Source organism: Anser anser, assembly GCF_964211835.1.
Source record: "Anser anser genome assembly, chromosome: 2".
Classification (NCBI taxonomy): Eukaryota; Metazoa; Chordata; class Aves; order Anseriformes; family Anatidae; genus Anser; species Anser anser.
In genome coordinates, this window is record NC_139721.1 from 3,908 (window position 1) to 75,996 (window position 72,089).

The window sequence follows — 72,089 nt, forward strand, 5'->3', positions numbered from 1 at the left end:
ATCCAAACCGCAAACTGCCCCTAACCCCAGGCAACCGACAAAGAAACTGACGCAAAGCTGAAAACTACAAAAAAGGCAAAACCCTGGATACAGACCCCAAATCACAAACACGCGACCAAAATGCTACAGAAAAGCCCCAGACGCAGGCCCCAAGCACTACAGCTAGGCCCCAGAAGCTCAAGACACATCCCAAAGCCAAAATGCAAGCCCCAAACGCTACAGAAAAGCCCCCAAACACCAGACGCAGGCTACAGAAGTCTACAAGCGGGCCAGAACCCACCCCCAGACACAGGCCCCAAGCCCCAGCCCCAGCCCCCACGCCCCAGACTCAGGCCCCAAAGGTGTACAACCAGCTCCCAACTGCCCCCCTCAAAGGGAGGCTCCAAAGCCCGCCAGAGGACCCTAGAGTGTACAAGCAGCTCCCAACCCCCCCGGCACAGGCCCCAACCCCCCCCAGACACAGGCCCCAAAGGTGTACAAGCATCTCCCCGCCCTCCCCAGAGGCACGCCCCAAAGGTGTACAAACAGCCCCACCCCCCAAGACCCAGACCCCTACAGCATAGAAGCAGCTCCCAACCCCATGCCCCCAAGGCACATGCCCCAACCCCCCCCCCCCAAGGCAGGCTCTAACAGTGTACAAGCAGCTCCCACCTCCCCCCCCAGACGCAGGCCCCAAAGGTGTACAAGCAGCTCACAACCACCACCCCCCAAAAGGCAGGCCCCAACCCCCTCCAAATGCAATCCCGAAAGGTGTACAACCAGCTCCAAACTCCCTCCCCCAGACGCAGGCCCCAAGCCCCCCCAGACACAGGCCCCAAAGGTGTACAAGCAACTCCCTCCACACCCTCCCTCCCCAGAGGCAGGCCCCAAAGGTGTACAACCAGCACCCAACCCCCCCCAGATGCAAGCCCCAAAGGTGCACAAGGCAGCTCCAAACCTCCCCCCCAACCCAGGCGTCCAGTGCACGAGCAGCTCCCAACCCCCCCCAACGCAGGTTCCTATACTGTACAACCAGCTCTGAACCCCCCCACTCCCCAGACGCAGGCACCAAGCCCCCGCAGAGGCAGGCCCCAAGGGTGTGCAAGCAGCTCACAACCCCCCCCCCCCGAGGCAAGCCCCAAAGCCCCATAGAGGGAAGCCCCTAGCGTGTACAAGCAACTCACAACCCCTCCCAGCTGCAGACCCCAAAGCTGTACAAGCAGCTACAAACCCTGCCCAAGGCAGGACCCTCCAGTGTACAAGCAGCTCCCAACCCCCCCAAGACGCAAGTCCCAAAGGTGTACAAGCAGCTCCCAACCCACTCCAGATGCAAGTCCCAAAGGTGTACAAGCAGCTCCCAACCCCCATAGATACAGATCCCTACATTGTAGGAGCAGCTTCCAACCCCCCCAGATGCAGGCCCTGACCCCCCCCCCAAAAACACAGTCCCCAGAGGTGTACAAGCAGCTCCACACACCCCCCAAGACACAGGCCCCAAAAGCCTTAAGATACGCCAAGAAACTACTAATGCAGGTGCCAAACGCTACAGACAGGCCCAAAAGCACAGGCACGAGCCCCAGATGCTCGAGGTCGAGACGTAACTTGGCTTTCTGAATTACTGGAAAGCGGCTTTCCTTCTCAGCGAGGTGTGCTCAGGCTAGACAGGATGGGGCTTCAGGCACCTCTTCACCTGTGGAAACACACTGCCATCAGGCACTGCCATGCCAGACAAGCTTTTTCTGTTAAAACACCCTTCTCAGATGCCCCGCGGCATTCAAGTGACCTGCTTTGCTCCGATTCTAAAGACTAGTGTCACAGCCCACCTTGCCTGTGGCACCTGACCAACAGAAGAGAAAGCAACCATACCGTTTGGAAACCGTCACTGCACGTGCCGCTCCTTGATGCTCTGTAACCTCTTCTCAAATCCTCAGCCACTTCTGTGTAGAGCCTGCCATGACACCTGCAAAGCAAGATGGATACCCTTCGCAGTCACCTTGCGCAACTTGGCCATTCTGCTCCAACCCCACTCACGACCAGCCTGCCCTTCTCGTGCTGCTCTTCAGAGTGCAGCTTGGCCCCTCTGAGTCTGTGCAAGGCACCTGCGAAAGAAAACAGAAAAGCATAGGCTGCGGCAGCATCCAAAGCCGCAGCACAGCTAGGACAGGTACTCTCACCTGCTCCCTTACTCTGCCCCCTCACCTGCCCTCGAGGCAGATGCTTCCATCTGCTCTCTTAAGCCAGCTACAACACCTCTGGAATATAAACAGGACTTTAACTGTATTTTGTGTAGTTAAGTAACTGCAGTGACAACCGCACCCCTAAAATAACTGCTGCATCTGTTCATCACTCACCTTGCCAAAACCAGCTCTGGTCGTGAAGTCCCAGGTTGTACGCTGTGTTTCAGCTTTAACAAATGAAAACAGTCAGAAGATAATCATTCAGCTGCCAGCATTAGCACCCATCCCTCAACAACACAAGGGACCCCATGGCTAATTTTATCATTTCAAAACAGCAGCCCCCTTGCCTCAGCACCTGGAAAGTAGATCAAGCCAGTCACCGGGTTGCCTACCGAGTCCTTGACAGTTCCAAAAGGAGCTCTTTCCTGTGACCAGTTCCTCCTAAGGTTTACCCCTCTACTGGGGAGGGGAAAGAAATACAAACAAAAAATCAAAACTCCATATCTGCGAGCTTTCAAGATTCAATGACAGACCTCTCCTCTAGCACTACTCAAGCACTATGCAAACAGCTGCTCGCAAGCAGCTCAAGTCTCCCCCTCCACATTTGCCAAACACCACGGAGATGACTCTGTGCCAGCTGCCCTTCAGTACGTGCCCAGAGGCAGACCAGATGTCTTTGCCAAAACAGTCCGGACAATGTATTAGTACACCGATGGACCGCCACGTTAGTTACCATCACTAACTGCCAGGCAGGACAGCTCCAGGCCAAACACACACACACAGGCACGCTACAAACATTACGAACAAAACACAGAACACAAGGCGCAAAAAAAGGACTCCCAGAGGGAAGCCCTACAGCTAGTCAGAAGAGGTGCCCTGCAGCAGACCCAAGGAGAGACTCAAATGTCACTACATGCGACTGGAAGCAACTGCCAGAACTGGGATGATGGAGGCATAAAAAGCCTGCCTTTAAGACAAGAGACCAGAAGGATGGGGAGTGCAAACCCCAGAAGAAATCTCTTAGGAAATGAATTCCCAAGACAGAGCTCCTGATGCGACCCAGATGACTTCTGCAAGAGTGAGGATGGAAACAGATGCCATCTGAAACCGAATATGATGCACAAGGCCTGAAACACATCTGCGCTTTAAGCTGCGACTGCAATACAAGAAGTGCTCGGATCAGACCCATGATGACAAAACAAGCATTTAGGACCTTTGGTACGGCTAACAAGTTGCCTTTCTAGTCTGTCCAGTGCAAAAAGCAATGAGGATATCAAGACCTGAGGAGCACGTAACATGATGATCGCATCAAGAAACATTTGATACAAAGACCCGAGGAGTGCATGACACAGAACACACACTGCAGAAGCAGCGCTACAAGACAAATAAACAGATGGGAACTGTCCTGCCTGGCACATACACTCACACTACAAAATACCCCCTGCTCCTTCTATTAGCCTGGTGACCCAGCCTCAAGCAGCCTGAAGGTGACACAGCCTCAACCACCCTCACAGTGCCACCAAGTATATTCAGCCGGCTGGCTCCATGCTGCTCCGGCTCCCAGCTCCCATCAGCCACACCACATATGCAAATACCAGGTGCCCCTCAACTTAGCTCTCAGATTGCTGGATGGTAAATTCCCTCCACCTCAAGAAATGCACAGACACTGAGAGACATCTTAGTCCATGGCCAGGCTCATCATCATCTGCAAAAACAGCGTACCAGCATTCACTAGCACACCGGCCCTGATGCCCACCTCCTCCGCAATACTGACTACCACTGAAGCAACATACGGTTGTGCTCACCCGTTCCTCTCTGAGTCCAAGCTCCAACAGTACAGCCAGTATCACCCACACCACCTGGGAAAACAAAGGGATAAAACGATCGTTGTGTTCTCAAGTAATCACCCACCACACTGCTCCTCTATCCCACCCAGCCTCACCTCAGACCCTCAGCAGATTCTGAGGAAGGCCTGCTGCAGCACCTGCTAAACCAGGGGAAACACTTCAAGGACTTGCCTTAGGGGGACCTTGCTTAGGGACACTGACTGGGCTGACGACCCTCTCGTCTTTCCTCAGCACTCCACAATGTGGGGATTCACCTCTCCAAGGCTGCAGGAAGCACCCACAAAAGAAAAAAAAGAAAAGGCAGATCCTCAGGCACCTCACAGGCACAGCCTACCTGCTGCAATACCTCTCTTTCACTAGCTCTTTTTCTTCAGCTGCTCACATGCTCCAACTCGGCCGGGCCGGCACCACAGACTGGTGGTGCTTTCCACACTGCTGGAAAGCAGGCTTTATCCTCAAGGCACGTGCAGGCTAGATGAGATGGGGCTCCAGGCACCTCTTCACCTGTGGAAACACACTGCCATCAGACACCACCATGCCAGACAAACTTTTCCTGTTAAAACACCCTTCTCAGATGCCCTGCGGCATTCCAGTGACCTGCTTTGCTCCGATTCTAAAGACTGATGTCACAGCCCACCTTGCCTGTGGCACCTGATCAACAGAAGAGAAAGCAACCGCAGCGCTTGGAAACCATCCCTGCACGTACTGCTCCTTGTCACTCTCCGGCCTCATCTCAAATCCTCAGCCACTTCTGTGGAGAGCCTGCCATGGCACCTGCAAAGCAAGACAGAGACTTTTCATAGTCACCTCGTGCTACTTGGCCATTCCGCTCCAACCCAGCTCATGACCAGCCCCCCTACTTAAGCAGCTCTTCAGAATACAGTTTGCTCCTTTGAGCCTGTGCGAGACACCTGTGAAAGAGGAAGAAAAGCATAGGCTAAGGCAGCATCCAAAGCCGCAGCACAGCTAGGACAGTTACTCTCATCTGCTGCCTTACCTCTACCCGCTTACCTACCCCGAGGCAGATGCTTCCATCTACCCTCTTAAGCCAGCTACAACACCTCTAAAACAGAAAAGAGGGGACACTTAGAGTGACAGTGACAACCGCAACCCAACTATAACTGCTCCGTTTGTTCATCGCTCACCTTGCCAGAGGCAGCTCTGGGTGTGACATCCCAGGTTGTACGCTGTGTTTCAGCTTTAACAAATGAAAACATAGAAGGTAATCATTCAGCTGCCAGCATTAGCACCCATCCCTCAACAACACAAGGGACCCCATGGCTAATTTTATCATTTCAAAACAGCAGCCCCCTTGCCTCAGCACCTGGAAAGTAGATCAAGCCAGTCACCGGGTTGCCTACCGAGTCCTTGACAGTTCCAAAAGGAGCTCTTTCCTGTGACCAGTTCCTCCTAAGGTTTATCTAGGACTGGAGAAAAATAAAAACACTCCACATCTGCGAGCTTTCAAGATTCAATGACAGACCTCTCCTCTAGCACTACTCAAGCACTATGCAAACAGCTGCTCGCAAGCAGCTCAAGTCTCCCCCTCCACATTTGCCAAACACCACGGAGATGACTCTGTGCCAGCTGCCCTTCAGTACGTGCCCAGAGGCAGACCAGATGTCTTTGCCAAAACAGTCCGGACAATGTATTAGTACACCGATGGACCGCCACGTTAGTTACCATCACTAACTGCCAGGCAGGACAGCTCCAGGCCAAACACACACACACAGGCACGCTACAAACGTTACGAACAAAACACAGAACACAAGGCGCAAAAAAAAAGAGGACTCCCAGAGGGAAGCCCTACAGCGACAGCTAGTCAGAACAGGTGCCCTGCAGCAGACCCAAGGAGAGACTCAAATGTCACTACATGCGACTGGAAGCAACCGCCAGAACTGGGATGATGGAGGCATAAAAAGCCTGCCTTCAAGGCAAGAGACCAGAAGGATGGGGAGTGCAAACCCCAGAAGAAAAACGCTTCGGAAATGAACTCCCAAGACAGAGCTCCTGATGAAGCCCACATGACTTCCGCAACAGCGAGGATGGAAACAGATGCCATCTGAAACCGAATATGATGCACAAGACCTGAAACATATCTGCGCTTTAAGCTGCGACTGCAAGACAAGACGTGCTCAGATCAGCCCTACGATGATGAAACAAGCATTTAGGACCTTTGGTGTGGCTAACAAGTTGCCCATCTAATCTGTCCAGTGGAAAAAGGCAATGAGGATATCAAGACCTGAGGAGCGCGTAACATATGATGATCACATCAAGAAACATTTGATACAAAAAAATTACACGCACAGAAGAAGTGATCTCTTTAGGCTCCCACTGCAAGACAAGAAATGCTCAGCTTCCGATTGAGCATCAGCATTATTCCAGTGAGGTCAAGTGTTCGACACCCTCAGGACGGCTTCCCCAGGGCCTGCCAAGCACCAGGAGCAACAGCACAGCACAGACAACACAGAACACAGACACCAAGCTGGAACTGCCCTGCCTGGGACGTGCTCAAGCCCTACCTGACAGAATCCCACGCCCCCACACTCTGTCTGACCGTGATCAATCCTAAAAGGCCCCATCCACAGCAATGACTTAAAAGCACAGACCCTCGCCCTATGTGTGCATTCAAAACCCGAAAGCAAACATAGCACTTGCACCCCAACTTAGCTTGGAATGACGGGAGGCAGGTTCCATCCTCATCAAGGAACACGAAGGCTAGCCAGGACATTGCTTCCGGCACGAGGCTCCTCTTCACCTGCAGAAATAAAGTGCCATCGGGCACTGGCACACCAGCCAAACTTCTTCCAGTGAAACACCCACCTCAAAAACAAAACAGTAGTCCACTGACCTGCTCTGCTACTGAAGTCAGATAGACCAACTCCAGACAACTGCCCACCTTCCCCTGCCAACCACCCCCAAACACACAGTATTTGCCCCTGGACTTAGTTCTCAGGGGTCACAATCCATCCTCAAGGTGGACCACAGAGGCCAGCTAGGATGTTCCCACTATCTTCTTCGTCCCCGGAAAAGAGGAGTCACCCAGAGGTGGGACCAATAGACTACCAGATCAAAAACAATGCCCTTTTTCCAACTGTATTCCACTCACCTTCCCGATCCAGGCTTAGCGCTTCCATTTACTGTACTGAGCCAAGGTCACATGGCTTAGACCAAGGAGAAAGAACAAACAAAAATGACAATCCACAAAACAGTCTATACCCACTCCTCTTCTTTCCTCCCCTACCCCAACAGCCAAGAAGCCCCAGACCCACGTTCCCCAACCCAGTACCACCGCTTCGCTCACCTAACATCCCAAGGAGATGCATCACGCTCCCAGCTCCTCTTGTGCTCCGAGCATCTCCAGCATTTCAGGAACTGGAACCGCTGACGCCTGGCGCGCCTCAGGAACGTGGCAGGAGATGTACTCTGCTGTCGCAAGGTGCTTCCAAAGCCTGCATAACAGGCAAAGCAGACCAACACAATCCACTGACCAACTCAGGGCCCACACTGCCGTCCACTCACCCTCGTGCCTCATTCAAGTGTCCGTGCCCATGCCCTGGGCTACAAGAAACAAAAAGAGGAGGTCATATCCGTAATGGACACACAAACAGTACAGCTCCTTGCAGAGGACTCAAACACAGAGACAAGAGCCAGAAAAAAAAAAACCACCCTCAGGTCCACAAATACCAAAAGGCCATGAATGCACAGCAGCCCCAACAGGGGTAATCACAGACTTACCCTTTACAGATGAGAACGGTGACCCTGCTCAGTCTCTCCGTAATACTGAACTTATGCGGTCAAGCCCCTTCGGATGCGTTCTGAGGCTCCTTGTGAAGCCTCTGGACAGTTATGCAAATGGCTTGATATACCTAGAGATTAAAAGATAACTCAAAAAAAAAGGAACCGTACCCCACCATTTCCCAAAAACAAGTTGGCCGGCAACACCTCCTAAGCACACCTCTATTACGTGAATTCCAAGCACTTAAAAATCTAGAAGGCTGCAACGTCTAAAGACTCTACAGCCACCCAAACCACAGGCAAAAGCTCCAAAACTATAACAAACTGTCCCTAACCCTGAAACAGACTACCCCTTACACGCCTACTGCTGCTCTTTTCAGATACATGCTTACACAGGGAGCTTCGATGATACTTATCTCCTAAACCCTGCTCCATCACTTTGCCACCAAGGTTATAACTTTCATAATATTTGCCTTAATTCTGCAGAAATCATAAGGGACCCAGAACCACATAGTAAACACACAAAGTAGCACTGCCATCCTATCCGTAAACATGCTATAACAATTACTCACCTGAAGAAGAGCTGCATGCAATACAGGCACCTATTACTAGATTGGTTTACTCTAACAGATCCTACTAGTTGTTACCTCACAAAGATGGGCGTACTGGTCTCTACTTGGAAATGCATCAGTCCATAGACCCTTAACCACCTAAAGAAACCTGCAACTCACTGAAGGAGAAACAAAGCACTTACCCCAAAGTGCATCCCAGGCAGAATGAGCTCTCTGAAGGGATGCCTGTGACTCAATGACCACTAGGCCCTGCCTGGAACCCAAAGCCAATCACCTGGGAAAGGGGAGGGGCAAAGCACAAGCAGAAAGAGGAGAAGCATCAGCTGTGGTTTATTTATTTTTGCTTCAGCTTTGAATATTCAAAGCTTTTCTCCTCTACAACTCCTGTCTCAGGAACCAAACAGCATTCTAATGACCTCCTTTGCTCCTATTCTAAAGACTATCACAGCCCACCTTGCCTGTGGCACCTGATAAACAGAAGAGAAGGCAACCACAGCAATAAAAGCCACTGCACCCTCAGGACAGTTACTCTCATCCCCTCCTTTCAATCAGCTGCTTACCTACCCCACATGGCAGATGCTTCCACCCGTTCTCTGAAGCCACCTAGAGCACCTCTAAAAGAGAAACTGGAATTTTACTCTATTTGATTAAAATACTCTATTTACTCTATTATTAAAAAAACTGCAGCGACAACCGCACCCCAAAAATAACACCTACCTCTGTTCGTCACTCACCAGAGTCACTCCAGAGGTAGCTCGGGTCGTGACGTCCTGTACTGCACACTGCATTTCAGCCTGAACAAAGGAAAACACAGTCAGACGATAAACATTCAGCTGACAGCATTAGCACCCATCCCTCAACAACAGAAGTCACCCCATATTTAGTGTTTTTGTTTCAAAACAGCAGTCCACTTGCCTCTGTACCTGCAAGTTAGATCCAAGCTTGAAAGGAACGGCCACCAACACCCATGCCACCTGGGAACACAGAAGGACAAAACGACCGCTGTGCTTGCAAGCCTCCACCTGCCACACTGCTCCTCTGTCCCAAACAGCCTCACCTCAGACCCTCAGAGGGAAACACCCAAACGTCTTCCCTTCGCTTCAGATAAGGGATCACCAGGCTGATAAAACTCTCACCTTCCCTCATTGTTCTGTGACACGGGCATTTCCCCGTCCAAGACTTCATGAAGCCCCTGCAGAGACAAGAGAAAAGCACACCCTGAGGCACCTCACAGCCACAGCGTACCTGCTGCAATACCTCTCTCTTCCCAGCTCCTTTACTTCAGCTGCTCACCAGCTCGAACTGAGATTCTTCGCTCACAGCGCCACGGCAAACTCTGCCCGGGCCACACAACACACACTGCACAAGCTACGTTGTTTAAGACACACGAGCTGGAACATTCCTGCCCAACAATCAGTGGCATCGCACAGGAAGGATGCCGCACGCTCCTAGAAACCAAACCTACCAGTCCTGAACAGCTCCCCTGCCAGACAATTCCCCACCTCCTCCTGCCAACCACACTCAGCACACACACTATTTGGCTCTCAAAAGAAAAAAAAAAGTAATAACATACACACACACAAAAAACAACTGAGCTCCACAAATGCCAAAAAGCCATGCACACACAGCAGCCCCAGCACGGGTATTCACAGACTTACCCTTTACAGATGAAAAAGGTAACTCTGATACAACCCTGCTCAGTCTCTTGGTAATACTGCGCCTACGTGGCCAAGCCTCTTGCACCGTGTAATCAAGCTCTTTTTAGTCCTCTGGAGAGTTACACAAGTGCCTTCATACGTCTAGAGATTCAAATATAACCCAAAAACACAAGTGGATCCCACCATCCCAAAAACAAGTGAGCCAGCAACCTCTGCTAAATATCCCTCTAGTAAGTGATTTCCAAGCACTTAAAATCTAGAAATCCATAGACTCCAACCTGCCCAAAGAACCCTGCAACTGACTGAAGGAAAAACAAAGCACTTACCCCAAAGAGCAGCCCAGGCACAATGAACTCTCTAATGGCATACCTGGGCCTCATATACCATTTGGCCCTGCCCAGCACCCAAACCCAATCACCTGGGAAAGGGGAGGGGCAAAGCACAAGAAAGTAAAAAGAGCACAAGCAGCACAGCAGCTGTGGGGTTTTTTTTTTTTTAAATCTGGTTTAGCTCAACAGCATGCAGACTGCAGACAAGAGAACTGGGGTGTTTCTAGAAGCAACAATACCCATGCTTTTGCTGCAGCTTTGAATATTGAAAGGACAATACGACCAAGCAACTGAAATTTTTTCAGCTAGACTTAGCTCAAACCTTTATTTACATAGAAAGAAAAATCTAGGAGCATAACAGATCACACGCCAAAACAAAAAAAAAATTCAATTCCATGTAATAACATCACTCGCAGGAAAAATCACATACTTGAGTAGGCTATCTGAAAACCAAAAGGCTATGCTGATGGGTCAAAGAGCCTGGCCCTCTGCTGCACCAGCTTAAAACTCATCCCTACACTCACCAAGGTGCAACCCCAGCCCAAACACAGACACACCATTTCAGCCTCAACACAGTTTTGGAAATTGCTGGAAAGCAGGCTTCAACCTCAGCGAGGCGTGCTCAGGCTACACGGGATGGGGCTTCAGGCACAGCTTCGCCTACTGAAGAAGACCACCATCAGGAGCTGCCACGCCAGACCACCTTTTTCCTCTGCAACACCTTTCTCAGGAACCAAACAGCATTCCAGTGACCTGCTTTGCTCCTATTCTAAAGACTATCACAGCCCACCTTGCCTCTGGCACCTGATAAACAGAAGAGAAAGCAACCACAGCAATAAAAGCCACTGCACCCTCAGGACAGTTACTCTCATCCCCTCCTTTACCTCAGCCGCTTACCTACCCCACATGGCAGATGCTTCCACCCGTTCTCTGAAGCCGCCTATAGCACCTCTAAAAGAGAAACTGGAATTTTACTCTATTTGATGTAGTTAAAAAAAAAACTGCAGCGACAACCACACCCCAAAAATAACACCTACCTCTGTTCATCACTCACTAGAGTCACTCCAGAGGTAGCTCGGGTCGTGACGTCCTGTACTGCACACTGCGTTTCAGCCTGAGCAAAGGAAAACACAGTCAGAAGACAAACATTCAGCTGACAGCATTAGCACCCATCCCTCAACAACAGAAGTCACCCCATATTTAATGTTTTCGTTTCAAAACAGCAGTCCACTTGCCTCTGTACCTGCAAGTTAGATCCAAGCTCGAAAGGAACGGCCACCATCACCCATGCCACCTGGGAACACAGAAGGACAAAACGACCGCTGTGCTTGCAAGCCTCCACCTGCCACACTGCTCCTCTGTCCCAAACAGCCTCACCTCAGACCCTCAGAGGGAAATACCTGAACATCTTCCCCTGTGGTGGTTTTACAGGGGTAGGCGACCGAGCTCCACCACAACCGCTCTCTCACTCTCCCTCCTCAAAGAAGTACAGGGAGAAAATACAAGGAAAAAGGGCTCAAGGGTTGAGATAAGGACGAGGAGATTACACAGTAAATATCATGATAGGCAAAACACACTCAGCATAGAAAGATAGAAAGATATATTGCTTATTACTACACAATGTAGAGAAGCGAGAAACAAACGAAAGCAACCAAAAGCACCTTCCCCCCCAACCACCCTCTTCCACCTTCTCCCCCCCAGCGGTGCAGGTGATCAGTGTTTATGGTCAGTCTATAGCGCTTCTTTGCCGCCACTCCTTCTCGGACGCCCTCATCCCCTGTGCTGTGGGGTTCCTCCCACAGGATGCAGTCCTTCGTCAACTGATCTGGCATGGCCTTCCCACAGGCAGCAGCTCTTCCAGAACTGTTCCAGATGTAGGTCCATACCATGGGGTCCATCCCTCAGGAGCAAACTGCTCCAACCTGGGTCCCCCACGGGCAGCAGCTCCTGCCAGCTCACCTGCTCCTGCGTGGTCTCCTCTCCACGGTCTACAGGTCCGGCCCGGAATCTGCTCCGGCAAGGGTCTTCCACAGGCCGCAGCCTGCATCAGTGCAGGTCCACCTGCTCCACCATGGTCTCCTCCATCAGCTGCAGCATGGAACCCTGCTCCACCGTGGTACTCCGTGGGCTGCAGGGGGACAGCCTGCTTCACCATGGTCCTCGCCACAGGCCACAGGGGACTTCTGCTCCGGCACCTGGAGTACCTCTCCCCCTCCTTCTTCACTGACCTTGGCGCCTGCAAGGCTGTTCCTCACTCCTCTTGCTCTCCCAGCTGCTGCATGGACCACCGTGTTTGTTTTTTTTTCCTGTCTTAAATATGCTCTCATAGACACGCAAACAACATCACTTATTGGCTCCGCTCAGCAGCAGGGCCCTTACCTAACATGGGGCAGCTTCTAGATTCTTCGCACAGAAGCCACCCCTAGAGCCCCCTGCTACAAAAACCTTGCCACATAAACCCACTATGTCCCTTCACTTCGGTTAAGGGACGACCAGGCTGACAACACGCTCACCTTCCCTCACTGCTCCGTGACACGGGCGTTTCCCTGTCCAAGACTGCACCAAGCCCCTGCAGAGACGAGAGAAAAGCACACCCTGAGGCACCTCACAGCCACAGCGTACCTGCTGCAATACCTCTCTCTTCCCAGTTGCTTTACTTCAGCTGCTCGTTAGCTCGATCTAAGATAGATGTGCCCGGGCAGCGCCGCGCGAAAACGGGCCCGGGCGGCGCCGATCACAGACCTACCCTTTACAGATGAAAAAGGTAACTCTGATACGACCCTGCTCAGTCTCTTGGTAATACTGCGCCTACGTGGTCAAGCCTCTTGCAGTGTGTAATCAAGCTCTTTTTAGTCCTCTGGAGAGTTACACAAGTGCCTTCATACGTCTAGAGATTCAAATATAACCCAAAAACACAAGTGGATCCCACCATCCCAAAAACAAGTGAGCCAGCAACCTCTGCTAAATATCCCTCTAGTAAGTGATTTCCAAGCACTTAAAATCTAGAAATCGATAGACTCCAACCTGCCCAAAGAACCCTGCAACTGACTGAAGGAAAAACAAAGCACTTACCCCAAAGAGCAGCCCAGGCACAATGAACTCTCTAATGGCATACCTGGGGCTCATATACCATTTGGCCCTGCCCAGCACCCAAACCCAATCACCTGGGAAAGGGGAGGTGGCAAAGCACAAGAAAGTAGAAAGAGCACAAGCAGCACAGCAGCTATGGGGTTTTTTTGGTGTTTTTTTTTTGGTTTTGTGTTTTGATTGTTTTTTTTTTTGTTGTTTTTCTTTTGTTTTTTCTTTAATCTGGTTTAGCTCAATAGCATGCAGACTGCAGACAAGAGAACTGGGTTGTTTCTAGAAGCAACAATACCCATGCTTTTGCTGCAGCTTTGAATATTGAAAGGACAATGACCAAGCAAGTAACTGAAATTTTTTCAGCTAGAACTGGCTCAAACCTTTATTTATATAGAAAGAAAAATATGGGAGCATAACAGATTACATGCCAAAAAAAAAAATCAATTCCATGTAATAACATCACTCGCAGGAAAAATCACATACTTGAGTAGGCTATCTGAAAACCAAAAGGTTATGCTGATGGGTCAAAACACACTACTGGACAATGGAGCCTGGCCCTCTGCTGCACCAGCTTAAAACTCATCCCTACACTCACCAAGGTGCAACCCCAGCCCAAACACAGACACACCATTTCAGCCTCAACACAGTTTTGGAAATTGCTGGAAAGCAGGCTTCAACCTCAGCGAGGCGTGCTCAGGCTACACGGGATGGGGCTTCAGGCACCGCTTCGCCTACTGAAGAAGACCACCATCAGGAGCTGCCACGCCAGACCACCTTTTTCCTCTGCAACACCTTTCTCAGGAACCAAACAGCATTCCAGTGACCTGCTTTGCTCCTATTCTAAAGACTATCACAGCCCACCTTGCCTCTGGCACCTGATAAGCAGAAGAGAAAGCAACCACAGCAATAAAAGCCACTGCACCCTCAGGACAGTTACTCTCATCCCCTCCTTTACCTCAGCCGCTTACCTACCCCACATGGCAGATGCTTCCACCCATTCTCTGAAGCTGCCTAGAGCACCTCTAAAAGAGAAACTGGAATTTTACTCTATTTGATGTAGTAAAATAAGTGCAGCGACAACCGCACCCGAAAAATAACACCTACCTCTGTTCGTCACTCACCAGAGTCACTCCAGAGGTAGCTCGGGTCGTGACGTCCTGTACTGCACACTGCGTTTCAGCCTGAGCAAAGGAAAACACAGTCAGAAGACAAACATTCAGCTAACAGCATTAGCACCCATCCCTCAACAACAGAAGTCACCCCATATTTAATGTTTTCGTTTCAAAACAGCAGTCCACTTGCCTCTGTACCTGCAAGTTAGATCCAAGCTCGAAAGGAACGGCCACCATCACCCATGCCACCTGGGAACACAGAAGGACAAGATGACCGCTGTGCTTGCAAGCCTCCACCTGCCACACTGCTCCTCTGTCCCAAACAGCCTCACCTCAGACCCTCAGAGGGAAACACCTGAATGTCTTCCCTTTGCTTCAGATAAGGGATCACCAGGCTGATAGAACTCTCACCTTCCCTCACTGCTCCGTGACACGGGCATTTCCCTGTCCAAGACTGCATGAAGCCCCTGCAGAGACAAGAGAAAAGCATACCCTGAGGCACCTCACAGCCACAGCGTACCTGCTGCAATACCTCTCTCTTCCCAGCTCCTTTACTTCAGCTGCTCACCAGCTCGAACTGAGATTCTTCGCTCACAGCGCCGCGGCAAACTCTGCCCGGGCCACACAACACACACGGCACAAGCTACATTGTTTAATGTTATAAGCGAGACCACGCAATTTTCTGGTCTATCGAAGATAATTTACTTATTAAGTAAGCAGGTACAAGCAAAACAGCGCTGGGCGGCTGGGGAGTCTCCGCTCCATCACAGCACGCAACTTTCCCTTTTCAGTGTCGCCGTTTTATAGCATCCAAGTTCGGCTTGTCAGCATCCAAGTTCGGCTTGTCAGGACTTGTTGAATCTTCTGAAGCTGTGCAGTTCGTTCTGTTTCTTTCAATGATCATGCGTTGTGCTCGTGTTCAAGGGTAGTAAAGCAGCAAACAGTATTTCACAGTCTTTGTTTTACCAAGGACGTTTATCCAACACCCCCTCCCCACTATCTACTTGCTTAGTCTTCCCCCTTAACAAGGTCGTAAATTGCAAAACCTTGTCTTCTCAGCAGATTCTCTGAATTCTTTTTAAAGACAATGAACAAACACCCGCTAATTTATCACAATCCCTCCTTTTTCTTTTTCTAACATATTTTGTTCATTGACGAATTTTTGAAGCACTTGTTTGCTCAATATTAAAGTTGCTGCGTCATCCTCCTCCTGTTCAAGAGATTCATATTTCGCACACACAAGCATAAGTTGAGCTGCCTCTAATCGGTTTTTTACAATTGTGATTATTTGATTGAATATACGTGGTCCAAAAGTTAGTGTAAATATGAGCAGCAACAAAGGTCCTGCTATAGCTGATAGCAGTGTAGTGAGCCAAGGTGAGTAATTAAACCAGGATTCGTACCAGTTTTGGTGGGCTTCATTCTCCCTTTTTCGTTTTTCTAGCCCTTCTCTCAATTTAGTCATTGTATCCCTTACCACTCCAGTATGATCAGCATATACACAACACTCCTCTCGTAGGGCTGCACACAATGCTCCTTATTGTAGAAAAATCAGATCTAATCCCCTATGATTTTGTAGTACTCCTTCAGATAAGGATCGCACAGATTTCTCTAAAGCTTATATAGATTGCTCAATACGGGCCAAATCCTCATCTACAGCAATGCGTAACGAGGTAAATTCTTGGCTTTGTTTTACCAGAGAGGTAATTCCAGTTCCGGCTCCTGCAGCCCCCAGAATCATCAGAGTGGCTAAAGTAAGAACCATAATAGGCTCTCCCTTCCTTAAGTGGTTTTTTGCCATAGCATGTTGGATGTACATATACTCCTCAGAATGGTAAAGAATCCTTGGGATAATTACTACCTGTACACAGAAATCATGAGACGAGTCGAACAATTTCAAAGATAAGCATGGAGTTACCCCCAGAGACGAACATACCCATCTGGTGTTATCTGCTGGTATTAACCATTTTTCTTTGTCTAATTGTGTAACATTTTCTGTAATATTGCATAGATGGAACTTCTCACCAGGGACCGTGCCTACGCATCTGCCATTCCCAGTTACTTCCGTTAACGTTATTCCTACATCCCTTCCCCAATTGCATTGTGGGGGATCGGTTTCGTTTGAACGAGTGGTCTCTCCCAGATCCCCAGTGGTGTCGTAATATGGGGGCCTTATATCAAGACATAACCAGCAAGGTCTAGGCACGTCTGGATTTGTTTGATTCAACAACTGATAACTAGCATTCATGATTCTCCATATGTTATTCCCGGTCACCCCTTCATTTCTAATCCCGTACTCCGGGTTTACTGATTTATTAGCAACCTCCAGTGGTTTAGGGCTATTAGGAGTGTCCTGGTTCCAGTTAGGACAGAGTTAATTTTTCCTCATAGTAGCTGGTAGGGTGCTATGTTTTGGATTAGGATGAGAAGAGCGCTGATAACATGCTGATGTTTTAATTGTTGTAGAGCAGTGCTTACACCAGGCCAAGGACTTTTCGGCTTCTCGCTCTGTCCTGCCAGCGAGCAGGCTGGGGGTGCAGCAGGAGCTGGGAGGGGACAGACCCAGGACAGCTGACCCAAACTGGCCAAAGGGGTATTCCATACCATCTGGGGTCATGCTAAACAATATATAGGGGTGGCTGGCCGGGGTGGGGGGGCCGGCTGCTCAGGGATAGGCTGGGCATCGGTCAGCGGGTGGTGAGCAATTGCATTGTGCATCACTTGTTTCTTACACATTATTATTATTAATACTATTATCATTATCACTATTATTATTATTGTTATTATTATATTCCTGTCTTAATAAACTGTCTTTATCTCAACTCACAGGCTTCACTTTCCTGTTTCTCTCCCCCATCCCAGAGAGGGAGGGGGGAGGGTGAGCGAACGGCTGTGTGGTGTTTAGCTGCCAGCCGGGTTAAACCACAACAAGGAGTTAGCATTCTAAAAGCTCGTGTAGGCTGAATCCTCAAAACACTCCCTGACAGTTTCTGATTTGGTCCCACCCATTGGGGACTCTTAGTCTCTTCCTTCTTTATATAGATGATGCCTCCCCTATCAGTCCCCCAGCAGTAGTTATCTGCGGAACAACATGGTGATCTTCCCATCTAATCAGGCTCCATTTAAAAGGTTTGTGAGGGTGCGCAGACCCAGGAACAGTGTAAACAATCATACCCATTACTATGTATCAAAAAAAAAATGGCTAGGGCCCATTTTCCAGAGTTCTTTACCTGGCCACGTAATTCCCCACCGTTTCACTCTCTGCCTCGCTTGTCAGTTCGGTTGCAGCGAACTACAAGGTGCAGGTTCTTCTCAGCAGCAGCAGTGTTCTTCAGGGAAGTTTCTCAGGTAACCGCGACCTTTTTCTGATCAAACAGGGTCCCCTCTCCTCCTTTTTACGATACATAGACAGTTAGACCATACTTATCGAGTTCGTTTCAACGTGAGCTTTAAGTCATCAGGGCCTGCGACCGCTTCCCATTCGCTTTTCTGGATCGGTCCTTTCACACCACTGGCATGCGTTCACCCCTTCTCAGCCGTCCGGATAGCCGTCTCTGTGATAAGTAAAACAACATAGGGTCCTCCCCACCGTGGTGTTAAAGACGTTTCTTTCCATGTCTTAATTAGAACCCTATCTCCAGGTTGTATCCTATGGATTGCTATATCTAGCCACCAAGCCTTTCGCTTGCAACTCCCTCCGTCGGTTCATAAGCTGTATTAAATAAGGTTTTAATTGGATATCCTGTACCTGGGGGTGATCAGATGGCATCTCTAAATCATAAGGCATACCATACAGCCTTTCAAAAGGTGAGATTCCGACATCGGCTCGGGGCTATGTCCGGATATTCAATAGTGCAAGCGGTAAACATTTCACCCAGGAGGTTTTAGTCTCTATCATAAGCTTTGTTAGTTGCTTTTTAATTTCACCATTCATTCGTTCTACCTTTCCCGAACTCTGAGGATGCCAGGGAGTGTGATATTCCCATTTAATTCCCAGAGCCTTCATCGTGTCTCGGGATACCTTTGACACAAAGTGTGGGCCTCAGAGTCAATTGCTTCTATTACCCCGTATCTGGGTATGATGCTTTCTAATAATATCTTTACCACGGTTTGAGCTGTGGCCCTTGCCGTAGGGAATGCTTCAACAAAGTTTGTGAGGTGGTCTACAATAACTAACAAGTATCTATATCGCCCCGTTTTTGGAAGTTCAGTAAAATCTAATTGAATCTTTGCAAAAGGTCGATATGCCAATTCTCATCCTCCTCCCGGGACCCTTTTTCTCATGTGTTGAGCATTTACCCTCCGACAAGTTACGCAATCATTTACGATCCTCTTTGCTATATTATAAATCCCTATACACATATAATATGTGGCAAATTGATCCACCAACGCCTGAGTACCCCAGTGCGTCTGTTCATGAAATCTCCGTAGCACCCTCATAGCTACTGATTTTGGTAACACTTCCCGTCCATCAGGCAGTACCCATTTCCCTTTATCGTTTGTTTGTTTTTTTTTTTAGAACCCCCATTTGTGTCATCTTGTCTTCTTCTGTAATAGTGAAACAGAGTAAGGGGAGGGGAATGGGTCCATTCGACCAGAGAGAGTTAGTCGTCCCGCACTTGTAGCAGTTTTTATAAGGCGGGCTTTCTTCCTCAGAACAATTGCATTCAATCCCATCAACTCCCCATTCACTCCAGCAATCATAACATGGAAATTCCTTTAAGTCTTTCCCACAGTATTAAGTAGTATATTAAGCATTATTATATATTATTTATATATTATTATATTATTATTATATTAATTATTACATATTAACTATTAAGTATAACTATTATTTCCCACAGTCTGGGCAATCTTCCTTCGTTCTTATAATTCTTATACTCATTAATGCTGCCCTTTTTGCCTCCTGATCTGCTAGATTATTACCCCTAACCTGAGGGGTGAGGCCTTTTTGATGCCCTTTTATATGTACTACGGCAATTTCTTTGGGCTCTCTGATAGCTTGTAAAACCTGGGTAATCAATTCCTGATGTATTAAACCCTTTCCTTGTGAATTGATGAGCCCCCTTTCTTCCCATATTTTACCAAACGTATGTACTACCCCATAAGCATATTTTGAATCTGTATATATTGTACCGCTTTTATTTTTCAACAATTTTAGGGCCCGCAATATGGCATATAGCTCGCAAGCTTGGGTAGACCAGCTAGGACTCAAAGGTCCAGATTCCACTATCTCAAATGTTTTCCCATTTACTAACGGGAACGTTTACTACCTTGCCTGGGGCACCTGATAAGCAGAAGAGAAAGCAACCACAGCAATAAAAGACACTGCACCCTCAGGACAGTTACTCTCATCCCCTCCTTTACCTCAGCCGCTTACCTACCCCACATGGCAGATGCTTCCACCCGTTCTCTGAAGCTACCTAGAGCACCTCTAAAAGAGAAACTGGAATTTACTCTATTTGATGTAGTAAAATAAGTGCAGCGACAACCGCACCCCAAAAATAACACCTACCTCTGTTCATCACTCACTAGAGTCACTCCAGAGGTAGCTCAGGTCGTGACGTCCTGTACTGCACACTGCGTTTCAGCCTGAGCAAAGGAAAACACAGTCAGAAGACAAACATTCAGCTGACAGCATTAGCACCCATCCCTCAACAACAGAAGTCACCCCATATTTAATGTTTTCGTTTCAAAACAGCAGTCCACTTGCCTCTGTACCTGCAAGTTAGATCCAAGCTCGAAAGGAACGGCCACCATCACCCATGCCACCTGGGAACACAGAAGGACAAAACGACCGCTGTGCTTGCAAGCCTCCACCTGCCACACTGCTCCTCTGTCCCAAACAGCCTCACCTCAGACCCTCAGAGGGAAACACCTGAATGTCTTCCCTTCGCTTCAGATAAGGGATCACCAGGCTGATAGAACTCTCACCTTCCCTCACTGCTCCGTGACACGGGCATTTCCCTGTCCAAGACTGCACGAAGCCCCTGCAGAGACAAGAGAAAAGCACACCCTGAGGCACCTCACAGCCACAGCGTACCTGCTGCAATACCTCTCTCTTCCCAGCTCCTTTACTTCAGCTGCTCACCAGCTCGAACTGAGATTCTTCGCTCACAGCGCCGCGGCAAACTCTGCTGGGCCACACAACACACACTGCACAAGCTACGTTGTTTAAGACACACGAGCTGGAACGTTCCTGCCCAACAACCAGTGGCATCGCACAGGAAGGATGCCGCACGCTCCTAGAAACCAAACCTACCAGTCCTGAACAGCTCCCCTGCCAGACAATTCCCCACCTCCTCCTGCCAACCACGCTCAGCACACACACTATTTGGCTCTCAAAAGAAAAAAAAAAGTAAGAACATACACACACACAAAAAACAACTGAGCTCCACAAATGCCAAAAAGCCATGCACACACAGCAGCCCCAGCAGGGGTATTCACAGACTTACCCTTTACAGATGAAAAAGGTAACTCTGATACAACCCTGCTCAGTCTCTTGGTAATACTGCGCCTACGTGGTCAAGCCTCTTGCAGTGTGTAATCAAGCTCTTTTTAGTCCTCTGGAGAGTTACACAAGTGCCTTCATACGTCTAGAGATTCAAATATAACCCAAAAACACAAGTGGATCCCACCATCCCAAAAACAAGTGAGCCAGCAACCTCTGCTAAATATCCCTCTAGTAAGTGATTTCCAAGCACTTAAAATCTAGAAATCCATAGACTCCAACCTGCCCAAAGAACCCTGCAACTGACTGAAGGAAAAACAAAGCACTTACCCCAAAGAGCAGCCAAGGCACAATGAACTCCCTAATGGCATACCTGGGGCTCATATACCACTTGGCCCCGCCCACCACCCAAACCCAATCACCTGGGAAAGGGGAGGGGCAAAGCACAAGAAAGTAGAAAGAGAGCAGGAGCAACTATGGTTTTTTTGTTGTTGTTGTTTTTTCTGGCCTAGCTCAACAGCATGCAGACTGCAGACAAGAGAACTGGGGTGATTCTAGAAGCAACAATCCCCATGCTTTTGCTGCAGCTTTGAATATTGAAAGGACAATATGACCAAGCAAGTAACTGAAGTTTTTTTCAACTGCAAGCAGCTCAAACCGTTGTTTTTATACAGGAAAAAAAAATCTAGGAGCATAACAGATTACACACCAGAAAAAAAGATCAATTCCATGTAATAACATCACTCGCAGCATAAATCAAGTACTTGAGTAGGCTATCTGAAAACCAAAAGGTTATGCTGATGGGTCAAAACACGCTACAGGACAATGGAGCCTGGCCCTCTGCTGCACCAGCTTAAATCCTATCCCTACACTCACCAAGGTGCAACCCCAACCCAAACACAGACACACCATTTCAGGCTACACAGGATGGGGCTTCAGGCACCGCTTCACCTACTGAAGAAGACCACCATCAGGAGCTGCCACGCCAGACCACCTTTTTCCTCTGCAACACCTTTCTCAGGAACCAAACAGCATTCCAGTGACCTGCTTTGCTCCTATTCTAAAGACTATCACAGCCCACCTTGCCTGTGGCACCTGATAAGCAGAAGAGAAAGCAACCACAGCAGCAAAAGCCACAGCACCCCTAGGACAGTTACTCTCAATTGCTCTTTTACTTCACCCACTCACCTAACCCCCGAGGCAGATGTTTCCATCTGCTCTCAAGCCACCTAGAGCACCTCTAAAAGGCAAAATGGATTTTTATTCTACTTTTTGTAATAACTTAACTGCAGTGACAACCACACCCCAAAAATAACTGCTACCTCTGTTCATTGCTCACCTTGCCTGAGGTAGCTCGGGTCGCAACGTCCTGTATTGCGCACTGCATTTCAGCTTGAACAAAGGAAAACACGGTCAAAAGATAAACATTCAGCTGCCAGCATTACCACCCACCCTTCAGCACCACAGGTGACCCTATATTTAATTTTATCATTTCAAAAGAGCAGTCCACTTGCCTCTGTACCTGGAAAGTAGATCCAAGCTCAAACGTGGCCACCTGCAAGACTGGGGGGGGGGGGGGGGGGGGGCATTTGGCAGCCACCTGCAAGGTGGGGGGGCACCTGGCAGCTTTGCTCTAACAGACCCTACTAGTTACCTCAAAAAGATGGGCTTACCGGTCTCAATTTGAAATGCATCAGTCCATAGGCTCTGACCCACCTAAAGAACCCTGCAACTGACTGAAGGAAAAACAAAGCCCCTACCCCCCAAAGAGCAGCCCAGGCAGAATGCCTGCCCTAATCATGTGGAAAATGGGAGGGGCCGCGCATGAGAAGAGATAAAGAGAGCAGGAGGAACAGCAGCCCTGTTTTTGGTCTGGCTTAGGTCAACAGCGTGCAGAGTGCAGCACAGGCAATCAGCCTGTTTCTCCTGAAAGACTTACCTTAGCTTTGGTGAAGGAAACTGACCGGGCTGACAACCCTCTCACCTTTTTGCACCACTCCACAACATGGGGAACTCACCTCTCCACAGCTGCACGAGGGAACTGCAGAAACAAGACAAAGCACACCCTGAGGCACCTCATAACCACAGCCTACCTACCTACTGCAATACCTCTGCAATACTTATACCTCTCTTTCCAGCTGCTTTACCTCTGCTGCTCTCCATCTCCAAATCACGTTCTTTTAACTGTCACGCAGAGCGGTGGTCCTCCAGGTGCCATAGAGCAGCGCCATTATTTTTTTTCTTTTTTAATTTCAGAACAGCTTCCCTTCAAAACAGCTTTCCGCTTCCCTCTGGAAATGGACAGTAGGTCAAGCCAGTCACCGAGTTGCCAACGCAGAGCTTCACAGTTCCAGAAGGTGCTCTTTCATTCGACCGATTCCTCAGAAGTGTTACCTACCACTAGCAAAAGCAATAAACAGACTGCAAACAGGCACTGCCACATTTGACAACCTTCATGTTTTTAATTTTATCATTTCAAAACAGCAGTCCGCTTGCCTTTACATCTGAAAAGGCAGATCAAGCCAGTCACCAAGTTGCCGAACAAGAACTTGACAGTTCCAGAAAGTGCTGTTTCCTTTGACCGGTTCCTCCTAAGGTTTACCTACTGCTGGAAAAAAAGAAAAAAAGACTCTGTGCCAGCTGCCCTTAAGTACTCACCCAGAGCTTGAGTATTCGCCCAGAGACAGACCAGATGTCTTTCCCAAAAGAGTCAGGACAATGTATTATTGCACTGTTGGACCACCATGTTAGCTACCATCACTAATTGCCAGGCAGGACAGCTCCAGGCCAAACACACACATGAAAAGGCACACTACAAACATCATGAACAAAACATGGGAAAAGAATTACTTTTCATGAATTACTTTTTCAAGAATTACTTTTACATGTCGTCTCAGGGAGGAAGTAACTGCCCTGAGCAACGTGCCCTTACCCACTAGGAAGCTGAGGGGCAATGTGAAAGACTACATTTCCCGGCATGCCACGGAAACCAACATAGCCGGCAGGAAGCTCAAAACCCAAAGACCACAACTCCCGGCATGTTGCGGGGCACGAAGCCTGGCAGTTGCTACAGCGCATGCGCATCCCCTCCGTCTGCAGTACCTCCCTTTCGCCAGCAGGTGGGAGCAGAGAGCGACGCGTCACCGCAGCGCCTCTTCGCCTACAGCACCGCCCGCTGTTCGGCCACCAGGTGACACCAGGCGCCGCCGCGCCACCCTGCTCCATGCATGGGCGGAAACAGAACGGCAGGCACGGCTTCCCAGGCCGTCTGCTCGTTCAGGGAAGCGGCGGGAGCCGCGTGGAACACCACACAAGAACGGCAAGAAAAAGCACCCCGCTCCACTGGCACGGAGGAAGTAACTGCCCATCCTAAAAGGCCCCGTGCTGAGCGGCAATGTGAAACTACAGTTTGATTCAAAGATCATAAATCCAATTTCTTTAAGTGATTTATTCTTTATTGACGGCGCCGGATGCACGGGGGATCTTTCCGCCTATCGTGCATCCCGAAGTGAAAAGCCGTCCCAAATTTATACATCACAGTGATTAATATTTTATTAACGCCTATACATATTCATTATCTAACCCCGCCTACTCTCGCTTCTCATGCTAATCAGTGTTTTGTGTCCTGCGCCTGCGCAGATCCTCTCAGTGGTCTTGGGCAGGGGTCGTCGAGCTGTGGTCGGTGGTCTCAGAGAGGAAGGCCATAAGTCTTCCTCACAGTGTACTTTTCACCCTTGGTCAGGATTCTGCTGAATTAGCTTTCTTCCTAACCGCAAGGACTGTTTTTTCTTCGAATCTTCTGCTCATTATTTCTTATCTTGGATTCCAATGTCTTGTTCGAGATATATTGCCCGTATGTCCTATTTTGAGATACATTGTCCGTACATCTGCTTCCTGCCCTACACCTAATGTTCTGTTCTCCTTTAATAGTTTCATTCTTAACCCTTTCTTATCTGGAATCGCCTCAGCTTCCCTAATCAATCCCCCCTTTTCTTTTCCCCATGCAAATTCTTTTGCATTGCATGCCCTTATCATTAGCAGTATCGCAGTGACATACATACAAATATTCCTACTACCAATAACATAACCAGATCAGTAAAAACTTGTTCTAACTATTGAAAGTTGGGTAACCATGAAGTTAACTTATTCCATATTTCCTCAAAGCCCCATGAAATGTTATCCTTACTAATCTTATACAGAACCTTTGTTTGTTTCTATATTTCCTCTATGTCGGTAGAGACCTTTCCGAATACAAAAATTCTTCTTCCCAGCCTCTACGATATGTATCTCTCAATACCTTGCCATGTACTTTCGTCAGGGAAGCTAATATTGCCATTCGTTGTAACAATTTCCAATTCCAAACAAGTATTACAAAAGACAATATTAAACTTATACCAACTAACATCAATAGAACAATAATTGGGTGACACAATGTGTTCAAAATCCCAGTTGCAGTTGGCGACCATCCAAAGAGTTTGTCCCACCAGCTATGATCTGTGTCTTGTTTTACTCTTTGCAAAACTCTGTTTATTTCTTTTGTATCATGGTGGACAGTGATTAAAGTCTTCTCTCCATCTTCCTGAATGCCTTTTAAAATTTTGATCAGGTCTTGGTGTTTAAGTAATTGCTTCACTAGCGTGAGGTTCATCCCAATAGGTGTGGGTAATAACTTGTGATACATTGTGTGGTTGGACTTGATCAACTGGTGGGATACCACTGGTGCTGAATATAAAAAATCACACCCGATGATTCTAACAAAGTTACAAATACAAAAGTTAGAGTGATTTTTGCTAGGTAGAGTTATGTTTTCCTCATCTACTTCTACAAAAGCACAAGCAGTTCTTAAACACACACAGCCTTGACCAATATATACAAGCACAGTCTTTTGACTAGTATTTGGATGAATTTCAAAGTGGCAAACACCTTGCTCAGTGTCAAGACAGACATCCTGAGCATCAATTGTGTTGCTCTCACAAATAAATCCTTGTTGTTCCCGGGTAACACGATTCTAGATTCACAGACTGCCATTTCCCGTTCTTCATCCGGGCCCAGGTTCTATGCTCCGAAGGATAGAGCACTGTTTCCTCATGATTTAACCCTAGTGCAACAATGGGGTGGATAACATAAACTGTAGCATTACGTATAGTAAGCACAAAGGCAGTAGCCATGTTAATAATGGGATCATAGGTAAAATTTACCAGAGTCCACCAAGATTGGAACTTCTTTTCGAAATCATTGGCATTGTCCCAAACAATCTTTCGGACTTCAGCCGGAAAAATGCCTTCACTTCCTTCCCTAATGATCAAGGCAGCCGTTGCCTGCATCCATAACTGTACCTGTATACAACTAAGAGCTAAGCCACAGAAATAAAACAATTCTGTTAACTAAATTTCTGCTAACTACATTACTAAATACTCCTGACCATAGTGTCTTCATTTTGCTTGACTGAACTTTAGTTTCAGTTCACCGTCACCCAGCGTTACTTTCCAGGGGGCTTTTGGAGCTTTCTTCACTCTCGAATAATGGATCCAGGCCGTTTGCTCCTTAATCTTGATGGCGGTATGTGTTGTCAGCAGCACCTGGTATGGTCCCGTCCACTTTTCTTCCAAAGGGCGACCTGCAAATGCTTTTACATACGCATAATCCCCAGGTTTAAAGGGGTGGATTGGTTGGTCCAGCCCTCTAGCCCTGGTTCCTGAGACAACTTTAGATATTTGATCCAACTGTTTTTGGAGTCCTATTAAATAATTATACAAGTATCACGACCCCAGTTGCGTCAGGTCCTCCCCGCTGAACAAAAACTGATAGGGTCTTCCGTATAATATTTCAAAAGGGCTTAGATTTTCCTTTGTCCGTGGTTTTACTCTAATTCTAAGTAAAGCCAAAGGGAGAGACTGAGGCCATGATAAATTAGTCTCTTGCCCTATTTTGGCTATTTGTTGTTTGAATAGATGATTCATCTTTTCCACTTGTCCGCTTGCCTGTGGTCTGTAAGGGGTATGGAGTTGCCAGTCTACCCCTAAGACCTTACTTACTTCTTGAACTATTTGCGCACAAAAATGAGAGCCTCTATCCGAGGACATTGCTGCCGGAATTCCGAAACGCGGTATTATCTCATTCAGTAAAACCTTAACCACTTCTCTTGCCTTGTTGGTTCGACAGGGAAAAGCCTCCGGCCACCCGGAAAAAGTATCTGTCAAAACCAACAAGTATCGATACCCCCCTTTTCTTGGCAGTTCTGAAAAATCTATCTGCCATTGTTGCCCTGGATAGTTTCCTTTACTGATTATTCCGAACTTTACCCTATTTTCTGTATTAGGGTTATGATGCAAACAAATACTGCATTGCTGGGTTACTTGTTTTACCGTAGTATACAGATTTCTTCCCACCAAGACTCGACTCAGATTTTTATATAAGGTGTCTGCTCCCCAATGAGTCTTATTATGTTCTGCCATGACCATAGGCCATATTAAATTAGAGGGTAGTACAACCCTATTATCTTTCAGGTATACCCATCCATCACTCCTTGCTTTTCCTCCCAGGTCCCCAATTAACTTTTGATCTTCCTGTGTGTACCTAGGTTCCTGTCCTTCACCTAAAGTTTGTATTTTACCGTCTGGTATTAAAGTGAGCGCTTCTGCCTCAGCCAATCCGGCCACCCTTTTTGCTTCTTGGTCAGCCAATCGGTTCCCTACCTCGAAGTCAGCGGTTCCTTTTTGGTGTCCCCGGCAATGTATAACAGCCACCTTCTCTGGGTGCTTTACCGCTTCCAACAACTTCAAAATCTCCTCAGCATATTTTATTTGTTTTCCTTGGGCCGTTAATAATCCTCGTTCCTTCCAGATAGCCCCATGTGCATGCACCACACCAAATGCATACTTAGAGTCTGTCCAGATATTTACTTTCTTTCCTGCTGCTAGTTCCAATGCCCGCGTAAGGGCAATTATTTCTGCTTTCTGAGCAGACGTCCCAGGGGGTAATGGTTTCGACTCAATTACCTGTTGAGTGGTCGTCACCGCATACCCTGCTTTGCGTTGTCCTTGTTTCACAAAGCTGCTTCCATCAGTATACCATGATTCGTCCGCGTCTTCCAAGGGCTCCTCCTTGAGATCTGGTCGGCTAGAATACACAGTTTCCATAGTTTCGATACAATCGTGGACCACTGGCTCGTCAGGAGCGTTACTAAGGAAAGAAGCTGGGTTCACAATGTTAGTAACCACAATTTCTACGTCATCTTGCTCCACCAGTATTGCTTGGTATTTTAAAAATCTTTGAGGGGATAACCAGTGTGCCCCTTTCTGCTCCAAGACTGCCGAGACAGTGTGTGATACCAGCACGGTTATCTTCTGTCCCATAGTGAACTTCCGAGCCTCCTGTATATTCATGATGACAGCGGCCACCGCTCGAAGGCAACCCGGCCAACCTTTACTTACTTCATCCAGTTGTTTAGAGAAGTAGGCCACAGCTCTCCTGTAGGGGCCCAGCTTCTGTGCCAGCACCCCCAGAGCCATCCCTTGTCTCTCATAGGAGTACAACCAAAAGGGTTTAGACAAGTCCGGTAGACCCAAAGCTGGTGCTCGCATTAACTCCAATTTAAGCTTCTTAAAGGCAGCCCGTGCTTCCCCCGTCCAGACCAATTTTGATTGGTTATTCTTGATGAGGTCATATAGGGGTTTTACAATTAGTCCATAATTATTAATCCATAGACGGCACCAACCTGTCATCCCTAGAAAAGTTCGTAATTCCTTAATGGTCTGTGGTTCTGGGGTACGGCAGATAGTTTCTTTCCGTTCTGTTCCTAACTCCCTTTGTCCCCCTGAAATCTCAAACCCCAAGTAAGTTACACGTGACTGAATCAGCTGAGCCTTCTGTTGAGAGACTCGATACCCATTCAAACCCAGAAAATTAAGGAGACTTATCGTCCATTGCATGCAGCTGCTCCTATTCTCAGTGGCTATCAAAAGGTCATCAACGTATTGCAGCAGAACTCCTTCGGTGTTTGGGGCTTCCCAAACCTCAAGCTCTTTTGCTAGTTGATTCCCAAAATCGTGGGGCTGTTTTTGAATCCCTGCGGCAATACGGTCCAGGTCAATTGAGCCTTTCGTCCTGAGTCTGGATTTTCCCATTCAAAAGCAAAAAGCTTCTGACTTTCTGGGGCTAAAGTCAGGCAGAAGAAGGCATCTTTTAAATCCAGTACGGTAAACCAAACTAAATTATCTTTTAATTTAGTCAGTAATGTGTACGGGTTGGCTACCACAGGGTGTATATCTTCAGTGATCTTATTTATAGCTCTTAAATCCTGCACTAATCTATAGTTCTTCCCATCTGGCTTCTTAATTGGTAGTATAGGAGTATTATATTCAGATTCACACTCAACCAGCAGTCCATGTTTTAAAAACTTATCCACTATCCCCTTAATTCCTTTCCTGTCTTCTAATCTTAGGGGATATTGCTTAATCTTAACTGGCCTTTCCCCTGGCTTTAATCTCACCACTATCGGGGCTGCATTTTTGGCTCGCCCAGGGATGTCAGTAGCCCAGACTCCTGGGTAAACTTGGTCTAAAATCTCCGAAGGTACTTTACCGATGGGGTCTGCTTGTATCAGCGTTAAGCTTAGCGCGGTTATCAGCTTTTCTTCTCTCACCTTTAACCCCACCTTCCCTTTTTCAAAGACAATTTCCGCTTCTAATTGTTCTAGTAAATCTCGCCCCAGCAAAGACTTCGGGGATCCTGGTAAATATAAAAACCTATGTATTCCCATCTGTTTCCCTAACTTATATTTTAAAGGCCTTAGGAAAAAGGCTTTCTCGTGCTGGCCTGTAGCTCCTATCACCGTCACGAAATCCTCATCCTCTGGTATCAATTTCTGGTTTAACACAGAATAAGTCGCTCCTGTGTCAATTAAAAACTCCACTTCCTGTCCTGATTTCCCTAGCTTAATTTTAACCAGCGGATCTGCTAGGGTAGAATCCCCCGGTCCACTTCATTGGTCGGGAGATACACTAGCTACCATCAACCTGTTCTTCTCCCGTTGTTTCGGACATTCCCTTCTCCAATGACCCACTTCCCTACAATATGCACACTGATTCGGTCTCAGGGGAGGCTTTACTGACCTTCCCCTTATCCCATTCCCTCTTCCTTTTCCCCGAAAAGGTTCTTATTGCCTCTGTAAGGCCGCAACAGTTGCCGCAGCAATAGCCCTACCCAGCCTTTGTTTCTCATTCCCTTCTCGATTCCTAAATACCCTCCATGCCTCTTCCACCAGCCTTTCTAAATCTCTCACATCCGGCTCTTTCATTTTCTGAAGCTTCCGCCTTATATCGTCCGCAGACTGACCCAAGAACAATGATACTAGCTGGACTTTACCTTCCTCAGAAGAGGGGTCTATCGTTGTAAATTTTTGCATTGCTGTCCTTAGTCGATCGAGAAATTCTGACGGGGTCTCAGTTTGCCCCTGTTTTATGGTATATAACCTAGACCAGTTTACAGACTTTGGTATCGCACTTTCCAAGGCGATCCTAATCCATTCCTGATATCTTTTTAATAACCTATAATCACCCTCATCATTATAGTCCCAGTTTGGGTCCACTCTGGGCACATATACCTCCACAGTTCCAGGTAAAACTCCTGACGTTACCTGGGTCTGTACTTGAGTTTGTGCATTCTTAATTACCAGTTGCTTTTCCGTTTCCGATAATGCTGCCAGCATTATCTCTATATCTTTCCAATCGGGATCTAAATTCTTTCCAATCAGCTCAAACCTCCGGGCCACTGATTCTGGATCATCCCGGTATCCTTTCACAGCTTCCTTCCATGAATCTAACTCAGCAGTTGTGAAAGGTACTTTTATCCGAGCTGGTCCGTTAGCCCCCATAGCCTGTCGTAACGGGGCTTGAATAATGGGCCCGACCTTACTTCGGGTTCGAGCCGTGATCGGGGTAAAGTCTCCATTCCCCCAACTCTCATTTTTCTTATCCATTCTGCCGTTTCCTGGGCTCGCCCCCACGCCTCGTTCTGTTATCTGGGGCGGGAGGACATAATCCTCCATTCTCTCCTCTGACTCATTCAATTTCAAACATCTCTGCCCGATACTGCACGCCGAACAACATCTTTTCATTTTTCCTGCCCCTTCCTTCTTCATATCCTTTTCTATTGCCAGGATCAAAGGATCCTGTGGGGCTAAGTTAATTGCACACTCCTTCTGCCATTCCGGGTGGTTTCTCAAAGTGAAAAACATATCTGCGTATGACACCTCATCCCACTGTCTTCTCTCCTTAGAAACAACATTAACTGTAGTAAAGTATTATAATTTAAGGTTCCATTCAGTGGCCATTTTTCCTCACAATCCAACTTATAAAGTGGCCACCATTGATTACAATATTTTATCAACGTTTTCTTATTTTCAGTTCCACCGGGGGATCCCCCTATATCTTTCCAATGACTCAAGATACATCCCAACGGGCTTTTCTTTGGAATCCCACTACTCTGCTGCCCCCCCATGTTACAGTTCAGAATGTTTCTTGTTACACAATACAAGCCGGCAGCTTTCCACAACAACACCAAGATCCTAGTAACGTTATAAAGAGTACAATCAAAATCCCAAAGACAATAGCCAAGGTCAAGTTCCACATTTAAACACAACGTAATACCAACCTCGCATGCAAAGGTTATTTGTTTCCCAACAGCAACTGAGTGCTTTCCAAAAAACCAAATGCCGTCTTGCAGAAAACTTTTACTTTCCGACTTACAGACGACCCCAATTGACCGGTCAACCAAATAAACCAAAATAAAGAATATAATCACTTACAATGATGGGGTCCGTGTCTGCCTCCGCAGTGATCCGTTGAGTCGAGGAGTCCCTCCGGGAAATCCCGGGGGTACCCTAGGGAGTCCTGTTCCCAGCGGGTCCTGCGGTCCGACAGAGAAGAAGTCCCATCTGGGGTGCCAGATTGATTCAAAGATCATAAATCCAATTTCTTTAAGTGATTTATTCTTTATTGACGGCGCCGGATGCACGGGGGATCTTTCCGCCTATCGTGCATCCCGAAGTGAAAAGCCGTCCCAAATTTATACATCACAGTGATTAATATTTTATTAACGCCTATACATATTCATTATCTAACCCCGCCTACTCTCGCTTCTCATGCTAATCAGTTTTTTGTGTCCTGCGCCTGCGCAGATCCTCTCAGTGGTCTTGGGCAGGGGTCATCGAGCTGTGGTCGGTGGTCTCAGAGAGGAAGGCCATAAGTCTTCCTCACAGTGTACTTTTCACCCTTGGTCAGGATTCTGCTGAATTAGCTTTCTTCCTAACCGCAAGGACTGTTTTTTCTTCGAATCTTCTGCTCATTATTTCTTATCTTGGATTCCAATGTCTTGTTCGAGATATATTGCCCGTATGTCCTATTTTGAGATACATTGTCCGTACATCTGCTTCCTGCCCTACACCTAATGTTCTGTTCTCCTTTAATAGTTTCATTCTTAACCCTTTCTTATCTGGAATCGCCTCAGCTTCCCTAATCAAGTTCACAGCATGCTCTGGAAACCAATGTGGCCAATCAAAAACCCGGAGCCCAAAGACCACAACTCCCAGCATGCTGTGGGGCAAGACGCTCCCAGCCACCTGACCCAGCTGACACCCCGCCCCAGAGTCAAACCCGTGCTTTCTGATCCGCCGCCTACTACCCCAGCCACGGGTCCCGCAGGACCCAGCTGCCCCAACACCCTTCCCTCCCCTCTGCCACGGACACCCAGGCCCTCCCTCACCTGCTGCTCCGCAGCAGCCACAGCCCAGGTCACGCTCGCCAATCACTCCCTCCACGCAGACCAGCCCCAGCACACCTGCCCCAGGGAGCAAGACAGCACAGGCCTACCCCCACCATTGCTGCCCCCCCCCCCCCCCACCGCCTGCAGCCTCCCCAGCAGGGTGGCCCCCACACCCAGATCGCTTGTCTGTGTCCATTGGCTCCCCCATGGACAATAAACACGGGGCCAACACCCCAGCCCCTGCCCCCTCCACACCCAGGAACCTGCACCCAGCAGCACGGCCACAGCCACTTACAGTGTCCACAAACACAGAGGGCAGCACAAGCCAGAAAGCAAACTTTATTAAACTCTCACGCAGGACTCCTGGGAGGGAGACTGCGGCAGAACTCCCTGCCCAGACATTCTCCCCTTCCCCTGGGGTGCTGCGGGGCTCAGGCATCCACCAGGTCCATCCGTCCGTCTCAGCATCCATGCCCTGGGGAACAGCTGCCTCCTGCAGAAATGGGCTGTGAGGCACAGAAGGAGGAAGAAAAAGGAAAAGGGCACAAGTGGGATACAAGCAGCAGGAGAGGAACTGGGTGGACAGACAGACAGCAGGGCAGAGGGACAGAAGAACCACCCGGGGGGCAGGGAGCAGGACAGGGGTGATCGACAGGGTTGGACAGAGAGTCCAACAGAGGCACAATTGCGACAGCCAGGATGACTGAGAGTAATAGCAATTTTACTGACATCAGACAGCATTAGTTTGGGATGAAATCAGTGTTTTGGTTTTTGGATCAGAGATGACTCTGTTAAACAATCTCTGCCTTTCCAGTATTTGAAAGGAAAAGGCATGAGGATAAGCACACAAGTATGAAGCTATTATTACCAACAGAGATGCTGGAAGTAGGCTTCTCCATATCGCTTTTAGTACTTGTGGAGTAATTGCCTTAAGTAACTAGGCAAATTTAAACTAATATTCACATTTTAAAGAAAATGTGCAGCACTGAAAAAGCTTTCAGGGTGGAGGGTAGCTGCGCTACCTAAGCGTTCCCTAGGCCTCCAACTTTACATGCTATTGCACTAGGGGAACTTGGTGTGCTGACTCTAAGGAACAGTACAGAGCGTAGAGCAGAGTGGAGACACCACAGATAGGCTCTGTGATGAGACGGGGACCTGATGCTCTTACGCGCACCAAGACTGATAAGCTGCATGTTTACCATCCTTGTGAGAAAAATCTCAAATAATTTTCTTCAGACAGGATCTTCTGTGAAGCTATTTTATTCGTGATTGCAATGGCGGGCATCGTGTCAATCAGGAACGCATTTTAGTAAACAAATCATAACCTTTTATTCCCTATTACCCGACACCTGATCACCTCCCCTGTTTCCTCATTGGCTAAGTACTACAGGTTCACAAGCTACTCGACACTCCTCTATACCATGTATGTACAATTTTTCTGTTTTTTCAACCCTGTAATTTCTCCTTTCTTATGTTTTGAGAACTTGTGATCTTTGTTTTACTGTTCTCACACTGCTCATCTTGTTTTTCTCAAGCTTCTACCTTATTTTGGAACAGTGAGGCCTTCTACTGTCCACTTATCTACAGGTGACCCATTCGGTGATAAACTGGAGCTGATTGATACAGCGGTGCACTAAGGGTTAAGAAGAAGGTTACTCACAGGCATAGAGTGGTAACCAGGCTAGAATAAGAGAAAGTGGGAAACAATAAGAAGTTGCTAGGCTCGGACGGGCCTATAGAGGGCTATGCGTGATCAAAAGGAATGCACTAATCAGAAGTCTGTAACTACGCACGCTAGCTGCGTGCAGTGCATGTAGCTGGTTCAGAAAGCTATATAATATCTGGCATTGGAACAATAAAGGGTCTCCATTTCTCGACTATCTTGGAGTCTGTGTCCTCATTCCCTTCACTTATCTACTTAGCATTTCTCCTTATTATGACTACACGATTACCTTGGAATACAGAAAAGTAATTCTCTACTGCAAAAACACAACTTTGTTTCTCACACCCTGAGCCAACCACCTGTCATGGTTTTGACAGAACGTTGTACTCTAGTGAACTTTTGCTCATTATATCATCACTGTAACACCAAAACACACCTCCATCCCAAAAGCTCCATGCCTCCAAGCTGCAACCACCCCTCACTGAGCACACGCTCTGAATTTCTCAGACCCCTATAGCTTTAAACGAAAGCAAGAAAACTTTACAAATCATAACCAAGATATGCCTGACTAGAGTCACTCAAGCTCCACCTAAAAGGGACAGAAAATAATCACAGAATCATAGAATATCCCGAATTGGAAGGAATCCACAAGGATCATCGAGCCCAACTCCCGGCATCACACAGGTCAACCGAAAAATTCAGACCATATGACTAAGTGCAGAGTCCAAATGCTTCTTAAACTCCGGCAGACTTGGTGAAGCGACTACTGCCCTGGGGAGACTGTTCCAGTGCTCAACAACCCTCTCAGTGAAGAGCCTCTTCCTGATGTCTAGCCTGAACCTCTCCTGCTGCAGGTTGACACCATTCCCACGGGTCCTATCACTGGTCACTAAAGAGAACAGATTGGTGGATAATGTAAATTGGCTTAAGTGAAAGGGGATGTTAGGGAAGATACCATCACGAAGGATACCTTTCTGACTTCCAGGATGAGTCGACGGGCTGAGCCTCTCTTCCCCCCGCACCGGGATGTCGTGGGGTAAGATTTGAATGCTTGGTTGTACCAGGCGTCTCCGTAGAAACTCAGAAATCTCTAGAGCCTTTGTGCCTTTTAATGCGTTAATAGCCAGGACGAGTACCTGTGTATTTCATGCGTGCTCGCTTGCTTTTGCAGACAGTGAATTTATCGCTGGCAATTCCAAAGAACCTGTGTCCCTGTTGCTGTAATAAACTGCCCTTCGTTGCATTGTTCCTAGCCGTGACAGTTCTCATTGAACACAACTAGAGCGAGGGTGTGCTACGTTATTGGTGAATCCGTGACCATGGTAGTTCAGTACCCCAAATCTGACCAGACCCGTAACAGTTAGTCAGCTACGCCCCTTAACACGACAGTATTTCATAGAGAAAAACATTAAGCCTAAGATTTCTCATCCCTAAGGCCTTAAGGGGGCAGGCCGAGAAGGAACCAGAGATGCTTAGTATGTCTCCTGAGAATCGCAGCTTACAGTTACTCCACGTCTTCTGGTCTCATGGGATGAGGCAGAGGTATAATTAATTCCTCCTCCATCTCTCTGGAAAGAGTTTTCCTCCTATCTGTGACAAAGGAGAAAAGTGTTATGGTCATGGAAGTCGTTATACAAAGCCACACTCAGTGAATTCACTATTACAGTTAAGATCGGTTTTAATCGAAAACGCCTCAGCAGCAGTGTTACCACTGCAAACATAGTGCTGCACAAAAATTCAACTCAAGATAAAGGAAAGGGCGAGCTAAAAGGACAAATGACGTGACCGAAGGCATCTGCAACAACCATCTGGTAGATGGTTGTCCACAGCCCTTGGATTCCATGGTCGTCTTTCCTGCCAAATGAATCCTGGAAGAACAAGAAAAGATACACAACATGTCCACAGAACCTTTTGGGGAGGCTACTGAAAAGAAAAACAAAAAAATAGAAACAGCATGCAGCTAGTACGTCAGTTTTGTTAACAGAGTAACATTAACATACTAGAAATTTCCACATTCTATGTAGCCCCAAGGTGGTGCTGGGTACATCCACTGATATTAATGGGGTGGCACAATGTAAGAGATAGTTAATAGACAAGGTACACCTGAGGTGCACAGATTGCATATTCCATGCGACAAAAAAGGCACAGCTTGGCACCCAGTTTGGATCAGCTTGCGTATGAGTCTGCTGATACGTGAGTATATACAGCAAGCAGACAAGTCTTTTACTCCACAGACTGTTTCATTTATGTATATACATATGTGTATGTATCTCTCTCTCTCTCTCTCTCTCTCTCTATATATATATATAAACAAACAAACATTGGGAACTTCATAACCACTTGAGTAACAACCATTAGCTATGCCTACGCTGAAAGCCAGGACTATGCCTAAGTGATTAAGTAAACACAGAGTCTTATCTGTGAAATACTGAAAATGCCCCATAACCGCTGGGGGGCTTATGCACGGTGTACATAATTTTTGCGCAAACATGCATCTTAATACACAAAGAGGAGGGGCGAGGCGGACAAAGGTTTTAGGGACTCGTCAAGACCAGAACAGCCACTGGGCAATCGCTCAGATGTGCAAAGCTCAGCTAAAACCTGCACAAATCCACCGAAAGAAGGAGGCTACCTACTTGTCTGCTGAAAATAACCTCTACAAAGAACGTATTACAAAATCAAAAACGAAACCATCATCCAGCAAAGCAAGTGTCTAGAGTACAATGGGCTAAAACTGACAGCTGAGGTTTGATTCTTTAGCAATTTCAAAGGTCTTCAGATCCTACCTGACTTCTCATGCATGGTGGCGTTGCAGCACAGAAATGAGGGGAGCGGGAAGATCGCAACAGGCCAAACGCGGTGCTGAGCTCCTACAGGAGCTGGTGGGATAGCACTGACAAGAGTGAGACAGGCTGTCAGCCTTCTGCACGAGCTGAAGAAGAGGAGCGCAAGTGTCTGAAGAAGCTGTTTCTTCTCATACTTCATTTAATACACACCGTCTTTAAACCCAGGGCGTCTTCTTAGGGAAGAGATAAAGAAGTAGAGTTAGCGGCTCCAAGGACACTTCAGGATCTTAGTTCTTTCTATAGTTAGCTGCTATCCACAAAACCAAACCAGTTAAAATAGAGAGTTACATTAAAAATTCTTGATAATAACAAAAGTATGGGATTTAAAAAAAAAGACATGCACGGAAAAGAGGTTAAATTATCTCATTCGTTTCTCAATTCCGCCACAAACTCTATGCTCAGCTCCTCTTAACTCACTCACCCCACTTACCCATCCAAACACAGGGTAGACGCAGCAGTTCTCATCATTCTTGGTAAAAAGACAACATTTTCATGTTTGCTGTCAAATATCATCTCTTTCCAGCACAATTTCCTGCAAGCTATGCTAATTCCTCCAGGCTTTTTAATATATGCTAGAAACTTCACTGTTTTATCTTAATGACCATCTCGGTGGAAGTCACCGAGCTGCTATCTTTGATTCTGCTGTCTTCACAAATACAAATAAAACAGTACTTCTGCAACAATCTATGACAAACTAGGCAATACATGCATCTACCTCTTACATAAGAAAGGAAAGAATTTGTAGACAACATCCAGAAAGTATTACCTTGTTAGATATCAGAGTGGTGGGGCAGAATGACAATGCTACACAAGACTGTACTTACACTCCTGGGATTGCACAGGTTTGCTGGAATACAAAAAAGATAAAGTAAGGTCACTAAGCGGAACAAGTTCACTCACTCCATTATTACTGTGAATGACAAGAATATTTCAGTAAGCGTTCTTTTAAACCCATGGAAATTTTCAGATTTATGTCAATTTGGCTTCATGAAAACTGAAACTTGCAGTGCAAAGATCATTTATAAAAGCTGTAGCAGGTGAGCTTTTTAGGCACGGATTTTTGTCACCTTTTTGGGTAATGTTCGTCTCTCTCCCCCATTACCCCCCTTCCCTCCCCCCCCCCAAAAAAAAACAAGAAAAAAGATTAAAGACCACAAACTGGGACTTCTCGGAGGTATGACTCCATTTTTCACCTTATACACACAGTTTCTTCGCTATGCTAAACTTTCACAATGACTGTATAATAGAGTCTTACTAATATTGTTTCTGTCTGTGAGTTTGATACTACTTCCCCAAGTTGGATGAAACAAGCATTTTTCGTTGTGACGGACATCAAAACAAATAATGTCTCTCGTCAGCTATGGAGTCCTGCTGGCAGTATCACCAGCTCACACAGAATGCCATCTAGTTTTTGGGGTCCACCCCATCTATCCTCAGCAGTGGGAAGTTCTTCCAGAAGCAGACAGACTGTTATTCGTTCCTCAATGGAGCTGAGGCTCTGTAAGGCTTTGCTTTTTTCTTCCCTCACTCCCTCTTTTATTTCCAAGCTTTAACTTAAAAGCTAAGCTTGTGGGGCTGGGGGGAATCCCCAAATCAAATCCCAGCCCCAACATCCCATAGTCCCCTACTCTCAGGCCCAGCAATCTACAAATGCACACAATGCTACAGACTGTGGTGGGCAGGTCCTTCAGGGCCAAGGTCATCTTTTCAGGTGACGTTCAGCTCCCTGAAAGGGCTGAAATACCACATCCATACTCACTTCCCCTACTTGATTCACACAGGTGTAGTCAGAGGAACAGGGCCACACCAGCACTCCCTGCTCACAAAGCTCACTGCCTACCTCCAGGTTTGCATCGTTTCCTTGTATTACTGTTAATTCTGACACATTTCTGCTATAAAAGCATATCTCAGTGGCATTAAACAACCAAACGCGTGGACTGCGCTGTCTGCAGTATTTTATCCCACACACTCCAATTATTTAATCAGCTGTTGAGCCCGTGCCTCGAGCAAGCATTTTGCTGGGTAACCATCTCCTAGTCTTGAGGGGACACGTGAGAATAATTTTTTCTTGGATAGTATTTACTTCAAATACTCCTGCCAGGCCAGTTTAAGGAATCCACAAATTCCACGGGAGAGAGGCTTGCCTAAATTGATTCTGTCTTTCTGATAATTTGCTTAATGAAGCATTTCTCCCTTCGGTATTTCTGGGGTAATGACAATGACTTGGATTTCAGAGAAGCAAGGTTTGAAAGGATAGGTAGTATCCTGAAATAGATCAGATTTCAGGAGTACAATCTCAATACATTCCAAAACCTAAATTCCACAATGCTGCTTCTGCAATCTGAGGGACAAACTCTTCTGCCACAGATGGGCAGGGATATCAGACCAGCGCATAGGAACACTTCAGGAGTCAGCAAAAGTGGTAACGAGAGAGCTGCATCCCTCTGTGCTAGATACCTGTGTCCGAACAAGCTTTCCTTCTGCTCACAGAGGAAAAGAGCTGGCGTCCTACAAAACGTCTCGCGTCTACCACTTTGGAGTGTTCTCAGTCAGCTTGTCTGTACTTCAACTTCCCTTTGAAGGAAGTAGAAAAGTACATAAAAACCTCCTTCTGGTAGCTCGGCACTGACCCACAAGCCAGCACCAGCAGCAGGGCTCTGTCACACTTCGGCCCAGAGAAGAGAAGGCTCTGGGGAGACCTCATTACCACCTTTAAACATGTATAGTGGACTCACAGAAAAGACAGGCAAGGACTTTTTACCAGGGCCTGTAGCAACAAGGCAAGACAAGTTTTAAACTGAAGGAAGATAGATTTAGATTGAACAAAAGGAAGAAGTTGTTCTCAATGAGGGTAGTAAGACACTGAAACAGGCTGCCCAGAGAAGTTGTAGAGGCCTCATTACTGGAGGTACTCAAAGCTGGGCTGGATGGGGCTTTGAGCAACCTGACCTAGTGCAAGACGCCACTAATCGAGGCAGGGGGGATGGACTAGATGATCTTAAAGCATCCCTTCCAACCCAAACCACTCTACGATTATGTGAAAGGAATTGCCTCCCAAGTCATTCTTGACTGACTACAATTAGCATTCTGGAAAGCCCTGCAAGCACTTGTTCATTATTTCTAGAATAATTCTTAAAGGTGAAGCAGGACAAAGTTTTGTCAACAAAAGCCTTTCGGGAGACTACTGAAAGGAAAACCAAGCCAAACCAAAAAAACAGAAACAGCAAGTGGCTATTACATCAGTTTTGTTAACAAAGTAACATTAATGTACTAGGAATTTCCATGTTCTTTACCCTCCACCTTTAAAAAGTCACCCAATTCTGTCAGTGTTCACCATTAGCATTCTTTAAAATTTTCACATGGACATCTGAGAAAAACATTTCAAGTCCCTGTCATCGAGGGAGAAGAGGAAAAAAAATAGGGATAAGGGGGGAAGAAGCACAGCCATTCCTTTCCTCAGTAAGGTGAGCAAAAAGCTCAGGCGCTCAGCAAGAACATTCTTTGAAAGATAAAACAGAAGAAACTGCAGGTTATTTAACCTCAGCTTGTCCTGGTTTCAGCTAGCATAGAGTTAATTTTCCTCCTAGTAGCTGGTGTGGTGCTATGTTTTGGATTAGGATGAGAAAAGTGTTGATAACATGCTGATGTTTTAATTGTTGCAGAGCAGTGCTTACAGTAAGCCAAGGACTTTCCAGCTTCTCGTTCTGTCCTGCCAGCGGGCAGGCTGGGGGTGCAGCAGGAGCTGGGAGGGGATAGACCCAGGACAGCTGACCCAAACTGGCCAAAGGGGTATTCCATACCATCTGGGGTCATGCTAAACAATATATAGGGGTGGCTAGCAGGACTGGGGGGACCAGCTGCTTGGGGATAGGCTGGGCATCGGTCAGCAGGTGGTGAGCAATTGCATTGTGCATCACTTGTTTGTGCACATTATTAGTAGTAGTACTATTATTATTATTATTATTTTCCTGTTTTTATAAGCTGTCTTTATCTCAACCCACAGGCTTCACTTCCCCGTTTCTCTCCCCCATCCCAGAGAGGGAGGGGGGAGGGCAAGTCAACGGCTATGTGGTGCTTAGCTGCCAGCTACGTTAAACCACAACATGGCTATAGAGTCACATGTATTTGTGCCTGCTCATTTATTCATCTGCCAGTTTATTTTGCTACAGACCGTAGAAACTGCAAGGTTACCAACTTTTGTAACCGATGGGATCTTCGGTAGGAATAGCTGTCTAAAAGAGCCAACAAAATCCCCTTCATCGACAGCCATTTGAACTTCCATCGTCTAAAAATAGTCCTACAAACATTCCCTGGGATGCTCAACTTCAGAATCTTTCCATTCAACTTGAGGCAGAACAAGCCCTTACCCTGAACATCTTCATCTGGCTCTCCTCTGCTAGCAGAGTAGTACTCTGATACTGACCAGTACGTGCTGCAGCCTACTCGCTTACGTGTATTTACTGCAATCTGGTTCGATATGCTCACAGAGAAACCAATGAAAAATCCACCCTTTCTTTCAGAAAAATATAATAATAAAATAACTACGACACGGTAAGGAAAAAAAGCTGAACATATAGGATGCGGTCCTTTACCAACGGGCAGATCCAACATCAGCACAAGGAGTTTTTGGTCATGTGAGCAATCACCTACACCAGCCATCAGGACAAGCCAAACGCACGCACATGAGACTCCATTTAAAAAACATGTAAAGTTCCTTTATAGCTTATGGAAGTAACAACCTACATCTTAGATGCAGTTAGACTGCATCGGTTTAAGGACTGCCTCCTTCCAAAAAAAAAAAAAATCCTCCAATCCGTTCATCTGTTCACAGTTCTGCAAATTCAATCAGGCCTTTGAGCCTGAGGTGCAGGAAAATTACTAGAGCACGCCTGGATTTCACCCGAAGGTCGCTACGACTTACCTGGACAGTCAGGACAGACGGGCTGCTCTTTCTCCTGGGAAACCTGCGACAGCAGCACGCCAGCTGCAGATTTCCTCAGTTTACCCAGTGTGCCACCTTTGCTTGGCAACAAACCCCACAAGGGTCCTAGCGGCGGGGAGCTGTTTCTGCCCTGGTGAACCGCAGAAAAAGGAGAGAGCCGGCCGTCAGCACGCGGGGGGAGGAAAACCTCCGAGGCGCAGCCCGACGATCGAGCGCAGCGAGGACCCGCGCCCGGCCGCCGCAGCCCCCACCCCTCCCGGCCCGACGCTCCGGGGAGACACCCCCGAAGGCTCTCGCTCGCCTCACCGCCGGCAGCCGCGCTCGCAGCCAGCGGCAACCTGCGCCTCCCGGCGCGCACGGCCCGGCCCCGGCCCCGGCCCGGGGAAAGACCGGCCGCGCACCACAGAACTACAGCTCCCAGCACGCCGCGGGACGGAGCAGTCCATCCGACCCAGAGGGGAGTCGGCCAAGCGCACACAACCGCCACCCACCGCCTCCCGCCACTCCTCCACCCTCTCCCCCAGCCCCCCGAAGCCCCGCGCAGTGCAGACCCCGCCGCACGCCCGGTCCGGCCCGGCCCGGCGCGGCGCCGCCCCCGCCCCGCACACGGGCCATTTCCGCAGAAGCCGTCGACCGCGCGGCGCCCCGACCGACCGACCGACCGACCGACCGCCGCCTCGCCCCGCCCCGCGGCGGGGCGGCACCGACCACCAACCTCGTTGCGGCACCGCGCCTCGGTGTCCCGGCCCGTCCCGAGCCGAGGCCGGCCCGGCTCGGCTCCCACTCCAGAGAAGGACGCCGCCATTTTGCCGCAGGCAGGGGTCCTGCAGCGCCGCCCGGCTCCGCCTCATTAGGCGAGCCTGCCGGCTCCGCGCATGCGCGGAAGCAGAGCGACAGTCCGGAGCACCGCTGACGTGCGAGCTAAAAAAGAAATAAAGCCACTCACAGCTTTATGCGTTTACACAACGTACGGCAGAGATTGCCCGTGTTGCATTTTTTTTTTTTTACTTTTTTTTTTAAAAAAAAAAAAAAAAGAAGGTCCGGGTATGCTCGGTCCTCTCTCATTGCAACGGCGGGCGTCCTGCAAGCAGGAGCGCACAGTAAAAATACATTGTAACCTTATATTATTGCCTATTACCCGATGCTTGATTCTTCCCGTTTCCTCGTTGGCTGAGTTCTACAGGTTCACAAACTACTCAATGTTTACTACTATACACTATATGTACATTTTTATTTAATCAACCGTTAACTTCCCCTTTTCCATTTGTTTCCTTCTTGTGTTGATTCGTGGAAGAACTCGACAACTCAAAGCAAATGAGTTATAAAGTAGGTGTGTGGTTTATTTCGGCGCCAGGCACATGCAGGATAGCTCCCAAAGGCATGCGCACCCTAACGCAGCAACTTGCTTTGGTTATATGCAGTAAAGAGTTACGTATGCATGAAGTTTCCCAATACGCCTATACATGTACATAACCTATCCCCGCTTTGTATTAAAATTAGCTCCAAGAAGTCATTTCCATAAACTCCTCCCATCTGCGCTTGCGCAGTGCCTTCTGGTGGTAGTCGTCGGGGGGTTGTGGGGATGAAGGTTTATAACTCTTCTTCATCACCACTAGTTGACCCCCTGCCTTTGTACAGACTCAGCTGCTCCTTGGCTCTTGTCCAAACCACAAGGTCGGTCTCAGGTGGTTTTTGAGACAGGTTCCCTCCCCATTTTGTCAGGGAACATCCTCTGTGAGGGGCCCTGAGACTCCTTGTTTCAGTTAATTTGCACAGTAGTAAGCAAAGACACTCAGCAGTATCTATTTTAATGTGATTAAGCAAACCCCCATTCTTCTATCCCTGGCTTCACTGTCATGACTAGAGGCCCTGTGATTTTTGTTTTTACTGATTTTGCATTGCTCGTCCTCTTTTTCTTACCTATCCTCCTTATTTTGGGATAGCAGGACCTTCCCTTTATCTTCTTAACATACTCCCTGCTGCTATGCTACTGTCGTGCCTGCACAATCACTTTTGAATATGCAACGTTAGTGGAATTTTCCACTGAAAAAACACCTTCCATTGCAAAAACACAACTTTGTTTCTCACAATTCCCCCCTCTTCTTTCCTTACTCCTATTGCTGTTTTTGTACCTCTTCACATACCCCACTTTTGATTTTTTCCAAAATTAGGGTGCAGTATTTTCCTTCAGATGTCACGGTGGATGACAGATACACAATGCCATTATTATTATAACAACAACAAATAGTTGTTTGACCCAATTCCATTCAGGAAACCACAAAGTCAGTTTCTCCCAAACGTTTCTAAATCCCCAGGAAGTGTCATCTTGAGCCACTCTATGTAGGATCTTGTTTTTTCTTTCTCATTTTTGAGATCAGTCAAATTCGTCCCATTTGATCTACATATATACAGCAACTAGCGTTAATTACATGCATTATTTGCATGCTCCTCATTGTGAGGCTAGTAATAAGTCTAATACCATTTGATTCTGGAGTACTAATTTTGACAAATTTGTTACCTCCTTTTGTAGTGCCTGGACCGCATCTAGAGTGTTATTTTCTAGTTCTTAAATTAGAGCTTTTTACAATAGCTTTTTCTAATTCATTCATCCCTAATCAAGGTAAGTAAAAACCACCTTGCAAAACTGTGAAATGCCCCGATTCTTTTTACTAGAGGATTATCTGGAGTCCTCTTAATTCTGCATAGGGTTTCAAGGGGGCCTTGGCTTTGTGGGTCTTCAATAATAGTTACATTTAGAATTATTGCTCCCGGGGTGCAAGCTCCCTTCCATCCTAGGGGCAACACCTTCCCAGCTTTATTGCCACATAGCCAATATCACCCTTTGCCATTTGGGACAGGCCATCCCGTTACAGGATTCTCCTATTGTATCTGGTGCGCATTATGTATATTAGCATTCCAGTAGCTATGATATTTGTTACAATATAGATTATTCCTCACTTCATGGATATTTCCACACCCAGGGGCAGTACAATTGTCCCGTGAGTTTCTATCAATGGTGTTTAAAAGGCACCTTTGATAACATGCTATATTGTAGCCAGGATTGTAGGGAGCTCAGCTTCAAAATCTATTCCTTCCCGGGACTGAATATGATCCCTTGTTTTTAGAAATCTAGGGAATCCAGACACAGTTGCTGCTGGTAATGGAATAGCAGTCAGGGACAAGGCCTTTGCATTCTTTCTAGGCATCTGGGTGCAAATCCAACAATTATTTCAAGATAGAACTTGAGAGATGTTCTGGACTAATTGGGAATGTTGATTTTCCCCCCATCCTATCAGTAATCCATTGCTAAGATAAGCTTAAAATGCATCATCTCTCTATATATATACCCCTACAATAATTAAGAAAGACAATAAAAGTCACAAACTAATAAGGATTCTTCTGGTGGGGATTAAATACCCTCCCTTCTTTTTCTCCCTTTTCCAGGGAGCGTTCCCTGGAAACACTTTAATTCTACGTAATTCAATCTCTTGTACTCATTAATTCATTAAGAATTCTTCTAAGGAGAAGTTGAAGGTTTACAATAGATAGTTTCAACAGTTTTAACTTTAAAAGTCTTTGTTAAGGCAGTCTCTCAGATATCAGGGTTAATTGATGCTTTTACCCAGGTATGAGTCCACACTTTCTCAGACGTTCTTACTGTCATCTCAGTAGTCAGAAGCACTTGGAACAGTCTGTCCCACCGTGATGGTTTTACCTTGCTAGGCAGCGGAACTCCACCACAACCGCTCTCACTCCCTCTCCTCAGAAGAGGAGGGGAAGAAGTAAAGGAAAGAAACTACTCACGGGTTGAGATAAGAATAATTTAATTAGAGGAAAAATAATTATTACGGAAAATTATTATCATTTAAACAATTTAACTACAGGGAAAAAAGGGAAATGGGAAAAGGGAGGGGAGAAAAAAACAAGTAAAGGCTGTGTGGAAGTGCAGAGGAAAGAAATCACTCTCCACTTCCCACCAATGGGCGATGCTTGACCACGTCCTTGAAGCAGGGACTCAACGCATGTAGCCATTGTTTGGGAGGACAGATGTTTTCACAGCGAGAGCCCACCCCTCCCCTCTTCTTCCTTTTTCCACCTTTTATTGCTGAGTGTGACATCATATGGTACGGAACATCCCTTCGGTTGCTTTACGTCAGCTGCTCTGCTGATGTTTCTTCCTCCCCTCTTGCCCACCCCCAGCCTGCTGATTCTGGGAGGGTTAGAGAGAGTCCTGATGCTGTGCCAGCATTGCTCAGCAGTAGACACAACACTGGTGTGACACCAGTGCTGTTCTAGCTACAAGTGCAGAGCACGGCACTGTATGGGTTGCTGCAGGGAAAGTTAACATCCCAGCCAGACCCAGTACACCCACTCAGGTTGCAGCTTCGATTCTCTCCATGTTTGCATCAGAACCCAAACTCCTGCTCAGAATGGATGGATCGGGACTTCCAAGGGTGGGGTTTGATTTAATGACCCACAGGTCCTGAGAGATGACAAAGAGGACGACAGCCCAAGTATATAGTTCTTAAGAAAAGCATCTTTTGTCTCATATTGAAGTAATTCATTCCCTTTGCCCAGGTACAGCAATCCAAATAATATTTCATATGGTGAAACTCCCACATCTTTTCTTGGTGCTGTTTGAATTCAGAGAAGCGCCAAAGGTAAGCACTCTGTTCAGGGAAGCCAACTTTCCAGAACTTAGTCAATTGCTTCTTTACTGTCTGATCCACTCCACCCTTCCAGAAGAGGAAGGATGCCAAGGAGTGTGAAATTTCCACTTAATTCCTAGAGTCCACATTAGCCCTTGCAATATTTCTGACATAGTGATTTCCTTGATCAGAGCTCACGCAGGAACAGGCCAGACAGGATGGGGCTTCAGACACCTCTTCACCTGCGGAAACAGACTGCCATCAGGCACTGCCGTGCCAGACAAATTTCTTCTGCTACAACACCCTTCTTGGAAGCCATGTGGCATTTGAGTGACCTGCTTTGCTCCAGTTCTAAAGACTGCTGTTACAGCCCATCTCACCCATGGCAATTGATAAACAAAAGAGAAAGTGACCGCAGTGCTTGGAAGTGCTGCTGCACGTGCTGCTCCTTTTCGCTCTCTGGCCTCACCTCAAATCCTCAGCCACTTCTGTGGAGAGCCTGCCATAGCACCTGCAAAGCAAGATGGATACCCTTCACCATCACCTTGCGCTACTTGGCCATTCTGCTCCAACCCAGCTGACAACCAACCCACCTTCCTAGGCTGCTCTTCAGCATGCAGCTCAACCCCTCCAAGGCTGTGCGAGACACCAGCAAGAGAGGAAGAAAAGCACAGGCCAAGGCTGCATCCAAAGCCACAGCACCCCTAGGACAGTTACTCTCATCCGCTCCCTTACCTCAGCTTCTCACCTGCCCCCAAGGCAGATGCTTCCATCTGCTCTCTTAAGCCAGCTACAGCACCTCTAAAATGCAATCAGGGGACACTTATAACTACAGGGACAACTGCACCCCAAAAATAACTGCTACACCTGTTCATCGCTCAACTTGCCAGAGGCAGCTCTGGTGACAGCAACATCCTGTGTTGTATGCTGTTTCAGCTCTAACAAAGGAAAACGTATTCAGAAGATAATCACTGAGCTGCCAGCATCAGCACCCATCCCTCAACACCACAACTGACCCCATTTTTATCAGCAGTCATTTTTATCAAAACAGCAGTCTACTTGCCTCAGCATCTGGAATGTAGATCAAGCCAATCACCAAGCTGCTGACCAAGAGTTTCACAGTTCCAGAGGACAGTGTTTCCTTTGACCGATTCCTCCTAAGTTTTAACTACTCCTCAAAAAAAAAAAAAAAAATCAAAACCTGCAAGCTTTCAAGATTCAGAAATAGACCCCCTCAACCATTATGCAAACAGCTGCTCACAAGCAGCTCAAGCCTCCCCCTCCACATCTGCCAAACACCACAGAGATGACTCTGCCCAGCTGCCCTTCAGTACTTGCCCAGAGATGGACTGGATATCTTAGCCAAAACACTCCGGACAATGTATTACTGCACTGATGGACTGACACGTTAACTACCATCACTAACTCCCAGGCAGAACAGCTCCAGGCCAAACACACACACACAGGCACGCTACAAACATTATGAACAAAACACAGAAGACCAGGTGCTAAAAGAATGACTCTCAGAGGGAAGCCCTACAGCGACAAGTCGACACAGATGCTCTGTGGCAGCCCCCAGGGGGAGACTCAAATACCATGATCTGCAACTGAAAGTAACTGCCAAAACTGGGATGATGGAGGCATAAAAAGCCTGGCATTATGACAAAAGACCAGAAGGATGCAGAGTGCAAACCCCATAAGAAAAAGTTTTGGAAATGAATTCCCAAGACAGAGCTCCTGATGTGGCCCAGATGACTTCCGCAAGAGTGAGGATGGAAATGGGTACAAAAAGCTCTGACTGCAAGAGAAGCAGCTCTCAAGCAAGTCTGCAATGATGAAATAAACATTTAGGACCTTTGGCATAGCTAGCAAGTTGCCTATCTAGTCAGTCAAGTGAAAAAAGCAATGGGGATATCAAGACCTGAAGAGCACATAACACAGAACACACGCTGCAGAAGTAACACAAGACAGATGGGAACAGTCCTGCCTGGAACGTGCTCTCACACTACAAAATGTGCCCTGCTCCTTCTACTAGCCTGAAGGTGACCTAGCATGATCTGCCCTCACAGGGGCTCCAAGTGTAATCAGCCAGCTGGCTCCACGCCACTGTGGCTCCCAGCTCCCATCAACCACCTCAGATATGCAAATACCAGTTGCCCCTCAACTGTGAGATTGCTGGAAGCCAGATTTCCTCCACCTCAAGAAATGCACAGGCAGCAACAGACATCCTAGACAATCGCCAGGCTCATCATCATCTGCAAAAACAGAGTGCCAGCAGTCACTGTCCCATCGACCCTGAAACCCACTTCCTCCACAATGCTGACTACCAGAGAAGCAAAGTGCTGTTGTGCTCACCTGTTCCTGAGTCCAAGCTCAAACCGTGTGGCCAGCATCACCCATATCACCTCGGAAAACAAAGAGACAAAATCTCACACTCCCAGCTGCTGTTGAGCAGCAGTATTTCTTTTTCCCCTTGCTTAAATATGCTCTCAAAGAGGCACAAACAACATCACTTATTGGCTCGGCTCTGAGCAGCGGCAGGTCCCTTTGGAGCCAGCTGAAAACGGCCCTTATCTAACATGGGGCAGCTTCTGGATTCTTCTCAAAGCCCCCCAGCTACCAAAACTTTGCCACATAAACCCACTACAAATGGTGTCACCCACACCACCTGGGAAATTAGCAGACATTAGCAGGTCCGTCCCGGCTCCCCAAACTGGGATGCAGCGGTAACCTCGGGTTTGCTCGATCTACTCCCAGGATCGCTAGCGGCCGCTCGCTCGCTCGCTCGGTCAGCAAAACCCCCTCGACCGCTCGGTCGGTCAGCCTGCAGGGTACCCTCCTCCCGTACGGGGACTATGCTGCACGCCAGACGTCTCTGCGCGATTTACCGGCCGCCCCGGCCACGCGTACGACTTACAGGCCCTTCCCGTACTGTAAAACGCACCGTTTGTCCGCGGCGTCAGGAGGTCTTGGCCTGCTCCCGCGGTGAGCGGCTGAGAGCGGAGGCTCCTCCGAGGAAAATACTCGGGGTGCACCTAGGGGCGTCCGCTCCGCAGTCGATCCCGCAGCCGAGCAGAGCGTCTCCTGGCTGGCTCGCCAAACTGACTTGTGGCAAACGGAGTCCACAATCAATAGGATCGTAAAGCAGGTATGTTTATTCAGCGCTCGGCAGCACGGGCGGTAGTCCCACCAAAGTCGTGCGCACCCGACGCAGCAATTTGCCGTGGTTGTACGCAGCACAGGGTTACATACGCATGAAGTTTCACAGTACGCCTATACCTATTCATAACCTGTCCCCGCTTCGCGTTCAAATCGGTTCCAAGGAGTTATTTCCATCAGCTCCTCCCATCTTCGCTTGCGCAGTGTCTCCTGGTGGTGTTCCTCGGGGGGGGGGGATGAAGGTTGACGACTCTTCCTCGTCACCGCTAGTTGACCTCTTGTCTTTGCGCGGACTCAGTCGCTCCTCGGCTCTTGCCCATCCGCAGGACCGGTTTCTGCAGGTCTCTTAAGATAGGCTCACACTCTTATGGAGAGACTGACCTTGGAAAGGGGCCCAAAGCTTCTCGCTTTAATTGATTTGCACAGTGCGCAATAGTGAGCAAAGACGCTAAGCAGCATCCGCTAGTTTAATGCTGTCAGCGCTCGCTCTCTCTACTCCGTAAGATTCTCCTAACTCCCTCTCTCAAAAGCAGCCCTTCGGAAACGTGCTGCCCGCCCCCCCCCCCCCGCCGGCCGCCCGCCCGCCCGCCCGCAGTGCGTGACCTGCTGCCCCGGACGCCGGAGACGGCCGCTCACCCAGCGCAAAGGGACGGCATGCGCTGCCAGGAGCGCAAGCGAGCACAGAGCCGTCCCGCCCCGCGGAAGGGGCAGCGAGGGGGGAAGCGAGCGCACGCGCTGGGCCGCGACCTGCCCTCCGCGGAGCCAGGAACCCTGCGGCGCTCCCTCACCCCCTGCGGCGGCCGGGCGGCAGCTGCCGGGGCGCTGCCCCGCCCCGCTCAAGGGAGGCGTTCCCCCGCCGATACGCCGGCCAGCTCTGCCTTCGGACACCCACAGCAACCTCCCGAGGGAGGTGCACCGTTCCCGGAGGTACTGCAATACCGGGACGATGCGCGGAGCGGAGGGAGCAAGCTCCGGATCCAACTCCCGAGCCCAAAAATCCGTTTAATATAAAGTCCTCTCATCGAGGACGTATCAGATATTAAACTGATAAGAACAGATACTACACTTGATCTTAGCCAAAAGGCCGAGAAGCGATGCCCGCGCCCTCGCCCCCGCGACACCCGATCCCGCGCCCACCACCCCGACCTCACGGCCGCTGCTCCACCGCCCGCCCCCGCCCTCCCGGGGCTCAACCCGCCGCCCTCGACCACCCTCTCGGGCGCTCCGCTCGCAGCCGCGACCCCCGACCGCCCCGCCGCCGCGTCGCCGGGGCCTCCCAGCGGCCCGTTCGCGCCACCGCGCGCCCGATTCGCTCGACCCCCGCGCGGAATTTGCATGCCCCGCCCCCGGCACCGCCTCTCCCTCCCCGCGGCTCACCCGCCGCGTGCCCCGCCCACCGAGCCCCTGCGCCCGACCTTCGCTCCGCGCTGATTGGCGCAGCTCGGCCTCCTCTGGGCGTTCGCCCCGCCCCTTCGCCCGCCCGCCCGCCCGCCCTCCCTCCCCTCCCCTCCCCTCCCCTCCCCTCCCCTCCCCTCCCCTCCGGCGTGATTTGCATGCCCCGCCCACCGCCCCGGAGCCGCGCCGCCGCCTGCCGCCTCATTGGCCGGGGCCCCGGGCCGCCCGCCCCGGCGGCGCCGAGCAGCGCCGCGGGACCTGCGCGCGGCCGGCCGGGCCGGGCCGGGCCGGGGGGCTCTCGCCGGCAAGGAAGGCCCGGCAGAAGGCTGCCGCCGGCGGGGGCCCTCCGACCCTCCGTTCAGCGCCTGCGGACGCCTCCGGAGCGAGGCACGGGGCTCGGCCCGGCGCGGCGACCGGGGGAGCGCAGCCGCCGCGCGAGGAGGGGCTGCGAGCGCTGAGCGCGCGCTCGAGCCGGAGGGGAGACGCTTTGTCTGCTCCGGGAGCCGGGAGGAGACGCGACCGGGACGGCGACCCGAGCTGGCCGTCAAGGGGTCCGCTCCGCCCCCCCCCCCCTTCGGCGTGATGTGCATGCCTCTTTGTATTCGCTCCGCTGCTTTACAAGGAGGGGCTGACCCCATCACCTCCCTCAGTACCCACACCTGAGGCTCCAGCCCCAGCTGAAACAAAGGGCAACACTGCAGGAACATGCTACCTCCCTCCCCAGTATGTGACCTGCTCCCCTGGACTCTGGAGATGGCCATTTACCCAGTGCAAAGGGATGGCATGCAGTGACAGCGAGAAAACAACTGTTAGTATTAATTCATGCAGCTCACTTCTGCGAGGGCCTCAGGGCCCACACACTCCACCTTCATGTGGGGCATCTTAGAAGCCAGGGCCGGAGTAGCGTTCATATATACGCACCCACGGGGAATGGTTGCTTGCTGTAGCTATGGGCTGCAGGTCAGAAGTGGAGGAATTAAAAACAAGAGCCACAAAGTATGGAGCCACAGGTCTTTGCCTGGTGCTGCAATGTGAAGGTGACCAAGGGAGCAGTGCTGCTGTACTGGGGAGGGGCTGTGAGCACTGAGCATGATTGTGCTGGAGGGGAGACACTTCTGGGCACTCATTGCATGCATGGATGCTGGAGGCCTTTGTAGGCATGCGGGCACAGGTAACATGTAAGGGGCATGTAAGCCAGCATGAACTAGTCAGAAAAGGGGTGTTTTTGCCCAACCATGGAACAGCTCCATATGCTGTGAGACTCCAAGGGTACACATACCATCTGGGATATTGGCTCACATCGATTGCGTCCTGTCTCTGTTTTCTGAAAGAACGCCCATGGAACATGTAGAATGTTTTCATTGACACTGTCTCAACAGAACAACACATACAGCTGCATAACGTGCTCTAAATCCAGCTCCTTACCTCCACCGTTACATTAACATATAGCCCTCTCACCATCCACTTGCCAGACATTAAAAGCTAAAAAATAATACTCATGCCTCCCTACCCCCCATCTGCATTTAGTCTCTGCGAAGCTGCCAGCTGTGCGGTGTCATCTGCTTCTGGTGCACGGCTGCTTCCTGTTCATGATGTGCCCTGCAGAGATCCAGGTGTCTGATCCTTCTGCTCTCACTGCCATTTGCGTTGTTAACAGCCCTGAGAAGAGACCTTGCCATTGCAGTGAGAGAGTTCCTTTGGCAGCGTGGTGTGTACACCTGGTCTCCAGTTGCTAGGAAGGAACACCACTCTGGACTCATATGGGCCAAGAAGACTTCTTCCATCTGTGAATGACATTTACGAATAACGGTCACTGATGTTTGACAGAAGTTACTGAAACACTGTAATCAAGATTCACATCTGCTGTTAGCCCAAGATGCAATGCGGATCTCACTGGTTGGCCAGTAAGTACCTCATAGGCATTTCAAGCTGATTGACAGCTGTGGCACATACTAAGAAAAGTGATGGGAATAACCTCAACCCTACTCCTTCCTGTCCATTAATATAATTTAGCTTTTTTTTTTCTGAATTCCATCAAGTTTTTTCACTTTTTCTGAACTTTGGAGAGACTAGAGACAATGAAAACTCTTAATGCAATAAAACATCACGTTAAATGTTGTATTATTTTCCTCATCAAGTGTGCCCCCCTAACCAATCAAACAGTGGCAGGGATCCCCCCCCAGTGAAAAAAATGGGGGTTGGAAAGCCCCACGAAGGGACAGTCAGCCAGGCAGGTGGACAGAGATAGAAAGAGAGAGCCAGGGCAGCGAAGAAGAGCACAAGAAAGAGATGGAGGCAGGGGCAGGTGGAAGGGTGAAGGATGCAGGAGGAAGGAGGGGACTGGGAATGGGCTGGGCAGTAGGACACTCACCACAGCTCCTGTTCTTGGTTCTGCTGGGGAGAATTTCTACCTCAAACTCTTCTTTCTCACTCTCTCACGTGGCTTCCTCCTCTGTAAGTATCTGTTGGCTCATCTGTCACCCACTCAAAAGAATACACTGGAGTCTTGCACACCTTACATAGGCAAACGTTCTACCAGCCTCAGGCAGACACAGACAACTGGCAACTGCAGGGGATGAAAGGACCTTTCAGCTCTCAGTGCCAGCCGTGGAAAAGAAGGAATAAACTGCTGGTAGTTGCACTTCTTCCCAGAACCTGCCCCGGGCTCATAGCCCTCCTCCAGCTGACTGGGAAGCTATCCAAGTGGTCACTTGGAAACTTCCCTGGGCAGGCAGACCTGGGTCCCAGTCTGCTGTCCCCCCTGCCCTGCCCCAGGGCTTCTGCTGCTCCTGTTAGCGTTCAAACACATAATCCACAAAGTGATTATATGAAGGTGCTTTATTAGGCGCCGGAAGTTAGGGGCATGCCTGCCCAAATCTAACTTCATCCGATTTGTTCACTCAGTTCTCTTTTATCTCCTAAAATATTACATATGCATTAAGTTTCACAACACATCTATGCATATTCATTTCCTAGCTCCGCCTAGCCTCGCTTCGTATGCTATCTTATCAGTCCTTCTGCGCTTGCGTATTACTCTCTGGTGGTCGTCCAGGTGGTCGTCGGGATGAAGTAAGAAGTCTTCATCAGAGCTGAACTTTTTAACCTTTTCTTCTTACGCATGCTCTCTGAGCCCTCGGTCTCAGTCTAAACCGCAAGGTTGGTTTGATCCAGTTCTCGGAGTCCGAGAGGCCCCAGTTATCTAGATGTCTTGCAAATCGGGCATTCTCTTAGTCCTCCTTACTCCTCATCGTGAATCTGTGCATTCTCTCATGCTATCCTTGCACATATATTTTGTATCTTCCAAGCACAGCCCTGGAGCAGTACATCGCAAATGTAACACATATTAAGCAATACTGTATATTTCATCTTCTATTACCAACACTCCCTGCCGATGAGCACACGGGAAGCACACCCGGAGTTCACCCCCTCCACTTTCCACCCGGGTGGGACCCAAAAGCTCTGCAGAGTGCAGACCCTACTGCACTGCGCTGCGTGACACAGCCCCTGCCTCTGCCCCAAGCTGGCACAGCGGGCATTTCCCCAGGAGCCATGGGTCGTCCGGCACCCCCGCCCGCCCAGTGCCTGGCCCCGCACAACGTCTCGAGGTGCCCCAAACCACCAACTCCGTGTCACCGTGCCTCAGCCGCCCGTCCCACCGCCACCACAGCTAAAGAGAAAAGCACCCACGGTACAGCCGTGCTGCAGCGCGCAAGGAGCGCTGCCGAGCACGCCCCCGACGGCGCTGCTACCGCACCTGCTTGGTGCTGGCACTGCGGGACCGCGCTGCGGCCAGCGGACGGCAGGGGCCAAGGCGTCACCGCGCACACCCGCACCCGGCAGCGGCGCCGCCACCCACGCTCGCTGCAGGCGCTGCCGCGCGCACACGCGGGGACGCCTCGCACGCCCGCGGACGGGCGCTGGTGCGCGTGCGTCGGGGTTCGCTGCCGCGCGTACTCGTGTGGGGCGCTACCGCACGCAGCCGATAGGCGGCGCAACCGCGCCTGCTCCCGGCGGGGTGCTGCCGCGCATGCTCGCGAGGACGGGGCGCTACTGCGCGTGCCCGAACAGACTGGTGCTACCGTGCATTCTCCCGGCGGGGGGGCGCTACCGCGCATGCCCGAGCGGTGTCGTCCTCCGTACTGCTTGCAGTACCCCCTTTCGGCCAGCAGGCGGCAGCAGAGCGCGCACAGGCTCTCCGCCGCCGCTTCTTGCTGGCGTTACCGCCTCGTGGCCAGCAGGCGGCGGCAGAGCGGCCGCGGCGCCGCTGCACCTTCGCCGAGCCTCCCGACTGCAGTACCAGGCCTGATTTCACGCGCTCACAGCCCGTTTTCTCATTAAAAGAAGCGGAGAGAACTGCGCAGAAAATCACATGAAACCGGCAGAAAAACGCACGCACCGCCACTGCCGAGGAAATAACTGCTCTTTGCCACGTGACACTCCGGGCCTGGAAGGTGAGCAGCAGTGGGAAACTACATTTCCCGGCATGCCCCACACGCCAACATGGCCGACCAGGAGCCCGGAGCCCGCAGGCCGCTGCTCCCACCGCGCTGCGGACCGGGCCTGGCCCTGCAGAGCCAGCAGGCCGGCGGCAGGCCGCAGGCCTCCTCCCGCGCACTCTCGCCCTTCCCTGGGGCCAGCCCGCTCCCCGCTCCTGTTTCATGGCCCCCCCCTAACCCACGGCTTTCTGTGCCCCAGCTGCCGCTTGCATAGCGTAGGCCCCCCGAGCCTGACGCTGAGCCTCCCCCTGCACTCTCCCCTTCCCAGGGTCACAGACCTCCAGCCCCAGCCACCCATTCGTTCCCCTGTAGCAGCTGCAGCCCTGGCCACACTTGGCAACCGCTCCCTCATCACAGACCAGCCCCAGCACACCCGCTGCGTGCAGCAGACTACTGTCCACCACTGCTGTTGCCCCCCTCCTCCTCCACTGGCCCCACAGCCCGCACCCACCCCAGCAGGATAGCACCCATATCCAGAGGGGACATCCCCATCAGCACCCTCATAGCCTCACCTGGGGCTCCTCCAGCCCCAGGCCACAGCTGCCACCCTTCGGGAACATGGAGCAACCACCCCCCAGCATGTGCCCCCTCCACACACCCTAACACGGAACCTGCACCCACAGAAATGGTGACAGCCACTTACCAAGGGGCCAGGGACTGCAAACACAGCAATACAAGCAAAAAAAAAAAAAAACTCTTACTACCTCGTGCACAGAACTCCCAGGAAGGAGGCTGCAGCAGCGCTCTGTCCCTGTACATTTCCCTCTTCTCCTGGAAGGCCAGAGAGATGAGGCATCAAATGGCGTCTGTCCATCTACACATCCGTCCCATGGGGAACAACTGCTTCCTGCACCCATGGGCTGCAAGACAGAGAAAGAGGAAGAAAAAAAAAATAAGGAAAATGGTGTAGGGCACAAGCAGTCAGAGAGAAAACTGAAAGCCAGAGGGAAAAAAGAAGAACCCATGGGGCAGGGAGCTGGATGGGGATGATCAGAGGGTAGAGCAGGGAGGAGAACAGAGGGACAGAAAAGAGGACAGCACTGGAGGAAAAAACAACTGCAACAGCCAGCAGGACAAAGATTGAGAAAGTAAAACAAAGGCTGGTCAGGGGGTTATAGCTAGAAAGATGAGATGGAACAGCACAGAAGGACAAAAAAGACAAGGAGAGGAAGCAGAACAGGGTGACAGCAAGAGTAAAAGTAATAGGTGTAGTGAGAAACAACAGGGCAGGGGAAGCAGGACAGAATGACAGAGAGAAGCAAGGAAGGGAACGACTGGGTTAGGCTTGGAGGCAAAGACAGATAAGGAAAGGAACAGGAATCAGGACAAAGGGATGGAGAAGGATAAAATAGTGATGGTCACCAGGACAGAGAAAGCAAGAAAGCAGGAGAGAGAAGGAGAATGACAGGGAGGCAGAGAGAGAAAGGCCAGCACAGGGACAGAGAACACAATGGCTGAACTGAAAGAAAGAGGGGTGGAGAGCAAGACAGCCCAATACAGACAGTGGAGCAGAGCAGGATGCAAGAACATGGAAAAGCAGAGGTAGACAAAGTGGTAAAATTTGTCAGAAAGAGAAACTGACAAATGGGGAGCAGGAAAGACAGACTGAGAAAAATCAAATAGAGATGGGCACCAGAAATGAGAAATGGAGAAGAACTGATGAGAGATGGAGAACCGAAAAGTCCTTAGAGGGGACAGAACACCTGAGATCAGAGCGCTGTAATTAAGAGAGAGGTGCAGAATGGGACAGAGATGGAGAAAGGAGAGACAGCAGTGTGGAGCACGGCTGAGACAGCAAAAGAGCATAAAGAGAAGGGGAGCAGGACAGAGGCACAGAGAGAAGGATAAGAGATGAGCTGGCTGGACAAAGGGCTAGAACAATGGCAGAGGCAGCAGGACAGAGATGCAGACCAATAGAACAGGGAGTGGAAGGAGGGTGGAGGGACCGCAACAAAGAGCAGTGTGGACATGGGGAGTGAAACATTAGGGAGGGAGAAAAATTGAGAAAGCCAGGAAGAAGGACAGAGTGGGGAAAAGAAGGACGAAGAAGGAAAAGCCTGGGATGGACTGCAAGCAAGAGAGGAAAAGGTGTGTGTGTGTGTGTGGAGAATGGGGAGCAGGGACGAGCTAGACTGAGATCCTGGTGGGGAGCTGGACAGAGGGAGAGAGTGAAAACAAGGATAGGAAGCAGGGCAGTAAGGTGCAGAAAGGGAGGGAGGGATGGGGACAGGACAGACAGTAAGAGGGAAAACAGACACCAGCATGGCAGGGGGGATGAGCGAAGAGAGAATAATGAGAACAAAGAGATGGAGAAAGGTGAAACAGCAATGGGCTACAGGTTGGAGACGGAGGACAAGCAAGACGGAACAGGGGAGCAGGACAGGAGCCATACCAGCATGTAACAGAGCTTGTGAGCGTGACAATTGTTGCAGCTGAAGCAAGAAGCCCTTGTCAACAGACTCCCCTGATCAGGTGGCCTGTAGCAGATCCCAACCACTAGATGTCCTTTACTGGACCGGTCCTTGATTTTACCCACAAGCTCTTAACCTGGTCACAGCTGTTTCTCAGGCATAGCTCTTCACAAGCTATCCACTTCCTAACATAGAGGGCAACTTCTCCTCCCCTCCTTCCTCGTCTATCCCTTCTGAACAGTTTGTAGCCATCAATGGCCACACTCCAGTCATGGGAATCATCCTGTAAGAAATGGTCCAGCAATTCGTGCCACTAAGGGGTTTTGAAGGGTTAACATTGAGGCCTGGGTTTAGGCGATGTGGGAATAGAAATGTTGTTTTTGCAGTGTTACATTGTATAGAAGGAAGGAATGTGGTATTGAGATATGCTTACAGTGATAAGAAAGCTCAGCAGGTGTCCTCCTAAAATGCAGACAACCAGACTCCTTAGAGCAATCAGGTGAAAATCACTATGTTAAGTCAAGCCAGATAAGGGGAGAAAACATTACCATCTCAAAAACAGGCCGGCAACTGAAGGCCAGGCATTGTCTGTGAAGCATCAGGTAGATTGTGAACCTGGATTACCCACTCCAGTGGGGAAACAGGGGAGGGTCCTGTCATCAAAAAGTATATAAACTGTGTTTTTGGAACTAGTAGGTGCGCTCTCCTGCTTGTGGGGCGCCCGCCATTGCAATCGCGAATAAATTACTACTTCACTGAGATCCTCGCCTGAGCCTAAGTTATTGGCTATGGAGTGTTTCTCACAATTTGGGGGCTCGTCCGGGATCCAGTCACCTACCGGGGAGCCCCACCGCCGCAGCAGCAGGAAGGCATGCCCCGCTGATTTCAGCGGTCCTGTGCATCGATGGTGGCGGCTCTGCGGAGAGCTGACAGAGGGCCCGAGACTGATTAAAGGGGCAGGATCCGTGAAGTATTGGGGAAAAGGAAGAAGGTAGGCACTCAGGGTTTTAAGAATTGATCCGGTAACTCTGTGCACAGACCAAGGTAAGAAATCTTAAGTATTGCCTTGGGGGTCGGGTGAGACTCTGTGTGATGTGTGATTGAGACGTACTTTTGTACGAAGCGAGTGTGGAGTCCTGATCCGCGGTTCCGTAGCTCCGCGAGGGGCGCGGCCGGAGACGGACGAAGCGTGAGATAAGGGAGAGAAAGGAAGAGTCTCGGGAAATTTGGTGTGCGGTAATCCTTGCACGGGGTAGTGCTTGGAGTACACCAGGGAAATTTGGTGTGCGGTAATCCTTGCACGGGGTAGTGCTTGGAGTACACCAGGGAAATTTGGTGTGCGGTAAGCCTTGCACGGGGTAGTGCTTGGCAGTACACCAGGGAAATTTGGTGTGCGGTAATCCTTGCACGGGGTAGTGCTTGGAGTACACCAGGGAAATTTGGTGTGCGGTAATCCTTGCACGGGGTAGTGCTTGGAGTACACCAGGGAAATTTGGTGTGCGGTAATCCTTGCACGGGGTAGTGCTTGGAGTACACCAGGGAAATTTGGTGTGCGGTAATCCTTGCACGGGGTAGTGCTTGGAGTACACCAGGGAAATTTGGTGTGCGGTAATCCTTGCACGGGGTAGTGCTTGGAGTACACCAGGGAAATTTGGTGTGCGGTAATCCTTGCACGGGGTAGTGCTTGGAGTACACCAGGGAAATTTGGTGTGCGGTAAGCCTTGCACGGGGTAGTGCTTGGCAGTACACCAGGGAAATTTGGTGTGCGGTAATCCTTGCACGGGGTAGTGCTTGGAGTACACCAGGGAAATTTGGTGTGCGGTAATCCTTGCACGGGGTAGTGCTTGGAGTACACCAGGGAAATTTGGTGTGCGGTAAGCCTTGCACGGGGTAGTGCTTGGCAGTACACCAGGGAAATTTGGTGTGCGGTAATCCTTGCACGGGGTAGTGCTTGGAGTACACCAGGGAAATTTGGTGTGCGGTAAGCCTTGCACGGGGTAGTGCTTGGCAGTACACCAGGGAAATTTGGTGTGCGGTAATCCTTGCACGGGGTAGTGCTTGGAGTACACCAGGGAATTTTGGTGTGCGGTAAGCCTTGCACGGGGTAGTGCTTGGCAGTACACCAGGGAAATTTGGTGTGCGGTAATCCTTGCACGGGGTAGTGCTTGGAGTACACCAGGGAAATTTGGTGTGCGGTAATCCTTGCACGGGGTAGTGCTCGGAGTACACCAGGGAATTTTGGTGTGCGGTAAGCCTTGCACGGGGTAGTGCTTGGAGTACACCAGGGAATTTTGGTGTGCGGTAAGCCTTGCACGGGGTAGTGCTTGGCAGTACACCAGGGAAATTTGGTGTGCGGTAATCCTTGCACGGGGTAGTGCTTGGAGTACACCAGGGAAATTTGGTGTGCGGTAATCCTTGCACGGGGTAGTGCTCGGAGTACACCAGGGAATTTTGGTGTGCAGTAAGCCTTGCACGGGGTAGTGCTCGGAAGTACACTAGGGAATCTGGTAACTTATAGGTGTGCGGTAGCCCTTGCACGGGGAAGTGCTTGGCAGTACACCCCCATTTTCCAGGATAGGAAAAATGGGAAATATGAGTTCCAGGGGACAGGGAGATATCCCTGGGGGAGTGCCTCCCGACTGTCCTTTAGGAAGGATGTTGAGAAATTGGAAGAATAACCCCAAAACTAAGGAAAAAAAATAGGAAGAAAATGGTTAAATATTGTGTATCAGTCTGGACGAAAGAACCAATTAAAGGAGCTGCAGTATTTTGGCCAAAATAGGGGTCTGACAAAGATTGGGTATGTCAGGCCTTAAATTTTTATGTTAATAACAAATTTCCATTTTCGGAAGAAGAATCGGAGTATGCAGCTTGTTGGATACAAGGAATAAATTTGGTTTTGAGCAAAAATCAGAATAAAGAGGGAAAGAAAAAGGAAGAGACAAGTGATAAATGGGACCTTCTGGATAACTTACCTCCTCCTTATAACCCCCAAGTTGCTGCAGCAGCAGCGGCTGCTGTAGCAGTTTCTCCGAAAGAAGAGACAGGAACTATAGATAACATTAGCTCTGGGAACAGGAGGTACCCCAAACTGGTAAAAGAATTAGAACAAGGTAGAAGAGGTACTGAGAATTTTGCCTTCCCTGATACTAACAGCACTAACACTATCTGTGTATCCTCTTAAGTGAACTTCCCCCCCTCCTTACCAGCAGAGAGGTTAGGAGTTTCCTAGGACCTAACTTATACTCTTGGGGAGGGGGAATTATGTATATAAATATGTTGTTTACAGGGAAAGAAATGGGAATGATCAGGAGGAGAGCTGCAATACAAAAATGGGAAAGAACTCATCCTCCAGGACCAGGGGTAATACCGGCAGGGCAGAAATAACCACTTGCCGATCCTGGCTGGAAGAATAATAGTGTGCAACACAGAAATCATATGAGAGACTTGGGGTCAGAATGAGAAAGTACTTGGGGATGAATCCTGAGGACCCGGTATCCCAAGGGCTCTTGAAAGTTCATTTTGTGATTGAAGCCTGGCAAGATGCACAGAAAATGCTCCAGAAGGTGGGGGGGATGTAGTGAACAGTCACTGGGGGGCCCTCCTGTGGGAGGCCCTGAACGTGTGTGTCAAGAGGGGAGATGAGAAGGAAAAGCAGAGAGTGAAACTAATGGTATTGACAATGTAGCAGGTAGTGAGGCAGAGGGTTGGAGAAAGAGGAAGAAAATCTTCAGGGGGAGTCAGGGCCAGGATGGAAAAGAGGGGAAGAGAGATGAAGGAATGGCAGGCAAGGAAAGCTACCCGTGTTGCGGCCTGAATCTTAGCAGGGACAGGCTTTGATAGGATGTTTTAAGTGTGGGCAGGCTGGCCACTTCAGGTAGGAATATCCTGAGTGGAAGAAGGAGGAGAGAAGGAAAATGGGATGAGGGAGAAAGGTATGGAATTAAGTTGGCTAATGACTGAGACTTTGGAGAAAGTACAGGCTGGAGAAAGATAGGAAGAAGTGTTAAGAAGAGTTATTGAAGGTGTTAAAGGTGTGGTATGTAATGTTTGACAGAGCTGTTTTTTTGAATGAGTTGGGAAAGTTGAATGAGCAGGGAAAGAGGATGTAGGCATTATCTAAGTAACAGTCTAGAAGTTTTGGTATATTTGCTGTGGTGTTTGGTCAGTTTCCCAAGTATTGAGAAGGGGGGGGCGGGGGGGGGGCAGCCTGCTCCACCAGGGGCCTCTCCACAGGCCGCAGGGGGCTCCGGCGCCTGGAGCGCCTCCACCCCCTCCGTCTGTGCTGACTTTGGTGTCTGCGGGGAGGTTTCTCACTCCTCGCTCTCCCAGCTGCTGTTGAGCAGCAGGTTTTTGTTTGTTTGTTTGTTTGTTTTCGTGGATGTGCTCTCACAGAGGCACGGACTGTGTTGCTCATGGCTTGGCTCTGGGCAGCGGTGGGCCCCTCTGGGGCCGGATGAAATTGTCCCTTATCTGCTACGGGGTGGTTTCTGGATTCTCCTCATGGGGGCTGCCACTGCAGCCCCCTCCCGAACCTTGCCATCAAACACAATACACAGGGGCAGCTAGGTCATTGCTGGCCTGTAAAGTATCAGGGATTAAATTAACTAATGAAACCCTAACAAGTGATGGGGGTAGAAGGGGCTGGGGTAACAGTGCCACCTTTGGGGGGTACCAAGCTGAGACTAGGGGATAAAATGATCTCTGGGCAATTATTGTATGTACCCAAGGCAGGGACTAACTTGTTGGGAAGGGATTTGATGATGAAATTGGGCATTCAAATAGTAAATTGTTAGACTGGAATAACAGTGGTATTAATGGAGTGCTCTCAGGCCCTGAGAGCAAAGATATATTCACCTCTGACTGGAAAGACTCTGAAGTGGGGGCGGAAGCAACAATACATATGGACAGTTTTACCTCAGGGGTTTACAGGGCCTCTGATTAATTTGGGCAAAGTTCTAGAACAGATTTTGGAGCAATTCCAACCTCCCAAGGAGGAATTTCTGTTACAAAATGTGTATGATTGTTTATTGTCAGGACAGGAGAAAACAGTTGTGAAGGAAGCTACTAACAAGCTATTCAACTTTCTGGGAAAGCAGGGCTTGGGAGTATTGAAAAATAAATTACAATACGTAGAAAGAGAAGTCAGGTATTTAAGGCATCTAATGTCTGAGGGAAAACTGAGAATAAATCCAGAGAGGATTCAGGGAATTGTTGAAAACTAAGAAAGAACTAAAAAGTTTTTAAGAGAGATTTCTGTAAGGAATCAGGAGCCACGAAGCCTGAGGGAAAATGGATACTCCCTGATGGGAGAGAAATGCTGAATAAAGCACCAATGAGGCAAATATGATGTTTTACATCAAGAGAGTCATTGGGAGATGCAAGCAATGTGTGATGTTGTGCTAAGAAAGTATGTCTGTGTAGGAATATACACTTTAGTGAAGCAAATATGCAGAGGATGTACCATATGTCAAAAAGCAAATAAAAAGGTCATTTGTAACTAACCTAGAGGGGGACGGGAGCCAGGGATTCGACCTTTACAAAGTATACAGGTAGACTTTACTGAGTTACGTAAAGGAGGGAGATTTAAGTACTTGTTTGTCCTAATTGGCCACGTGACTGGATGGGTGTAAGCTTTCCCCTCTTATCTGCCACTGCAAACACGGTGGCTAAGGTATCACCGGAGCAAATAGTCCCTAGATATGGGATAGCTGAAAACATTGATTCAGATCAAGGAAATAATTTCACTTCACAAGTACTGCAAGGGTTAATGCAGGCCTTAGAGATTGAGTGGGCTTTTCACACCCCCTGGCACCCCTCCTCTTCTGGGAAGGCAAAGCGAATGAACCAGACATTAAAGAAGCAATTAACTAAATTAGTGTTAAAAACCCAACTTCCTTGGGTAAAATGTTTACTTTTAGCACTCCTCCAGGTTCAAACAGCACCAAGAAACAATATAGGAATTTCACCGTATGAGATGCTGTTCGGATTACCCTGTCTGGGCAGAAGGGATGAGATACCACAATTCGAAACAAGAGAGTTTTCTTAAGAACTGTGTTCTGGGGTTGTCCTCTTCTTTGTCATTTCTCAGGACCCGTGGGAAATTGGGTCCTGATTCAGACCTGGAAAGGATCAACTCCGGCCCGAATGGGAAGGACACTTCCAAGTACTACTAACCACTGAAACAGCCATAGGAACTGCGGAAAAAGGTTGGACTCACTATACTCGAGTGAAGGCATCCGTCGACCCTAGTACCTGGGAAGCTGTTCCTACAGAAGACTTGTTGGAAGCTGAAATCGAAGAGAAAAATCTCATAGTGGACTCTGAGCGGGATAAGAGCTTGCGATTGTAAACTAACCTTTTATTTTCACAGGTAACTAATGAGTGTGACTTGTGATTGAGAGAAAGGACTGGCCTATAGTGAATTGAAGTGTTCCCAAGGGGGGTTTGTTATGGTAGTAGTGTATATCTTATTCTTTGTATTGATAATTATTTGGAAACCTAAGGTTTAAAAATAATGACAGGGAAAAATCAATTATTAATTTTGTTTTTAGTGATTATAGGCCTCAGAGAAAGCCTTGGTCAATTGGCAACTTGGAAAAGGCATGACCAGATAATAGTAAGATGGGATACCCCATAAAAATATGGGTGAATGTGACAGAGGGTTATGTACCACAATCTGTCATGTTTGATGTTTGTGAGGTGTTAGCTTGTGGAGATTTAAATGCCCAATGACAACTGAGCAGAGACAACAAATAACTGGGAGAGGCCCAACAGCCAGATTGAGAATAGCTGTATGGAAACAATCCTCTATTGCCATCAGAGAAAGGGAGAAACTCAAGGAGAAAACAGGAGAGAAAACAGGAGGCCCTCTTTGAAATGCGGCAGTTCAAACATTTGAGATTGAAACAGGGTATGGGGTTGTGAATGCCTGGATAGAATGGGTCAAATATACTGTCCAGAGTCTCAACCATAGCAATTGCTATGCTTGTGCCTCGGGATGACCGATTGCCCAGATAGTGCCCTGCCCATTGGGGTGGACCAAGGATTCCCAGGGAATGCGATGTATGATTGCATTGTACCAAGAAAAGACTGCCTGGGGAAATGAGGCCTGTAAGTCTCTCTCTTTGCTATTCCCTTCCTTGCATGATAGCAGTATCAGGGCTCCCCCTGTATTCTCCACAGCTATAGGTAACCATACAGCTTGCCTCTCACGGCAGGGTGTGAGTGCTACCTGGCATCTGGGAGAATTTGCCTTGTGCACGAGGACCTTGAATGCTACCGAGGACTTGATGGGAAACTATTCAAGATTTGAGATCCCCAGGGCAGATCTCTGGTGGTACTGTGGAGGGAAGATCTTACGGTCCACCCTACCATCTAACTGGGGAGGCACTTGTGCACTTGTTCAATTAGCTATACCCTTCACCCTGGCATTTGAAAGAGAAACATCACAAATACCCAGAAGAAGTAAAAGAAGCTTAGGAGTATCATTTGATGATAGAGCATACGTAGATTCTATTGGGGTGCCTAGAGGAGTTCCCGATGAACAGGAAGCCAGGAATCAAATTGCTGCAGGGTTTGAGTCACTGTTCTGGTGGGTAACAATCAATAAGAATGTGGATTGGATTACTTATATTTACTATAATCAGCAGAGATTCATAAATTATACAAGGGATGCGATACGAGGAATCGCTGAACAACTAGATGCCACCAGCAAAATGGCTTGGGAAAACAGAATAACATTAGATATGATTCTTGCGGAGAGAGGTGGTGTGTGCATGATGCTGGGCAACCGTTGTTGTACTTTTATCCCTAACAATACTGCCCCGGATGGCACAGTAACTAGAGCATTGCAAGGGCTTACCACCCTTGCCAATGAATTGGCAGAAAACTCAGGAGCAGACACTTCCATCACAGGATGGTTGGAATCTTGGTTTGGTAAATGGAAAGGGATGGTAGTGTCCATATTTACATCCTTGATTGTAGTAGCAGGAGTTTTGACAGCCATTGGTTGTCGCATTATCCCCTGTGTAAGGGGACTTGTCCAGCGGTTAATTGAAACTGCACTTTTGAAACAAATGACCATGGATCCACCACCCTACTCAGATAAGATGATGATATTAGAGGAAATGGAAAGCAAAGAAAGTAAAGAAGAGGAAGACATCTACCAGATTACATCTTAGAGAAAAATTTTGCAAAAATCAACAAATTATAAAAAGAGAAAAGGGGGGAATTGTGGGAATAGAAATGTTGTTTTTGCAGTGTTACATTGTATAGAAGGAAGGAATGTGGTATTGAGATATGCTTACAGTGATAAGAAAGCTCAGCAGGTGTCCTCCTAAAATGCAGACAACCAGACTCCTTAGAGCAATCAGGTGAAAATCACTATGTTAAGTCAAGCCAGATAAGGGGAGAAAACATTACCATCTCAAAAACAGGCCGGCAACTGAAGGCCAGGCATTGTCTGTGAAGCATCAGGTAGATTGTGAACCTGGATTACCCACTCCAGTGGGGAAACAGGGGAGGGTCCTGTCATCAAAAAGTATATAAACTGTGTTTTTGGAACTAGTAGGTGCGCTCTCCTGCTTGTGGGGCGCCCGCCATTGCAATCGCGAATAAATTACTACTTCACTGAGATCCTCGCCTGAGCCTAAGTTATTGGCTATGGAGTGTTTCTCACAGCGAGAAGAGAACAAAGGGATTTCTTCGGAGAAAAACTGCTGACTTTGCACGAATGTGCAGTAACTTCTGACAGCCGGCCAAGAGACCACTAGATAAGGAGGAAGAATATGAGCCTCCCTGTCCGAGCGGCCCCCGAGAAACTAACAGAGACTGATAAGCAGGCGCACCTGGAAGGACTTCGGATTCGGGAAACCAATTATAATAACCCTGCCTCTTCTAGAAGTAGTAATGAATATGTATTAGCCTAGGAGCATAAAAACCAGCCGCCTTACGTAACAGGTGTGCGTCCCGGTGGAGCAGAGACTCCCGGCGCACCCAGCGCTGTTTGCTTGCCTCTATTCGTTTAATAAATTGTAAACTCTGATTGTAATCCTATTTGGGACTCAGTCATTTATAACAATTGGGGGCTCGTCCGGGATGGTCTTGGTTCCTGAATTCTGACTTGATCTAGGAGGGGCGCCCCCACCATTTGGTGGCTCCTGTTCGAGTCAGGTCAGGGCTAATGCCATCTTGAACCTGAATAAGGGCAAGCAAAGATTTAGATTTTTTTTATGAGCTCCCTTTGCCGGCTGCAGCACTATATTTTGCCCGTAATTCTGCGCGCGAAGATCCGAACGAAGACGACGGAGTCGTAAGTATTTAAGGCGTATACCGTTCGGTTGGGTGGGATTCGGTTGCCTGTGTGTGTGAGAGTGTGACTGAGACGGAACGTAGTTCCGAAGCGATTGTGGAGGTCTTCTAACCGCGGTTCCAATCTCCCGCGAGGGACTTGGCCGGTGAAGGACCGAAGCGATTCCTATAGGATTCGTGGGTGGGTGATAGGTCCTAAACCCCCTGCAAGACACTCTCACTAAGGCAACCAAGGGCTGTAGGAATTGCCACAGTAAAATTCCTAGATGGGTCAGACAAAATTGAAGACCCGGGACCAGAGAAAAGGGAGCAAATTACCAGACATACCACCAGAAAGTCCATTAGGGATAATGATTAGAAATTGGAACGATAGGGGCCCCAGAAAAGGGAAAAAGTAAATTAAAAATGGTTCAGTATTGTATGACAGAATGGCCAAAGGAGCCTTTAAGACCACATGTCTTTTGGCCCATTTTCGGATCCTTTGAAGACTGGGTTTGCCAGGCCTTAAATATACATGTTAATTCAAAGGAACCTTTTAGCCAGGAGGAAAGTGATTATGCAGGATTATGGATCAGGATCTCACGTCCTTTTCCAGCCTCAATATTTACACTAAAAGCAGACGAGAAGTTTGACGAAGAAGAGAACAAAAAAATAAAAAATAAAAAAAAAGGAAAAAGAAAAAGATGATGAATGGGAGTCATTGGATAACCTACCACCTCTATATCCTAACAATCCACCCCCGGTGGTGCATCTTGTAATCCTGTTTTGTTCTTAAATGTTTTGACTGTGTCAAGGAGGAAGGTGGGAGCATTATCTAAGTAACAGTTTAGAAGTTTGGGTATATTCGCGGTGGTGTTCGGTCAGTTTCCCAAGTATCGGGGGAGCGGGGCTGACTGATTATCAAAGTGGTAGAACGGAGAGTCACTTCTTTGGTGGTTCGGGCCTGAGCCCTGGGAATTTGGTAAGAAGGGGGAGAGCGAATTTATTTAGGCCTCAATACCTTTTTAAACCCCCATCTTGACGGATACACAGGAGTGATTCCTTGTTTTGTGTAGGCTTACTAACAAAGTGCATGAGAAAAATTAGCATTTGGCTTGAAATTCGGTCTTATTGAAATGTAAATTTTGTGGAAAAGGTGTTATTGTTTGTCTAGAAGACAGAAGGCTGAGTGCTTCAGGTGTTTTTCCGAAGTCCTGCGGATTTATGATTGGAATGGGGCTCATTAATAATCTGAAATAGTAAAGTTTGTATGTGGAAAGAAGAGTTTAATCCCAGAGAATTGGGACATTTGGGAAGAAGATTAGGAAAAGATAGTAAAAACCTGCAATAAAAAGGTTTGCGTGGAAATTGAAACAAGGGACAGTAACTAATATAAATAAATAAAAGGGAATGGGAAATCAAGGAAAAGGGGAAAATCCAAAAAAAAAAAAAAAAAGACGTCCTAAAAAAGAAAAAGCCTCCTTGGGTGCATATTGGCACATTGGAAGGATATTGTTAGAAATGGGGGCACAGAAAGCAAGAGGACTTTCACTAAGTATTGCAATCAATGGTGGCCACTATATAAACTAAATGGCCACTTTATGGATCAATCGACTATAATAGTGTCTTGCAATTAATGTTTTTGAGGAGAGAAGGAAAATAGGATGAAATGTTGTATAGTGATATGTTGTTTCAGCATGTTGGAGGGAAAAGGTTTGGAATTAAGTTGGCCCCTGACTGAGCCTTTGGTGTTGGCATTAGAAAAGTACGGGCTGGAGAAAGATAAAGGAAGTGTTAAAAGGGCTGTTGAAGGTGTTAAAGGCTGTGTGGCATGTAGTATTTAACAGAGCTGTTTGAAGTTGAATGAGCAGGGGAAGAGGATGTAGGAATGTTAATAGTTCCGTCTCAACCCGAGGCTGAGATCTCTAAATCGCGGGTGTGAGCCCTCTGGGGCAGGGGGACCGTGATGGGTCCGAGAGAGTTGTCGTGGAAACAGAAAAGCAGCTAACTCTTGAAACAACCTGAGTTCCTGTGTGAGCTCAGATTGCCAATGGGACCGCTCAGGGAACTTTCAACGATTGCATTCCCCTGACCGACCCCCTCACTGAGACCCTAATCACCCCGGAAATTATGTAAATACTAAAATCTGGTTAAATTGGCTATTGGGAATTGAGAATCTGTTCCAACAAGGTCCAAAAGAAACCCCTATGGAATTTATGGAATTTTTGAATTTCTGGACCAACTTTGAAATGCAATGAAAAAAAAAAAAATGGACCTGGCTTAAAAAAAAAAAAAGAGAGAGAGGCAACTGGCTAACCTCTTTCCAGGGCAATCAGCCCCTGATATCAGAAAGAAATTGTCTTAGGCTGCAGGACAAACAACAGTCAGGAATGATGGGGACCTGGGGCATCTACCCTAGCAGGTCCACTAGTTGAAATAAAGCTAGGAAACGAAGACAGGCTTGAATTTTTTGTTGGTTATGGGAGCTTCTTTCTCTGTGTTAATTAGGCTGTAAATGTAATAGGAGCAACATATTCAGTGTTAAATAGTTTAAAAGGACGATTAGGAACTAAGACAACTACAATAATTGGAGCCACAGGGAAAGAGGAAGAATGGTCATTCTTACGACCCCTTGATTTGCGTTTTGGGGGTGAGGAACTAACCCATAAATTTTAGTATGTACCAGAATGCCCGATGCCACTCTTGGGACGGGATCTATTAGCCAAATTAGATGCAACAATAACCTTTGAGGATGGAGAATTAATAATGAAGGTACCTGAGTCCAAAGTAGGCCAAATCCTAATGATCAAAGATAAACCCTTTGTTAATATTCCAAGAGAAGTAGAAAATGCAGTTATAGCAACAGTACGGGAAACAGATGTACCAGGGAAGTCGAAACTGGCACAACTGGTAAAGGTGGAATTAAAGGAAGGAGCCAAATCTGTTTGAATCAAACAATATCCACTTAAGATAGAAGCTAGGCACGGGAATAGTGAAAATTATTGACAAATTTCTCAAATATCAGATTCTGGAAGAATGTAAATCGGAATACAATACTCCAATTTTTCCAGTAAAGAAGCCGAATGGCGAGTATAGATCTGTACAAGATCTTAGAGCAATAAATGAAATAACAAAGGATATTCACCCGGTAGTAGCTAATCCTTACACCTTGTTAACATCTGTGAAAGAGAAATATAAATGGTTTACCGTGATAGATTTAAAGGATGCCTTCTTTTGCATGCCTCTTGATAAAGATAGTAGAAAATTATTTGCCTTCAAATGGGAAAACGTATTGAAGTTTTTGGACCACATATGGTAACAACCGTTTTGGAACAAAGGGGGGGGGGGGGGCACTGGTTATCACCCAGCTGGATGATGAAATATCAGGCAATCCTAACTGAACAAGATGACATAACCTTGAAAACGACTAACCTGTTATATCCAGCAGTATTTCTAGGAACCGTTCCAGAAGAAGGACCGTTGGAACACAATTGTGTGGAAATAATCGAACATACGCCAGCCACAAAGATTTGAAGGATGTACCCCTTGAAAGGTATTCAGTGGGAATACCACACTCCGTGGCACCCACAAAGCTCAGGGAAAGTAGAAAGGATGAATCAAACAATAAAACAACAATTGGCTAAGTTAATGATCGAGACACAGCTGCCCTGGACGAAATGCTTACCATTGGCACTTTTAAATATAAGAACTAAACCACACAGTGTGACTGGATTATCATCATATGAAATGTTATATGGTATGCCTTATTCTCAAGGGATGCCCCTAGGGAACAATGTAGTTGAGGATCATAGTATCCAGAAATACATAATTACCATTGGAAGGAGATTACAGGAGCTAAGAGAAATTGGGATGATGACTCAGACACCACCTTTAGGATTTGCTATTCATAAAATACAACCAGGAGACAAGGTCTTAATAAAAACCTGGAGAGAAGAATCATTGAACCCCCGATGGGAGGGACTGTACCTTGTTTTACTTACTACTGAAACAGCTGTGAGAACAGCAAGAAGGGGTTGGACCCACGCATCCAGAATAAAAGGACCAATAACTACCGAAGCCTGGAGGGTTGAGTCCACTCCTGGGGAACTGAAACTGAGACTAAAGAGGAACTGATATCCCAGCAATAAGGTTCTGCATGAATTAAGGGCACTGGATAAAGAGGACAAGGCTGAAGGGAGGAAAGGGAGAAGGCAAGACCGGGGTAGGACCCTCCACTGCGGCGTGTATGGTCTACCGAGGGAGGCAACCCCTATGGGTATTGACCGCCGAGTGAGAGTGCCTCGACCGGACTTCTCCCACACCAAGATCAGTTTGTCCTGAGAAAAATAACATGAGAACCTTTTAAACCCATAATAAAATTGTGATTAGTTTTTCCAGGAGCTGGATCACCCTGAAGGGCTGAATGGTAACACAAGCTCTGAAAGCGGGCCCAACCCCATGATTGAAGGCGCTTCCCACACTCTCAAGATTGGACGGCGAAAAAGGTTTATAATATGACAGGTCGCCAAA

General features: G+C 48.4%; 1 protein-coding gene across 7 annotated transcripts; it reads right to left on the minus strand.

The window, feature by feature from the left end:
• Nucleotides 1–33,027: 33,027 nt before the first annotated feature.
• Nucleotides 33,028–43,030, minus strand: LOC310895265 (uncharacterized protein). Of its 7 annotated transcripts, none has more exons than XM_083826335.1 (6): nt 42,874–43,030; nt 42,138–42,288; nt 37,983–38,063; nt 37,157–37,386; nt 35,873–35,960; nt 33,028–33,213 (listed from the first exon to the last, which is right to left on the minus strand). In XM_083826335.1, the coding sequence occupies exons 1-3, from the start codon at nt 42,961–42,963 to the stop codon at nt 37,987–37,989; spliced, it is 318 nt and encodes a 105-aa protein (XP_083682461.1). In that variant the 5' UTR covers nt 42,964–43,030; the 3' UTR covers nt 33,028–33,213; nt 35,873–35,960; nt 37,157–37,386; nt 37,983–37,986. The 7 variants fall into 7 exon arrangements, with proteins under 7 accessions (XP_083682461.1, XP_083682458.1, XP_083682456.1 ...); XM_083826332.1 differs by having other exon boundaries at nt 37,157–37,389; XM_083826330.1 differs by adding an exon at nt 37,647–37,862 and having other exon boundaries at nt 33,028–35,960; nt 37,157–37,389.
• Between the last annotated feature and the right edge of the window lie 29,059 nt (nt 43,031–72,089).

Bases quoted from the DNA above. Each gene is read 5' to 3' on its own strand.
- LOC310895265 (XM_083826335.1), bottom strand. From the start codon at position 42,963: ATGGCGGCGTCCTTCTCTGGAGTGGGAGCCGAGCCGGGCCGGCCTCGG. The intron at 42,289-42,873 runs GTTGGTGGTCGG...GCGGTTCACCAG, and splicing joins AGGCGCGGTGCCGCAACGAG to GGCAGAAACAGCTCCCCGCC. The intron at 38,064-42,137 runs GTAAGTCGTAGC...TTTGTATTCCAG, and splicing joins CGTCTGTCCTGACTGTCCAG to CAAACCTGTGCAATCCCAGG.